This window comes from Oryzias melastigma, linkage group LG9, assembly GCF_002922805.2.
Source record: "Oryzias melastigma strain HK-1 linkage group LG9, ASM292280v2, whole genome shotgun sequence".
In the NCBI taxonomy this organism is placed as follows: domain Eukaryota; kingdom Metazoa; phylum Chordata; class Actinopteri; order Beloniformes; family Adrianichthyidae; genus Oryzias; species Oryzias melastigma.
In genome coordinates, this window is record NC_050520.1 from 31,337,648 (window position 1) to 31,395,387 (window position 57,740).

Sequence of the window (57,740 nt, forward strand, 5' to 3'; positions counted from 1 at the left end):
ATGAACATCTTTATTTACTTACAGGCATTAATTTTCCAAACTCTTTTAAGGAAATCAATTTTAAAGTAACTATTTGTGGTCTAAAACTCCCCTCTTACTGTTGTCCTCTTCTTGAATATGGTGCAATGTTTTAGCGCGATCGCCACCTAGTGGACAAACTGAAACATCCTCCAGGAGAAGCAGAACAATGTTTACATTGTTAATGATCTGAACATTTTAGTTAGAACTTCTCCTTTAGAGAATCCATGTAACACTGGATGATATTAACAATCTTATTATTTTTGATACACATATTGATATAAATATATTCAAATTAAATAATACATTTTTAATGTATTTTTAAACAAATGTGTATAAATTTGTAAATTTCAAATTGAATTGAATTGAAGAATCGAAAGAATCTGAAAAATTGGAACTAAATCGATTCAGGCTCTTGTGAATCGAATCAAATCGTTCCTGGAAATTATAACCGATACCAGCCCTACTAAGGATCCTTAAGATCAGTGATATAATTAAAGTTCAAACATCCACAGACAAGTCATTTATATTAATCAGTACCAAAAATCTGAATATACTCACACTAGCAATATCACAGATAATGCTATATATCTAGTTCATAATTATGTTAAAAAGTTAGGGTTTTAACATTTAAAAATGTAGTTTTAGACTGTTCAATAAACATTTATCCTGTTGGGTGCACGACCTAAGATGTGTTTTGGATTGTGGATTGAGTTTGACACCCCAGTTCCACGGTGATTCAATGACAAATGATTTATTATTAAGAACCCTAAATGGAAAAGTTACACAGGCTGCTGCTCTCAGGAGAGTGTCGTCACCTGCTGCACACCGTTTTGTCTGCTTTTAGGTTTTTGGAGAAAAGGTGTTGGTAAACATAAAGATGATAAAGATCTTTTCCAGTATAGTAATGACAGTATTGTCAGAGAGTGTGATGCATGAGACTATTGGAGTTTACTGTCATAAGTGCTCCTTCCTCATTAAGGCAAACACACCACAGTAATAGTGTGTTTATGTGAAGGGCTTTGAGTAAATAAGGTTGCTGGAGCTCCTAATGACGAGCCCAACCTGATATAAACTAAAGTTAATGTTTGACTTTTGTGGAATGTCTCGCTTTATCATTATAACAGGTTGTTTAGGATCTATAAATAAATGTGCATTTCATGGAAAAGCATCTACGTTAATAAAAACCTTTTCTTACTTTACTTCCACACTTTTTCACATCTGTGTTTTCATTCTTTTATGCTTCCTTCTGGCTGTAAAATTATTCTACCGACATTTTTCTCCTGCTTTTTTGTGTGCAAATCATAGGGAGGTAGGAGCGTGGAAGAGCCCAGATTTGCTTCCTGTGATGGCCTCGCTGGGGGGAAGAGGTGGAAATAAGAAAGACCAAAGTGGGAGTGCTGGGAGGGAGGCCGCTCGGAGATGTAATGCTTATGCAGCAGATACCCAGCTGTCGGTGTTCTGCCATTTCCTGATCTGCTTTGAAGCCACAACAGCACATGTGATCTCTGTACAATGACGGCCTGCTGAGCGTGGTACTGCGGGGTTTTCAAATAGGTGCTTCCTAGGATGTCACCAGTCACAACATCTTCATTCATCATTTCCGAGTTCTGCTCGGGAATGTTTTAAGCAAAAACGAGAAAAATGTTTATTCCTTTTAAAAGCAGAAAGAGAACGTATTAAATAGGAGCTCTTTTATAAATGATGTGATTATTTCAAGAAGAAAACAAAGACAGCAAGGCGTCAGTGAGCAGACATAAACTTGCAAGCATGAACCTTTACTTGTTTTGGAGAATAATACTCAAGATAAACTCTTTAACTTGACTCTATGGTCAGAAAATAGTCCCATCCGAAATGTATGATTTGTAACTTGTGTCTGCATGTTTGTGTGTAACTTTGGATCTGTAACTTATACAATACATTTTGTGGGTAACTTTATGTTCTTGCAATTGTATTTTCTAATGTGCAAAAATTACAAAAAAAAAGTACAAAATACAATTTAGATATGCTTAACTATAAATCATAACAGCTTGAAACTAACTACACACACAAATCTTTTAAAAAGTACGCACACATCAGCTGATACACACATACAAAACTGCAGTTATGCACAATTCTGATGTGAGACTCTTTTCACGTCACCAAGATTCGTGTGTAAGCGATGTGTTTAAATGCTGCTAGAATGCTGGGTCATCAGAGTTATCTTATAAGTCATTTTAAACTTGTATTGTGAATGTTATCTGGTGAAAACTTGACATTTTCCCACTTTCTTTAACAGATTTACCCGATAATTACCGTATTTTCCGGAGTATAAGTCGCAAGAGCAAAAAATGTCTAATCAAGAAGAAGAAAACCATATATAAGTCGCACTTTTGGGAGAAAAGTCCAACTTTTCAGAATAAATCCACCAAGCCTATACTAATCTTTTGATCTGTATTAGAAGAATACCAAAGTTTTAGAGGAAAGCAATCAGATTCTCTTCCATGTTTGTTTTGGACGACACTTCTTCTTCTGTCGCTGTCTGTAGCAAATATACTCAAATGCAGTGCCCTCTAGTGGTTGTTACAGGAAACAACTGGTAGAAGACAACTATGTTTACTGGGAAAATAACAAATATATGAGCCTATTGATGTCTAAAAAAACACACAAATAAGTCGCTCCTGAGTATAAGTCGCACCCCTGGCTAAACTATGAAAAAAACATATACTCTGGAAAATACAGTAATATAAAAAAGTCTAAATATTTGTTTTTAAAACACTCAACAATAAAGTTTTTCTATTCTCAGCTCTCTCGCGGCTGTACTTTCTCTGTAGCCCCTTTGCCCTGCAGTAGCGCGGGCTCCTCTGAAAACACCCAGAGAACAGACAGACTTATTCAGTATTACACCATCATGTGCTTGTCTAAATGTGTGTAGTTTTTTTTGTATTTTGTAGTTTTTGTACATGTCAAACCACTATTCCAAGTACACACAGAATGTATTGTATGAGTTCCAAATCAAGAATTATGTACAATCAAATCGGATGAGTCCATTTTCTCTCCATAGACTCCCTTCATGTCTGTGGGCTGCACTGCTGGCGTCTTTGATGTGTTTGATCCACTGACTGCATATGAGAACTGGACCATAGCATAGAAAATGGCTAACTAAAGTCAATTGAGTCGCCGTATTTTCACAACACAGACACCATCATGTTGGAGCCAGATGACATCAGTAAGTAGTGATTGGAACGAGTCAATATTTTAAATGTTTTTTAGTCTTGTGGACTTAGAAACAAGCAATAAGTGCTAAATGAAGATAATTTGCTGTTCTTTCTCCATAAAAGCAAGAATAAATAAAATGGTCACTTTTGGAGACTGTTTGAGTTAATAAGTAGCAAACATGATCAAGTTGACCACCATCAGTGAAACACCGCCAAAAAAAAACATTAGCACTAAACATAAAAAATGTAACATTAGTTTGTACACAAGTTTATGTTCTGTCTCAGACTTGTTATTATTGGAGCCAGTTACAAATTGTTCCCTTTGAAGAATGTGTCCAGTGGTCATTTGAGGAGCTGTAATAATTAAACACATCTGGCTTTGCTTCACATTTGCAGAACAGATCCAGATGTTTCAAAAATAAAAGACTTTCAGCTGACTGTAGTGCTGCCACAAACAATTATTTCGGGTCATGCGTAAACTGGATGTAAAGCACGCATCTTATCCATAATTGGCTTTAAACTAACTAAAATAAAGATATATAGCATTACCTGCGATAATGCTAGTGTGGATGCTGTAAGATGAATTTGGCCACTGAAGATTCTAGTGCTGATAGCTGAAGATGCAGAAATTGATAGCTAAAAATGCTGAAACTGATAGCTGAAATCACGGAAGAAAATAGCTGAAAAAGCTGAAGCTGATACCCAGCTAAAATATTGTCTAAATGCCAAATTAGTCTGAAGAACTGGAAGAAAAAAATAAAACTTAGGTTAGCCAAAACACCTAGCATGTATCTGGAATATTAGCTAAACTCCAAAATAGCTTAAAAAACAACAACAAAAAAAAGCCAAATTAGCCACAAAAGCTAGCATATAGCTGAAAAAACAGCTAAACTTCAAAGTAGTCTAAAAAACTGAAAAAAGCCTAAATTAGTCAAAAACAGCTACCATGTAGCTGAAATATTAGCTAAACTCCAAAATAGCCTTAAAAGCTAGCAGAATGTCAATTTTGAAAACTTTAAAACTGTAACTTTTTAACATAAATATGCATAATAAAAGGCAAGAATATTATTCCAAAATAAATTAACTCAAACCTTAAATAACTTTCAATATTTTACTCTCCATTTTGTCCAAATTATATAAGTTAAAAATAAGATAACATCAGACCATTAATAACAACAAAATAAAATGATTTGGATGGTCAGAAATAATTGCCCAGAGGGCCTTGATTTTGACACATGTGCCCTAGATCCAATAAGGTTAAACACTTTTAAAATGCATGTCCTTTTAATATGAAATACAGTACAGCTTCCATATCCATCAATGTGTTAAATATTAACGCTGCTACTGACTGTTTGATCCAGAATGCAGAGAATTTCTGATATTTATTGCATCATAAAGATACAGTCTGACAGCTGGACTATCAGCTTCAAGTATTGAGAAAACACATTTTTTGCTTGATGCTGCTTGACATCTAATTTTTCTCCCAGGGAAACAACCAATGATGCAGCGAGCCTGATTGCTTATTACAACGAGTCATCAAGTCATTGAGACAGAGCAAATGTCCTCCCTGGGCGGGTGGAGTCAGATATTTATACGACTGTTCAGTGAGTGAGAAAACAGTCATCAGTCAGTTTCTCTTCCATTTTAAGCCCAATGAGATTTTTTCTATGACTCGTACGGTTTTCACAAAATCAGTGACCTTTTAATGGATTACAAACTGCTAAAGTGAAGCGGCATAAAAAGCTACTTTATCACACAGGATTTGACAACATGGGGCCTGAAAGACAGCCAAGTGGAAACAGAGTTGCAGGTTGTTGTTCCCTTCAATGCTCTTATTCCATTCAAGCAATGCTGCAACATCAAATAAAACAAAGTTTTACATTTTTCCTTGTATGCAGCCACCAGTCCTCTTCCATATACTTCTCTTTAGAAATAATTTGAGCGGGGACGATCAAAGCCAGGGGATCACTCTGCTTGTTGTGCATCACTGGATGGTAATTTTTCTTGTGTGTTGTTTTCAAATTTCAAAGGTAAAAATCTTTTCTTTTGATTTTCCATCCCTTGAATATGTAGCATGTCATGAAACCTCACATGTAGATGCTGTTTAGATTATTTAAGATTAGACGTCCCTCTACAAACAAAAATATGGCAAATAAAATGAACTATTTACCGAGGTACTTTGGTGCAAAACCTTTTTTCTGCCTGTTCCAGCAACAGCTACTGAAGTTAAACCTCTGACCGTCTGCTCTGAAGCTTACAGCTTTTGACCCTAATCCAATTCAAATGTATCTGCACAATTCATTAACGGATTATCAATATTTATAAACGCCGCCGTATTAATTACATTTGCGGCGCTTTCATTAATTAGGTGGTCAACAGACATTCACTAATGACTTTATGAACATTTATGAAAAGCTTGTGTCAGGGGTCTCTTAGCATATAAATGACTCATTAAAATTCAAAATGCAGAGGATTTTACAACATTTGCTGGACACATATTGCATAACAAAGCCATGAGGGATAATAATGCCTGAAATGGTAGAGCTGGATCCTATGTATCCAAAAATAAAATAAGGGTCATTCCACCAAAAGACTGAAGTTTGCTGCTTTAAAACCTTATAAATGAAGCATTATTGTTAATTAATTTAGTGATTCTCTTGCTCCTTTCTGTATGTTTTTTGGCTCGTTCAGGACATTACTGCTTGTACTTTTGATATTCATAAACTTTATAGTTTTTGGAATATTGAACAAAATATGAATGAATGAGAAATTGCTCAAACGCGTCTAAAACTTGTGAACTTCTGCACACTTTCAGCTCGAGACACCATTCAAACTTTAAATTTGTCAGCAACTAATGGGCTTTTTTTAGGGTTATTTGAAGTGTAGCTTTTAATTTAGCAACATACTAATATTTTTTAGCTAATTTAGCAATTTTTCCAGTTTTTTAGGCTAATTTGGAGTTTAGCTTACATTTTAGCAATGTGTTGAAATATTTGCAAAATAATACATTTTTCCACATTTTAAACTAATTTGGAGTTTAGCAATTTATTTTTCCAGTTTTTTCCCTTTTTTAAGGATAATTTGAAGTTTAGCTAATATGTTAGCATTATGCTAGATGCTTTGCCTTTTCCTTTTTTGATTTTTTGGGGGTTTTTTGTGCTAATTTTGCATTTAGCTAGTATTTCAGCAAGCTTTAGGCTTCATCATTTTCAGTTATCAGCTTCGACATTTTTAGCTAGCAATCAATTTCAGCATCTTCAGCTATCAGCACTAGCATCTTTAGCGGCCACATTCAGCTAACAGCATTCACACTAGCATTATCACAGGTAATGCTATAAATCTAGATTATTAAGTTAAGGTATTTATTTTTCCAATAAAAAGAACCTCGGAAGGCACTAGATTATGTTTTGTTGTTACTCTTCATTTTAGTAACAGCAATATGTTTTTAGCCCAAAATTAAAGAAATTGTGGCAAATCTAGCAACAGCATCAACTATACTAGCTTGAGTACATGAAGCAAATTCTTGAGATTTAATTGAATATTTTACTTTTGATAACCACATATCTCTGAGATAATTAAGGTAACAGGAATGAGTATTTTAGATTGAATATAAAAAAATAAATGATATAACATCCTTTTGATCTAGCAGAAGAACCAAATGATGTCCTTTCTGGCGAAATATGTCACCATATATTCACAATACCTGTAACTCCCAACAATGTTTGCAACACAGAAAAAAATGTTAAAACAAAGATTACTGCGACTACGCTAACTCCAACCTTTGTCTGTGACATAGATAAACTGACAGCTACACATTAGCCACGTTAGCATACAATAACACCCAACTATTGTTGACAGAGTGCTGCGTTACTCTCAAAATCACTTTGACATCAGTAAGCACAATCATATCAGCTTTTAAGTGTGCCTTATGGGCTTGTTTGGAAAATAAAATAGCCAATAGGTTATGCAATTTTAATATTTTTTACAGAAAAGGCTGCATCTCTGAAAATTTTAATATACAGGATGCTGAGATTGGACGTTTAGAAAACCAATTTACGCCCTGAGCAACACCTGCTCAGTTCAGATTAACTAAAAACAGAACTGCAATGTTAAAATAAGACCAAATCCCTCCATTTCCTGTTTCCATTTTGTACCGCAAAGGCTCGCCAAGGTCTCGCCTCAATTTAGACTGCCATTGTTCAAGCAGCATGACACACCAGAGGCAAGCAAGGCCCAAATTGTCGGCCACTGCCAGTTTAGAACAAACAGCCCATCTGTTATACCTAAAATTCCCAAAGAGTTCCATGAAGAAAACATTTTTTTGTTTATGCATTTACCTGCTTAGAAAAGCATGGACGTTTTCCTGCAATGTTTTCATCTTGAGAAAAGACACCCAAACATTACTGCATTTCTAAGTAATATTTAACATATTTAAACTCTTATTTTTAATTGTTATCTGAATTATACAAATAAAGATTGTCTTGTTGCAATTTAAAGATTTATTACTCTACAAGACGTGTCAAAGTCGAGGTCCGGGGGCCGGATACGGGCCTCCGGGTTATTCAATCTGGCCCTCCAGATCATTTTATTTTATTGATATTAATGGCCCGATGTTATCTTGTGTTTATTTCTAACTTGTATAATTTTGACAAAATATATGTTTGTGGAGAGTAAAATATTGAAAGTTATTTAATGTTTAAGTGGATTTACTCTGGAATAATATTCCTGCCTTTTTATTATTCATATCTATGTTAAAAAGTTACAGTTTTAAAGATTTAAAAATTGTCATTCTGCTAACTTCTTGGACTATTTTGGCATTTACTAAGATTTTTTTGTCTGCTTTGATGTTTAGCTAAAATTTCAGCTACATGCTAGCTGTTTTGGCGAACCAAAAGTTTTTTTTCAGTTTTTTAGGCTAGTTTGGCATCTAGCTAATATTTTAGCTGACTATCAGTTTCAGCTATCAGCTTCTGCGTTTTCATCTATCAATTTCAGCATCTTCAACTATCAGCACTAGCATCTTCAGCGGCCAAATTCAGCTTACAGCATTTACACTAGAATTATCACAGGTAATGCTATATATCTAGTTCATAATTATGTTAAAAAATTACGGTTTTAAGGTTTTAAAAATGTTGTTGTTCAATAAATGTCTACCATGTTCGGTCTAAGGTGTGTTTTGGATTTCGGCCCCCTGTGTGGTTGAGTTTGACCCCCCTGCTCTACAATAAAAGAAAAGCATCACTTGGGCTTTGATAATAAAAGCCAAACTAAAAGTTTCTCAGTCACGTTTGAGGAGTGAACATGGAGTCTACATCACATCTTTATAGATCACACGCTGACCTCTATTGTGCTCAGGAAATCTGCTGTGTTTTAAATTCTTGGAAAGCTATATTTTACCAATGTTGAACTGTGAGAGATTTCACCTGCTGTTATTTCTGAGGGTTGCACGAGATTTACAGAATTGTTTGAACTTGACAGCGTTTTCCCTCATTAAGTAACTTTCAAACAGAGCACTTTATTTATTCCATTACTGTGTTGATTCACCAACATAGCTTTCATTGTACAATACTTCATATTATGTAAATTATGTATAATTTACATAAAACAACTCTGTTTCTGTCCAATCAGCCCAATCAAGGTTTCTTAGAATAACTGGGTGCTTAAAAATGTATGCTTGTGCCTCCCCTCCAGCTCATTCAGAATGATCAGTGTTTGGAACTTCAGTTTAAGTAAGCTGTGAAATGATTTGTTCAAGCGTTGCTTGAGTGAACAGGGGAAAAGTGATTATCAGCGTTTCAAACAAAAGACCAAGAGCAGCGATCAGAGGCAGCTGTGCACAAGACCAAACTAAATAGAGGAGAAAAACGGCCCTGCTAAATGAAATAATAATGAGCATCAGTCACAGTCTCCACACTACACTGAGCACATTAATGCATTCTTAATATTAAAAAGTATCCATCAATCTGAGACGCTGCTGAAATCCCAGCACCTGCTCTCTGGAGCTTTCACAATCTAAGAAATAAATCATCTGAACAAGCTGTTAAACATCACCAAGTTCAACATAAGTCAATTATACTAAAAACAAGTTATTTACAAAAGTTATTGACCACTACTAATTTATTATGTTTTCGTGTGTGTATTGGTATGTAAAAAATGTTGTTTAATTGTTGCAGTTTGTTTTGTTTATTAGATACAAGAGAAGTAAAAAATGCATCATTAAAACCAAATTTTGTATTCACCTTCTGCAGACTCACCTCACTGACAAAACTCCAATTAACTTCCAACTAGAAAAGTAGCATCACCTGCGATAATGCTGGTGTAAATGCTCGAGTACTCGATGAAGATGCTGAAGCTTTTAGCGGACAATGGTGACATCATTTCCTTTAAATTCATTGCTAAAGGGATTTGCTGAAAATGCAATAGCTATTTGGAAAATGTTAAATTTGCTAAAAGACTGGAAATTGTGTTAAAGAACTATGAAAGAGCGCTTTTTTCTGAAAAATTGTGGTAAAATTGCTTTAAAATCCCTATTACATGCCAATTTTGCAAAAATATTTAGTGTGTTGCTTAAATATGAGCTAAACACCAAATTAGCCCCAAAAACCTCAGTAGATGCCAAATTAGCCAAAAAAAAGCTAGTTTGTTGCTTAAATATTAACTAAACTCCAAAACAGCTTAAAATTCCTCAGTAAACTAAATTAGTTAAAAACATTAGCCTGTGGCTAAAATAGAAGCTAAACTCTAAATTAACCTAAAAACATCAGTAGATAACAAATTAGCCAAAAACGTTAGCATGTTGCTAAAAAAAAATAAAAATTGCTCAACTCCAAATTAGCATTAAAAACCTCCGTAGAGGCCAAACTAACAAAAAAAAAAAAAAATAGCTTGTTGCTTAAATACTAGCTAAACTCCAAAATAGCTTAAAATCCCTAAGAAAACGAAATTAGTCAAAAACGTTAGCCTGTTGCTAAAATAGAAGCTAAACTCTAAATTAGTCTAAAAACAGTAAATAGCAAATTAGCCAAAAAGTTTACATGTTAGGTAAACTCAATTGTTTTTTTAATTACTTTAAAAGATGAAAACATAGCCCATGAATATATTTAAAGGCTTATTGCTAATCTACTTAAAATTTTGAAATTTGAAGACTTTCTCATTCATTTCCTATGGGGAATATTTTGCTCAATATTTCAAAAACAAAAGTTTATGAATACCAAAAATACAAGCATTAAGTCCTGAAAAAGCTGAACGTTTTAATACCAAGATTGTTGAAATCGCTGAAAGTGTGATTGAGTTTTTATGTGCCAAAAAACACACAAATAGGAACAGGATAATCACTATTTGGTGAATGCTGACTAAGAATTCACACAACTAACATTATCTTGATGTGCAGCAGCATGTGTTTCTTTCAGATACTTTCAGGTATTCTCATGCATGTGTACGTTGTGTTAATGTTGGGTTCTTGTGATTACTGCACTCATCTGCACACATTAAACCCCATGACACCAATAGGAGCACACAATAGTTGCACTCTTTTTTCTGCCTGTTGAACTAGTGTTCTCCATCATAATGAGAAGAGTTTTTGTGTGTTTTTAATTAATAAATCTGTGATTAAAAAGCTGATTAGCCCACTAACTTCCATGCCCTGATCAGACTTTTTAGTGAGTACAAAACATTCTTGACTAAAGCCTTTTCCTGGCTTGTTCTCTTGCTGTTTTATTTATTCATTTATTTTTAATCTAGGTATTTATAATATACTTAAATGCAAATGAACTTTTGATTTTCTGATCTGTGGTTACTTTTGTTTGGCATGACATCTTACACAACAAACTTGAGTCCATATGTGACAACAAAGAGGTTTCTTGCTTTTTCATGTTCAATTAAAGAATTTATTTTTGTGCTTTGTTACAGCATGATCTTCAGAATTTACTCTATTTCTCTTGGTATCAAAATCCTAAAACAGAACATATGGAAAAGTACTGAACCATTTTCAAGGAGTCCGACTGCAAAGAAAAGTCTTCAATTATTTGCAATTTAATCCTTCAATTGATTTAGCTAAAAAGAAAACATTTTGAGGTTTTCACTATTTTTTTCACCATTTTTTACCCTAATTAACGTTCCAGCTTGTAGTTGAAGTTTTGAATTACCTCAACATTATAAATGAATCATCATTTGGACAGAATGGTAATTGAATATTTGAATGTTTACTGTCTGGTTTTCTGCTCAAGTGCTGCAGGAAATGATGAGGTCATCAGTTTGTGGTGCACTACTTTTTTTTCTCACTGACATTTTTTTTTCCTTCTGGCTAATTCTAACCACATTAAAGACTAACCAAACTGTGGTCCATCTGTCTGTCCGTCTATTCATCCATCCATCCAACTTTTCAGTCGGGTTTGCACATAAGGAATGCATTCCGTTAGACTTACTAATTTAAGTGGCTCTGGGCTAATCTCTTCTTCTTTTTTTAATTGTTTATTTTAGAGACCATTATTGTATATTATCTGCATAATTATAGTGACTTTGGCAGTGAGATTATCTTATTATCTTAAAACTCACTTTTTTACTTTGGCGTTTAATACACAGTGAAGAGGTTCATATGTCCCACTACTTTTTAATGTGTTCTCTTTTATGTAATGCTTGTGGTGTGTTTTGTTTTATCAACAAATATTTTTATGAGCATTTTAATCTATTTTTATCTTATTTTAATGCTTTTATTCTGTGATTGTACAGCTCTTTTGTCTTATGGACCATTTAAGTGCTTTATAAATACAGTTTGTTATTATATTATTATTAAAATGTGTATTTTTATGTATTTTTTCCAACATTAAGAACTATTTATTTATTCCTGCATTCATCCAGATGTTCATTTTGTAAAATCAAGTCAGGTTTGAAGTCTCACATGTTACTGTCAAGATCATATTATTATTATATTATTGGCTTAAATTTACATTTTTTTTTAAATTTTTTTTATTTTTGCTTTCACTCAAAATTTACAATTTACAGCACATATTTCACATTGGAAAATATAAAACATAAAAAAATCATGCCAATTATAAAGTATTATGTCACAAACTTAGAAGGATTTAAAAAATAGAAAAAAGACACCCCCCCCCCCCAAAGAAAATGAGAATACCTATTTCAGGTTTTCATCAAGCCTTAAATTAGTTCTTTCTTAAATTAACTGAACTCTAAGTTTGACTCATTGACCAAAATTACCATTTTCATCCATCGTTTGCTTCTATGACCATCTTCTAGACCCCTTCAGAGTCTCTGGGATGCTGGAGCCTATCCCAGCCATTGTTGGAACACCCTGGATGGTTTGCCAGTAGGGCTTCCATGATTAGTCGACTAATCAAAGACTAATCGACCAAATAAAATAGTCAACAACTGATTTAATAGCCAATTAGTCTAACGTTATTTTATATGGAGTCAGAGTTTAGAAAAGTTAAAAGTTATAACGGCATTATTCTAGCTTTTTGAACTATTTTGGCAATATTCAAGTTTTTTAGGTTAATTGGAGTTCAACTAATATTTCACCTACATGCTAGCTATTTTAGCTAATTTAAGAATTTTCCAATTAGTCTATTTTGGAGTTTGGCTAATATTTCAACTATGCTAGCTTTTGGCTAATTAAAGCTTTTTCATTTTTTTAAGCAATTTTGGAGTTTTGCTAATATTTCCGCTACATGCTAGCTATTTGGCTAAATTAGGCTTTTTTGTTCTGTAGGCTCATTTGGAGTTCAGCTAATATTTCACCTATTTTGGCTAATTTATGATTTTTTTCAGATTTTTTAGGCCCTTTTGAAGTTTCGCTAATATTTCTGCTACATGTTAGCTATTTTGGCTAATTTAGGCTTTTTCAGTTTTTGGGGGGCTAATTTGGCATTTAGCTAATATTTTATCTGGCTATCAGCTTCAGTTTTTCAGCATCTTCAGCCATCAGCAATAGCATCTTCAGCAGCCAAATTCCTTATTCATTATCACAGGTAAAATATCTAGTTTTTTGTTAGTTTAAAGCTAATAATAGTTAAGATGTGTGCTTTACATCCAGTTTACGCATGACCCGATTAGTCGACTCATCGGAAAAAATAATCGGTGATTAGTCGACTAAAATCCTTACCGGGAGGGATGGTCTACGGACGGGGATAACCAGTTTTATTTTGTCTTTTTAGTTTAGCCAATTAGCTATTGTTTTTGTTATATGACTGGCTTTCTGCCTCTGTAAAATTACTTGAATGAAGCCCAATGAGGCAATTGATTTGTGATATTGGGCTATACAAATAAAACTGAACTGAATTGAATTAAAATAATTATTTGTGGCAGCCCTACATGCCAGTCCATTGCAAAGAAATCCCCATGAAAAGTAGAGCTAAATAATGAAATACATGAAAGTCATGCTTTAATTAGTGGTAATATATGCAGTCTGTACTGCTAGTCCTTCAACGCAGTTTCCTTCAAAGCAAAAGACAACTCCAGGAAAAACATGTTGCATCCTTTGAACGACTTCATGAGCCTGGAGGCTGCAGGTGGGCTGTTTTTGAAGAAGCCAGCACACTGTTGATGGCACCCAGCTTCACTGATAATCTGTGAATTGTGCAGTGCAGGAACCCCGTGGCACTATCACAGCAGACAATAAAAATGAAGCTGAGTCTCAACACTACCTGGGATGAGACCCCCAAAGATCTCCTTTTGTATTTTTCAGAGGGTGTCACATCTAAAAATACATGAGAGCTCACCAGAAAAGTCAAGAATGAAATTAGAAAAGGGAAACATCAGTTGATTTCCATTAAAAAGACAAAATGGAAAGGATTCATTTTAGATTATTTTTCTCACCTCTGATTAAAATGTTTCTTCACCTCTTCCTCTGGATTAACAAGATGCATCGTTTAATTGCTTTCCTGGAGTCCTTTTATTAATATTCCATTCTCAGACAGGAAGGAATGAACATGTTTTCTCATACAGATTCACACATTTACCTGAAAAGCAAACTGGCAGCAGGAGAGTGAGGTGGTTTGGGGATGGCTTGACGCCACTCTAATCTTCTTTTTTTATTTCTGTTTCTTCAAAGCTCTAAAAAAAAATGTCACGGTCACAAATTTCTTGCTAAAACTGATTAAAAAGACCTGCCAGCTATTTCCATTCTGTGACCTGCCATGTAAAACAGACAAAAAGAGGCAAACATGATCCTATTTGGGGCTTTATCTGACTCTGGCTCAGCTGCATCCAAGAATAAATCTGAACCCTGAAAGACACACTTTATATAAATGCACAAAAGACCAACCTGTCACAAATATGTTTCGTATTCCAATAAACATTAATTTTCATTCAGTGTCACAATTTAGAGGAGATGCCAACTAATTAAAACATTGCGCACTTGCGTTCTGACAGAATTGACATATTTACATGAATAAATGCTGCCGAAAGGTCATAAAAATGGTCAATAATCTGCTTGTAAAGCTGCTTGTCTCAATTATGTAGGCTATCTATTGTAGATGTTTAAATCAATAAATTAAAGTTGTGTTGGGGGAAAACTCAGATTTAAAAGAGGATGCAGTAAAACTCCATCATCTTGAGGTTTTGCAATCATGAATTAAATAAGATTTTATCACCTCAAACTGTTTTATTGTGCGTTTTTAAAAGATAAGCAATATTTCTGCACTTTTATCCAAAGAATTTTATGTTTTATCACTAATTTGGATTAGAAAAAAACGAAGGTTTATGTGTTTCTCCGCACAGATCCTGTCATCTGTCAGCGTCATACCTGTCCAGAGCGATCGCAGACATGGAGTAGATGCTGGCGAAGACAGCGGCGATCGGAAAGAAGTTTTGGAATCGGCAGTAGACCAGTCCGAAGTACCACTCGTTGTGCACGGAGTAGACGAAGTTGATCACCGTGTTGAAGGTGGACATGGAGGCTTCGGCGAAAGCCAGGTTGAGCAGAAAGTAGTTGGTGACAGTCCTCATGCGCTTGTGCGCCATAATGATCCAGATCACCGTAACATTACCGACTGTTGACACGATGACAATGCAGCTGTAGGCGATGGCCCAGAGGACGATCCTCCACACCGGCTGCACAAACTGGTTCCCGTACTCTTTCTCGCTGTCAGTGTCGTTGGAGTTCGCGGTCCAATTTGGCACAGTGGTTGTATTAAAAAGAGGATCCATTCTATTCTTGTGACAGAAAGTGGCGACTACCCTCTAAACATTACGACTTGAAGTGAATGATTCCAATAAAACAGTGAATGAAAGCTCACTTCTTGCGCTCATTTGAGGGAGAATAAAAATATCGGACTCCTTTCCCCCCAATTTTAGTTATAACTGCAGCCGGCAACGTGTCCACCTGAATGCCTCTCTGTCTTGTAATTTACAAAGATGGTACCTGAACTTTAAGTTCAACAAAATCTCCAAAATTTGGCGCTCTAGGGCTGTGCGTAAAAAAATGGAACGCCTTTTACGCGCGGCGGGTGCGCGCAGCCGTATGGCGCCTCGCACAGCAGAACGCTCAGCTTCGTCCTTTCACCCTCAGAGTCTGAGCGGCGTCCTCGTGTTTCTCTGTTCGATCTGAGCAGCTGCACCGCCACTTATGAAGGGCGCTACTACGCGCCCGTCCAATGGGCAGGCTCGGCGGTTATGATTATGGATGAGCGCGGGTAAGTTATTCATTCCTTCCGAATAAAACCGCATGGGGAGTCCAGACGGATTATCGTGCTTAAATGCCCTCTATCTGATTTAATTTGCTTATTATTCATCTGTTGGCAATAATACATACCGAGGAGGGGGGTGGGGGGGGGCGTACAGTGTTACATCAATCTGGCAAGGAGGTTTATAATAATCAAGCAAGCATTTTAGGAAATTACACATTTTAAAGCAAAAGTTCAACAAGTCAGATTTCTTTATGTGTGATGCTGAATAAATCCCATTGATTGAATATGATGTGGTGTTCAGTGTGATTAGGCTAAAATTCCAACATTGGCTCTCACTGCCCCCTCTTGGTTTCATGTTTTGAACTGTTGAACATTCATGAACATAAACATATTTTATTTGTTAATTTCTATATATATATATAAAAAGGAGGCAAAACCTGTAATTTGTAGTTTTTCTAGGTCTATGTACCACATTATGTGAGAAACATTCACCTTTAGAATCCAAAACCTCTCTGTTGTGTTCTCTAAAATTTTCTTTTCGCTGTTGGGAGCTTTTAGTTTAAAAGAAAGGTGCATTATCCCAGTTTGAAGGCTAAAAACATGCACTCGTGGTTTTTCCTGCACTTCAAGCCGGTAAATCGTGGCACAACTTCCACATGTCGCTAAATGCAACAGGAACATTTAGACTGTCAAAGGAAAGAAAACTTTTCTCTTCCATTTTTGCTGCCAGGAATTTCACACTTTCACCTTTTGTCTATTATTCAATCTGCCCACGCAGAACAAAAAACAAAAATCCTTTCTGATCTATGACTGCATAAGCAGCTTCAATTCATTTCTAATCAACAGATTGTTGTTTGGACCTTAGCTGAGCCACCTCTTTCATCCAGGCAACATATGACAATATATTTATTGCCAAACACGGTCACGTGCACGGTTGTCCAGAGAACAAAAGGGTGAAGGCAGCAGGCTTTGGCAAAGACGGACTGAAAACTGCAAATATAAATACGAATCTTCAACAGTCTAAGAATTAATTAGCTAAAAATAGGGGAAAATCGATTTGACGATAAATCGCGATGTTTCATTTAGTGATGCTTGTATCAATTTAAAATGTTGACAGTTAACTATTTAAGCAAACGTAGTTGAGTGTCTTTTGTTTCCATTTAAACCCGTCCTGCTAGTTGGCATCACGGCACACTGAGCCTCTTCAAGCAGCTCTATACCACCAACAAAACAAGATCTCAGTCAGCCTCAGGGTTTTTGTTGTTAAGTTTTACTTGGTAATGAACCAAAACCTTGTGCCAAATTACTCCAAGTGTCATATGAAAGTACGAATTGCAGCTTGTACAGTCTTGGGATACAGACTTTTGCCATTACCCACCCCTACCTAAGAAAGCAGGCGTGATGAAAGTGCAACATGATGGAAGTGCAGAAACAGGAAAAATAAATAAATAAAAAATAATCAGACCATTAATAAAAAATGCTCAAATAACCTAAAAAATCCAAGAAAACTAAACTAAGAGTAGTTTATTCATAAGAGAATTGTGTCTTTTCTGATTCTTTTTTGTTTTAATATTGTATTTATTACTGTAAATCTATAAGAGACTTCATTATTTTTTACAAAATTTTAATTTTTGTTTGAACCTTTTAGAGTTATAATGTCAAATTATGCAAAAATGTATTTTTTGGCTACTACGAAAGTGCAACTAAGTTAATGTATTTCACATATAAACCACAGAACAAAATAATAATTTTATTCACAACATAAATACAGAAAATGTATCAAGATATTTGATTTAAGGTCATTTTTTATTGGGCTGTCAGATTGCATCCACATTTCTGCTGACTTCAGAAACACAAAATAATGTCTAAATTCTCTAGAAAAGGAAAACAAAATATGATGTGATTTCTACAAAAACAAATAAAGCTTGTGTTTGTGTTGGCCTTAAAACACATGGACCTTAATACAAATAGTGCTGTAAAACGATCCAGCTACAATCTCTGATTTTTATTTTAACAGAATTTTCAGCAGGTAGATGGATTTTTCTGGAAACTCCATCACCAGTGTGACCAGAGGCAGCCTGAGCCGGAGTTCTGGCATCCAAAAGAATTCTGAATGACGGTGTGATTGAAATTCATCTGAACTTGTGAGTTCAACAGAGGATGATAACTCAAACAGATGTCTTTCTTCTTAATGATTCTTCCAGTCTGTACACACTAAAACCATGGAGCAGGCGCCACTCTGGCACGTCCGTCACCTTAACAAAATATATAAACCGATCGGGTTCATGTTTATAAAACTACTGGACTGATCTGCAGTGAAAACTCATAATCTTACAAAAAGAAAAATATTGGGTTGCATGAAATGAAATATTTTGCGTTGGAATGAAAGTTTTATTTTAACGTAATGATTCCAAAATATGCTAACCAAGACTTTGAAATGTAAATGTCACAATGATGCAGTCAAAGACAACGTTTGGGGATTCCTCCATACATTAAAGATGAATGCTGTTGAAATACTTTATAGAATGTATTCTGACTAAAGAGACCAACATTAAAATTCAACTAATTTCAAATCTTTTTTTTCTGTCATGTTTTTGAAAGATTTAAGAAAAAAATGTATTTCAAATATGATTTGTGACCTGTAAAAGTTATAGTAGGTATTGCATAAAATCAAGTAAATTAAATGCTTTAATTAAAGAGTAACTTGTCTCTTGGATGGAAAGTGTCAAAATAAGTAAAAACCGATTTAAATGACTGTTTTTTGGGGGGGGGGTATTTGTATTTTATGACATCATTGAGTTGTCATTTGCTTGCTTGGCCTTTGAGTCTATTTTGTTCAGGAATTGATTTATTCTTTTATCAATAGAAATTCTTTCAAATATTCATGTAGACAAGCTGCCCTTTGACCTCTGCTACACTTCCTAATCTAAGTGTACAAAACTAAGATTTTAAAGAAATATATGAACTACTGAACTTCTTTTGTATTTAATAGACACATGAATCAAATAATAATATAGAAAGGCTGCAGTAAATTGATGTATCTGACACATCAATTTACACAAGTGATTTTTTACCCAGGATGCACTCCTGTCACAACCCTGTATGTTAACGTAGTCGACCGGCGACTTTGATGATATTGAGTGCGAGTGCCGTCCGAATTTGAAGACACTATTTTTCCATAACTCTCCGTTGGGGGAGAGAGGGAGTATTGGAGGAGAATTCAGATCTCAGTTTATTAAATTTAACTAATCTACATTAAATAAATGCTAATTAAGTGATCCTTACTTTAGAAAAAAAAATCTATTTTCTTTTTTTTTATTTTTGTTCTTTTCCCCTCTTTGTCCTCAACAGTCTTACACTGCTGGGTTTTGTTATTTCAGTTTGGGGTTAGTAGTCTTATTTTGCAGGCTTTGTTTATTTGTTTTCTTTAGATAGTTTTGGTTAAGAGGAGCTGCTGACTCTGATGGTCGACATGTCTGGGTCAGCAGTCTCCATGTTTGGCCAAAGAGTCACATGTGGATCTGGAGCTGCAGGTTGCAGACCCCTGGACTAAAAGAATTCAAGTCTGTAAGTTATTTCCTAGCCCTTGTGCTATCTTATGGGGTCCAGATGACCCTAGCCTTACATTGACGTGTTATTCATCCCATGAAAAATGTGGATTTCATTTCTGCCTTGGACACCAGTGAAAATTACAACACATAAAAAATTGAAGTTAAAGTTCAGTCCACTGTCTTGTGGGGTCCAGATGACCCATACCTAGGATAGCACAAGGGCTAGGCAGACTATTGATTTGTATCTATTTAACGATTTTAATCAGCAGCTATAAGTAAGTGAAGTTTTTCCTTCTCTGTTAAATCTGATAATGAGTCTGTGTTCCAAACCAAGAAGGAAGACGATTGAGTCATCAGAGCTAGCTCGCCGTGGCCTTCAGCGCCTGTCGATGGGGGATAAACAGACACTGAGCATCCTCTTGTGGCTGCTGTCACTTTCCTAACACCAGCAGTGGAGAATACTGCTTTCATTTGCTCGTGTGTATTTACAATGCTGTGCAATTCAAACTGCCTTGCTGCATGATTCTGAGGAGGGCAAAAGGCAGCAGGTAGTCACATCAAAGCCAGACGAATCATTTAGAAGATCATTAAATTTGCCTGCAACTCCTCATTATGACTTCTCGTTTTCCTTGTGTTGACCACCAATCTGTCTTTTTATCATATATATATTTATTTAACATAAATAAAACCCTGTTGCTCTCACAAATTATTTAAACACCACGTTTTATATCACTCATAAGAACTAATATGTGTTTTTTCCCCAGAAGTGCAAGATTTCCTCGTGTCTCCAGTCCTGCTGCCTTCCTGCTATCATCTCCGTTATCAAAGGCTTGATTCCACTCTGTTCTCTGACCACGATTATGGCAGTGTGATTCATGCAGTCCACTTTTATCAGCCAACACTGAAACATTTCAGCTCCCACAGGACAAAGCAGCGCTGAAAGGGATCTTGTGAACCGCTGAGAAAGGCAGACAACTGATGGCACTGATGAGGAGCGCCAGATGGTCCAAGTCTTCACAGATGAACCGAAAATGTGGGGTTCTAGCAAGACTCACAACTACCAGTGTTTACCAGCTCACAAAACATATGGTACAATATTCCACAGGTTTTTTTTGTCTTTTCTAGTATTATTTAAAAAAAATGATTTGAGGGTTTTTACTATACAAATAGAAGTGGCTGTATGTGAGAATTTGGCAGGATGTTCTACTCATATAAAGACTTTTATACTTCTTTCACTGTTCAAATATCTTTCTTTTTTGTATAGTGGTTTCTAGGAATTTTCTTCTGCAGAGTTATATGACAGAATATAATTTGTGTGCAATAATAAGTTCTCATTCTGCTATCCTGCAATAAAAAAAGCAGCAAAAGTTTTAAAAATGTGGACTATTACCCACTTCATTAACCACTGCAAGTTCATTATTTTTAAGTAATATTCACAGCGACAAACAAACATAATTATTAAAAATATAAAAAGTTTGCCAAAGTCATGGATAACTATTTTACAGTCAATTAGTAAACAGAATTTACCTTACTTTATCTAACATTTTTGTTAACTACATTGATATTTACTTAAAAAATTATTATTACTAACAGAATAAAGTACTCTTTGGTCAAGGGTGCATCATTAAATAAGAGTTGACTTTGATCTTTTTTAAGAAATGAATGGCTATTACACATTAAAGTTGAAAAATAAAAAAACCTAAGGTACAGCGAGGAAAATTAAAGTGCTTAATTACTCTAAAATGTTAGCTCCTTTGTGTTATTGCCAAGTGGAGCCAATTTGCACTGCTGGAAATTACAGTTCTTTGTGATTTCAGAAAACCCAGCGGAGGTCAGACGGTTGAAAAAGCTTTTGAAGTTGCTAGTTTAACAAAGAGGACGATTTCTGTTACAAGCATTCACTGATAAACAACTTGTCTCGTCTTAAGATGAAGCATTTTTCCCTTCATTACTTTTAAACTAGACACCTTTTATGAAACACCAAACACTCCCAGTCAAAGATGTACAGCGCAATTGAAATTTCATACATTTTAACAAATTGATTGATCAAAAATGAGGAAAACTAATATTCTGACTATTGTAATTATAGCAAAGAGAAACAACACACGGTCAGTGGGCACTGTCATTTTATACAACTTTTTTTCTGTCTATAGTCATAAACTAAACTCCCATAAAAATTCAAAAAGTCTGCCTCACAACATTGTTCAAGATATCACATAAAAAAATAAGGTGTGCATTCATATGAATGAGCAATGGCTAGATTCAGATGGCCTTCACGTCAATCATAAATCAATTTTCCTAACTCTATTGTACCCAACTGAATATCCAGGGGGATGTTTGAGGATTTTAAATGTTCCTTCTCATCCTCCAATTTTCCACAGGTTACTGAAGTACCTTCAGTGAGGATTTAAAAACAAATTATTTGGCAAAAACATGAATATTTTAAACAGCTCCTGGCACAAGATAAGTCAGGAATATGCTCTATGTTTATTCTTTCTTTTACGACAAATAATGTTTACAAAAAAACCTAAGAAAAGAGCAAAAAAAATCTGAATATAAACGTCTAATTAATCTAATTATGTTCTCCCTCCTTTTGCATTTCTAGAATATTTTCCTTATTTATTGGCTGGTGGATGAAGTCAGAAATTGTCCTTTCACTGTAGGTTTGATGGATGTTTGGACATTTTTCACATTTTTAGTGAAATCAAAAACTAAAATATTGATAAAGAAATATTTTTCTTATGTTGTTGAAAGAAATGAAAACTTAGTTGTTTACTCTTATGATCAATGATTCACCCCTCAGTTGTTAGATAAAGGAGATAGTAAAAATAACAGATTGGAGTAGCAAAAAATGATGTACCAAGGAGAGGGCTCTTCAAAAATGTTTCCCAATCACTGGGTAATCACTCATGGGTGAAAACAGCTGCACGGCGAGCTTCACAGGTATGCACACTTGTTTACAAGACATCAGCAATGTCATCAGTATGCAAAAAATACTATCAATTGGTAGCATTGAGGGATGCAGCAAATGTCATTATTAGGTTATTAGACTTGGAGAGGTTTAAGTATTTTATGGTCCTATACCCTTTAATGTATTCATGTTTTAAATTATGCAAATATTCCACAAAAATTACAAATTAAAAAAAAGGAAATTCCGGACATCCTTTTATGCATTTGTTTAAAATGATTTCTTCAATGTTGCTCAGACTAACCTTTCCAGGGCCTACCCTGGAGCCAGGACCTGGGCCCACAGGGTATTTAGTGTTCAGGCCTCCTCTGATGGGACCTGATAGAGTTCAGCCTGTCCTGTAGGCAGACTACCAGCATAAAAAGGCTGGTGTGGAGATTTAATTGGCAATCAAGGACTGGTGCAATGAAATCCACAGAGATGGACGCTAACCCGTTGACTGTACAAGAGAACTGGACTAAACCAGTGTTCTGTTACTCATAGAAAACGCCTTGCCTCTGGCTCCAGGAACATGAAACCAATAGTTGGCCTTTTTCCATCAGTCACCGCCATGTGGAGTCAGGAGAGATTAATAAACAGTGATTGGTGTAAGTCAAGGTTTCTATGGCAACTACTTTGACCCATTAGGAGTGAGCTTGTTCGAAGTCCACACCCCTTCCATTGAAAGAGGGCTCAAGAGAGGGCACCACATGCTTTTACTGAGGCATCTGGTTGGACAATTTATAACTTGAATATATGATGCGAGGACATGTTAACCCTTGAGCTGTCCTAGGCATGTCTATATTAAAAGTGGGGTAATCTGGACCCCACAAGACAGAACTGAACTTTTTTTTTCAAGGATCTTCAATCTTCACTGGTGTCCGTGGCAGACATAAAATCCTGTCCACCTTCGTCACGAGAGGGATCACACATCAATATAAGGGTGGGGTCATCTGGACCATAAGATAGCACAAAGGTTAAAAAAAAAGTACCAGAGCAATAATGGGAATTCTTTTTGGCGCCTGCAGGTACTTCCTATCTGGAATGCGAGGGGGTGGACTCGATCAGTCCAGTTCTCTTATGCTCTTGAGTTTTGAACATTGATTGTATATAGAGAAACTGACTGAGTGACTCTTCATCTAGTTGACATTTACTGGCATGAGGTTAATGACTGGCTTTGAAGTACTGTCACTTGACCTTCTGGGATTTGTCTTGGAGGTGAAGAGAAAGAAATCTAGCATGTAACTGCTGGGTTTAAGATGCTGGCGGAGAAAGCTCCACAACCAAGTGGCTGGAATAGCATACAGGAACATTTGTGCAGAGTATTGCATGGGTATAAATGGCACTCACGATGTTTGGAGCAGGAATAATGCTGAATTGCATCTCAAGAGCACAATACCACTGTATTGACAAATAAGTGTTTGAACACTCTGTGATTTTGCAAGTTCTCCCTCTAAGAAATCACAGAGGAGCCTGCAATTTTCATCGTATATGCCCACTGTGAGAGACATCATCTTAAAAAAATCTGGAAATTCCATGATATGATCTTTAAAAAAAAAATATATATATATATATATATATATATATATATATTTGTATGCTACTGCTTCAAATAAGTATTAGAACACCTGTCTATCAACTAGGAGTCTGGCTCTCAAAGACTTGTTAGTCAGTCTTTAAATGGTCCACCTCCATTTCACTTGTTATGCTATGTTGCCTAATGCCCATGACACCTGTCCACTCCATACAGTCAATATGACTAAACCTACTTACATGGCCAAAACCAAAGAGTTGTCCAATAACACCAGAGACTAAGTTGTAGACCTCAACAAGGCTGGAAAGGACTACGGGGTAATTGTCAATCAGATTGATGAAAAAGATCCACTGTTGGAGCAATTATTAGAAAATGGAAGAAGCTAAACATGACTGTCAGTCTCCATCGGATTGGGACTCCATGCGAGATCTCCCCTTATGGGGTCTCAAAGATTCTAAGAAAGGTGAGGACTCAGCCCAGAATTACATGAGGGGAGCTGGTCAATGACCTGAAAAGAGCTGTGACCATGGTTTCATGGTCCATGGTTACTGTTGCTAATACACTAAGAATTCGTGGTTTGAAATCCTGCATGGCTTAATCCAGCACATGTCAAGGCCCGTCTTAAGTTTGCCAATAACCATTTGGATGACTCAGAGGAGTCATCTGTTCTGTGGAGCACGATGGTGGTTGCATCATCCTATGGGATGGTTTTTTGCACACAGGACATCGGAGCTTAAGAAGATCTGAATGGAGGACTGGACCAAAACACCGGGTACAGTGTGTGAAATCTTGGGGAAGACCATTGACTGTTTATAGAACTGGACTGAATGACTTCCATAGACTGAAAAAAAATTCCATAGACTTCTATGATGAAAAAAGAGCTATTACACAGTCATAATATTGGTCAGAACAACTATTCTTGCTCTCCTCCAATCCTTTAAACATATTCTTGCTAATCCTAATATTATTTTAATGATATTGCTGTAGTGCAAGTTGTTTAAGTTATGAACTGGCCTATCAGACGCCTCAATAAAAGCATGTGGTTTTGTGTCAAACGTTCAAAGCATTTGATTGACAGATTCTCCTGAGCCCGCTTTCAGTGGAAGGGGTGTGGTCTTATAACATGCTTAATCCTGATTGGTGAGAGAGGTTACCATAAAAATGTTAATACAGACCGATTCAGACGAATCATTGCTTACTGACGACTCCTCAATCCCACATGGCGGCAGCTGTATGAAAATGGCGACTGAATTGACTTCAATTTGTTGGAACCAGAAGTGTCCTCTTCTACGGGTGATATCACACTCACTCGGACCAGATCTCTTATACAGACTGTGTCCAAATTCCCACCTTAATCCCTAACTACTAAAAAAAAACCTATATAGTGCAGGACTATCCAGTGCCTGGATTTTAAAAGCAATTCGGACACCGTGCTCACTATTTTTCTTTTTCTTTTTTTTTTAAATGACAAGTATGACATCACTGATTTCACAAAGTGGAAATCTGATCAATATTAGCATTTTACGACGTCTTTTTATGACTCCACAAAACAGCCTTGTTTTGTCAATCTCTATTCGTGTCAATGGTTTAAACTTGTTGTTCGCACAGACTTCTGGGAAATGTCTAGCACACTTGGTTTTGGAATTTGGACAACACTAAAAAATGACAACCACACTATGTAGTGAGTAGTAAAGGAATTCACACATAACGTCATTCGTGAAGACCTACAGGAAACTTGACCTCTTTTATTGACAACCAACGTTTTCACAAAGTATTAAAGTGATCTTTTGCTATTTTATTCACCCAATTCTGCTCCATTATACGAATGTAGAAAAAATCCTTGCCCTAGGCCAGGGGTCGGCAACCTTTAAGAGTAAAAGAGCCATCTGACTCGTTTTCTACTGAAACCTAGAAGGAGCCACATAGTCTTACTTTAGCCTTTAAGAAATGTGGATTTGCATTCATGACTTTCTTTTTTTAAAATAATAAATGTGAATTATATATATGTTTTGGAACGAACAAAAGCAAAAATTTAAAAAGAAGCTAGCATCTCTCAAAATAGGATTTTTTTTTTTTTACTTATTTTCAAAATAAAAGACAATCTGTGCCAAACAGGATCATCTCAGTGCACCTCTGGACAGCTATCAACCTTTGTTTTGCATCATAAGATAATCTGTGCACATACTCACACTCACTATAAAATCTGTGCGTTCTGGAGTTGGTCAAACAAGACGTCTTCAGGTCAGCAGAGATGTAAAAAACTACATAGTTCATCATCTATGTGCACCTTAGCCATCAATTTATAAATGTAACTAATCTAAATTAAATAAATGCTAATTAAGTAATCCTTACTTGAAAAAATACTATTTTATTTTTTCTTTTATGTATATATTTTTTTCTTTTTCTCCTCTTTGTTCTCAGCAGTCTTATATTTCTGGGTTTTGTTATTTTAGTTTGGGGTCAGACTTGGTAGTCTTAGTTTTCAGGCTTTGTTTATTTGTATTCTTTAGGTAGTTTTGGTTAAGCAGCCATTATCAGGAGCTGCTGACTCCTACGGTCGACATGGCTGGGTCAGCAATCTCCATGACTTATTTTATGTTTGGACAAGAACCCCCCGTGGAGAGATAAAAGAGACACAGTTTGCTGACCCCTGCCCTAGGCCTACTGTAAAATACATGATAAATGACTGTCGGATGAATGAATAATGAAGATGTGTGTACTGTCTCTTTAAGAGTGGCGTCAAAACAAAGCGTGGAGTGGCCGACCGCACGGAAGTGGTTTCGTTTCGGGGTTTACCCACAATACCTTACTAAATTAGAAATGAAAGCTGCTGTTCCTTTACAATGTACTCATAGTCCTCAAGCGTTTTTGTTTCAATAATATTCTATATTTTAGTTACAAAATTCTCATATCACCCGGAGAGCGCGAGGGCTAGTCGTGCTAGCTTGTCAGTTAGCATCATCAGCAGAGACAGCAGCCATGCCGCCCTACTCTGAGCTTAGGAAAACCAACCACTTCTACTTTTTCATCAAATTCACCCTAAATATCTACTCTATGATCTTCTCGGTAAGTGTGTGGCTCGGTGCGGGATATTTACACACATTACAAGTCAGTTTTTAGCCTCAGTGTTGTCGGCTAATGGTTTCGAGTCATCGAGCCGTCTTACCGAACCTCACCGACAACATCAGTGTTTCAACTTTAATGGTCTGCTTTTGTCTTTTTCGTTGCTTGCAAACTATATATTATTCACTATTATGAATCTAAGGAATCTACTCTATTATTCGGCTTATACATATAGCAATAATTACCAACATTTTTGTTTAAATTTACAGATGAAGGAAGCATTTCTTTACAACTTGACAGAACTCCCACACCTGTTTTTACCTTAAGACCAGATTGTTGTTATTGAAAAGACGGAATAAACTACAATTACAGTATAAGAGTAAGATACAGTAAAATATATGCTTGATTATTTATTTGTTATTTAGAATGGTACTAGCGTCAAGTCATTGTTATTTAAGTGGAATCTGGCTGGGAATTCCCTGAACGTTAGCTAGCCGGTGAATGTCCGTGTCTGCTTCGATTAGAGCTTCTAATGATCATCTTATTGTTTTATTATTTTAAAAATGATAATATATTAGTAACTTCTCTCTGTTGGCGATAAAGGAGTGCTCTGCCTGCTCGGTTTTCAGAGGTTCAGACATGATGGCTGTAGACACGGAGCGCATACAAAGCGATCAAAGCCGCACGGTGGTGCAGGGCGTTGGAGACGCTGTACAGGCGACGGATGCTCTTAAAGGGATCGTGGTGTTGGTCGGCCGATTAAAAAGATAAAGGGCCCATATTTGTAGTTATTACAATGTATTTATTAATAACGTAAATGAAAACAATTGGTAAAAATCCAAATGCAATTTGTCGTTGAGGTTTATTGTTCAGATTACTCTCACTCTGTTTTAATGATATTGAAGGCCCAGCTCTGCTTTATTCTGATGTATCCACTACATCCATGTACGTCTTTGTTTTTCTCACCTGTTAATGAATTTAGACCGGAAACCGAATAACTTTACGCTGTTTAACCGATTTGACATAAATAATAAAAGGTAACCTTACAAATTTCAACAGAAAAATGTACAATATCTATTTTATGAAAGTTCTGCTGAGCTGTATTTTCATTTCCTGTCTTAGATCGTTCTTAAATTTAAATACAAATTTGAATAATCCTTCAATATATGAGGTTTTATTCAAAATATCGACTTTTCATTTGGCCAGATATTATTCTAACAGGTTTTTATTTTAGCTTATGTTATTTGCACGTATTTTAAGTGCGAAAAAGCCGATAGAAATTCATGTTGGCCACATTTAAGACCTTCTTCAAAGACGCACATCGCTGCATTACCCTCACACATTTTAAGCACCTCCCAGGATAAATGTACTTGTTGCTCTACGGGATATTTTAGGGGATATTTGTAAAAACAGGAATGGTTTGGTGCAGTGAAAATGTTAAGAGTAGCTATCGAGCCACGTATTTTCCGCTTTCAAATTTTTCAAAAGAATAGCGGCCATGTAAAAAAAAAAAAAAAATCTCTGGGCGAACGTATTTTATACCATTGCATGGAAATAGTCACTTTCCTGTTTTTGTCAACAGTTTTCAATTAATTTGATCATTTTTTACCTTTATTTTCCCGCAGATTAGACACAGTTATTAGCAATAGCAAAGGGGGGCAACTTTACAACCATGTCTGAGCTAATAGCAGCTCGCTGACCACAGTAGAAAACATTACAACAGTAATACGTTTTACTTTAATGTCAGACACGCTGAAATTGACTGACTTTTGCTCTTTTTATTGCTAGCATTAGCACTAGCACAGATTAAAAGAATAAAATCATAATTACATTCATAATCAAACAAGCAGCATTCAATTAGGTACTTCTAAACCTTCGTCTAACTTTGTCCGGATTGTCAAAAAGAAATTATCCACGACTCATTTAATATCATCCATAGGAATTTGCTGAAGCAGCTGCTGAGCTGCTGCCACGTTCTGACTTCAGGTAGGAAGTGCTGCTGACATTTGATCTCTGATTTGTGAACGCTCTAAGATGGAAAAACAAATACAACCAGGTAGGACATGTATAAAATAAATATTGTACACATTTCAGTTACAATTGGTTAGGTTACCTTTTATTATTTGCATAAAATTGCTTTAAACAGCATTCAGCAGTCAGCTTTGCCGTTCTAAACAATAGGCACCAGAAGTGACGTAGGGTCATGAGTTCAAGGACTGAATACGGGACCCAATCCCTTCCTGTTTCACACTCAGCAGTAACGGGTTAGATTTGGGGGTTAAACCACCAAATGGTTCCAGAGTGTGGCTGTGTCTGCTGCTCACTGGACTTAAATGTCAAACACTCATCGGTGGACGACAGCTAAAGGGACTTTAACTTAACTTGGCATGGATCTGTTTGTGTATCAGAATGTCACAGATACAAGCTTTTTTTCTAATTGCATTTTTTTTTCTGTTTCTGATTCTCAACTAGTGCTGGGCGATATGGCAATACATATTGTGTTGGCGATATTAACGTGTCTGTCCTGCCATTTCTGTCTTTTTTATTTGTTTATTTTTATAGCTGAACTTTTGTGCAGCAATGTGTTTTCCTACTAAGAAACTTGAAACTGTTGTGTATCTAATTTTTGTTCACGTTAGTAACTAGCCAGTTACATGGTACTTAAAAAAATAAAGTCAAAGATAAGTAAGTAATGACCTTTTTGTCATTTTTTTTTCCAGAGAATAACTGAAAATATACCATATTGTGGTATGTTGGGATAAATATTGTTATCGTGATATAAAATTACAGTTTTATGTGAAAGATGTCACAAGAACATGTTAAAAACACTGTTTTCATCAGAGGGGGTCTTTAAAGATGAGTCATCCTGTGCTGGTATCAATTCTTCATGCAAGCCCCCAATTTTTTTATTTTTTTATTTATTTAATGCATACACGGTAATTAAAACAAGACTAACAATAAAACATAAAGCAGGCTCTTGAGAATTCATCCACAATTTAAATTGTGATTCTATTAAACCTCGATTCTCCCTCTAGAATGATCCGTTTCTCCTTGGCCTCTCCTCTCACTGCTGGGATTTAGGACGTGGTGGCTCTGTAGACAAAGGCTTCTTTGGCCTTGAGCAATCCATGCAGACTTAATTAAAGCTATCATTGCTGTGGGAATCCTAAATTTGGTTAATGCCATGACAGAAATAAAGCTGCCATACTCTGTCAAAATGTTTGCTTATAAATCAAATCTGTAGGTTTAGGGCTGAATGTTTGCCAAAACACACAGTGGTATAAGATTTATTTATTCCATTTATGAGAATAACTTTGCTCCAAAAGTCACTCCTGCAGAGTATCACTTTTCTTATGGGGTTTCAGAAAACATCCAGTTTTTTTCCCATCATTCTTATCTGTATCATCGATAAAGTGAAGGTTAATGCTGACTCTGCGTATATGGTAATCAAGCCAGACATCTTAGACAATGCTTTAAAGAGATTTCTGGGCAGCAAAAGGGAGTTCAAGTAGATATGTCTAGGTATTAGTACAGATTGCCTTTGTTGAAATTTAAAAATCAATAGTAAGCAAATTAAAGGTTCATATCTGCTGCGCATTTATTTGGATAGTATAAAAACTACATTTAAAATATACTAAATTTAAACTGTAATCAAATTATATATTGTTTGTGTCACAATAGAGATAATAGTGCAGCCTACATGCAAAATTACAAAATTCAGTTTAAAAATCTTTTCCGGACATATTCCTCAAAAGCCCTATGAAACGATTTTAGACACACCTGAGAAATGAAAATTATCACCATTAACCGTGTATAACCATTCCTGGTACACACATTTCTGAGACCCTATCCCATTAGCATGATCCAAGATTCTTTAAAAACCCATTGGCTATAACGTGGGCCGTTTTCTGAACCATTATTATTCCACTGGAGCAGGGGTGTCAAACTCAATCCCACAAGGGGCCAAAATCTAAAACACACCTCAGGTCGCGGGCTGAACAGGTTAAACATTTATGGAACACACTAGAACAGAATTTTTAAAACTTTAAAACTGTAACTTTTTAATATAATTATGAACTAGATATATAACATTACCTACGATAATCCTAGTGTGAATGCTGTAAGCTGAATTTGACCGCTGAAGATGCTAGTGCTGATAGCTGAAGATCCTGAAATTGATAACTAAAAACTCTGAAGCTGATAGCTGAAAACAATGAAGCTAATAGCCAGCTAAAATGTTAGCTAAAAGCAAAATTATCCTAAAAAACTGAAAAGAAAAAAAAAAAACTTAGGTTAGCCAAAACAGCTAGCATGTTGCTAAAAAATAGCTTAACTTCAAAATAGCCTAAAAAAACAACAAAAACAAAAAAAAAGCTGGATAGAATTACGCGTAGGGCCGGATACGGCCCTCGGGCCTTGACTTTGACACATATGCAATGGGGGCAATAGAACTGCTTTTTCTGCTCATTTCAAATGGCTACTCCCATGAAATCTCAAAAACACTTTTGGCGGTGAAGGTTTTGCTAATTGCTAATTTTCAAAAGCTTATGATGAGAATACCTCATCTATTGTACATTTCTTCAAAAATAACTGCTTTTCTGTTGAAGGAATCAATCAATCAATCAAATCCTTTATTACTCCCACAATGGGGAAATTCTCTCAGTGGTGGGCAGCATTTGTTGATAATTAATTCTTTATAAGTTAGACCGTTTTAATAATGTGTGTATCAAATTTGAGACGGTGAGTAAGTAAAGTACATTTTTTCTGAACGCTTCATATTTTTGCCTCTTCCTCTAACATTTTTGAGAGCTAAAACTTACCAAATCCATCAACACATCGTAATTGAAACTGTACCTAAATAGAAATTATATTGCAATTTTTTTTGTGGATTTCTTTAAAGGGTTTTAAAAACATCTTAATTCACAAAAACCTTAATATTCTTTCAATGTTTTGATGTAGTAGGCTCTACAGAGGTAAACTGTTTTATTCATAGTTACATGTACAATCCTAAAAGAAAAGAGTTTCCTAAGTAAAGCCTAATAGGCCTTTACTTAGTTAAATTGCAAAGAGATGAACAGAGGCTTTACAGAATCACCTCCTCACGAGCGTTTGCTCCGTCTCTTTCCAGTTGATGGGTCTCTGCGTGCTCTGTGTGGGAGTTTACGCAGAAGTGGAAAGGCAGAAGAATCGAACCCTGGAGGGTCTCTTTCTGGCTCCTGCCGTAGTGCTCATCCTGCTGGGTCTGGTGATGTTCACGGTGTCTGTGGTTGGCATGGTCGGATCCCTGAGAGACAACAAAACTCTGCTGCACATGGTGAGGATGATGCCGCGTTAATGTCTTCAACATTTGCTGCACATGCTAAGACTTCTCAGGATGTGTGTAAAGAGTTCTCGTTACTGGTAAAGCTTTGTAATGAAGGGTCCATTTAAATCACGTTATTATTGATCCATATTTAATATTCAGAGTGGTCTCAATTTCATCTCCAACTTAAGTCCAGTCTCACCTTCATGTCAGGCGTCCCTCAAGGCTCTGTTCTAAGACCTCTTATTTTTAACATCTGTCTTGGTCAGATCTCTTGCAAATTCAATATTCACAGCCAGTGTTTTGTCAGTGACACTGCAGCAAACCCAACTACTCTCCTGCTTCTTTCTCGAACTGCCTTTAGGAGATTTAATTCTGGTTTACCTGTACCTTTCTTAACTGAATTGCAGTAAAATTAAATATCTTCATGTTGGAACTAAATCTGCTCTTACTATCATCTCCTCCAAAACTTCCTAAAGTCGTCACATCAGAAGTATGTGTCATTCTCAATAGTTCTTTCATTGCAGAACCACATTACCAGCATCACCCGTTCAACTTCAGTGTGTGTAATACAAATCACCTTCATCCTCTTCGCTCTGCTTTCTTACATGTTCACAGCCTTATTTATTTCTTGCACTGACTACTGTAACTCCATTCTTTTTGGCTTTCCTCAAAGACTACTCCATAAACATTAACTTGTTCAGAGTTTTGCTTCCTGCAGTAACTTAAAAAACTCTTTGTACTTATTACATCACCCACATTCTAAAAATCCTTCATTGACTCACTGTCTTAGAATTCAGTTCCATCCATGTATCTTCTTCATCCCGTTCTCTCAGATCCCATCCAGCTCCACGGGGATTCAGAAAAGATCAACTTCCAAACTCTGGAACTCTCTTCTTCATGACATCCACAACACTCTTCTTCTCTTTTTAAAATAAAACTCAAAACATATTTTTAAAAAATTGTCAACTTTTTTTATTGGTGTCTATATTCTTGCCTATTTTAATGCTAATTATGATCTATGAGATTATGAAAGATGCTTTAAACAAACAAAAAAAACAAAAAACATCTATCACATTATTGAGTTCAGCCAAATATATATAAATTAGACGGAAACTTTAAAAACTGAGGGGTATGTAGTCCCTAACCCCTAACAAAATTATATAGTCCGTGACTATCCAGTGCTCTGGATTTGAATGCAATTCAGACCTTTTTTTAACATCAAACATGGCACTTAATAGATCAGGAACAAAATAAATATGAACATTTTACAAGGAATACTTATGAATCCACTGTGTTCTGTTGACGTAAACATGGATGATTAAAAAAAAAAAATATGCATTTACTTTTTTAAATGTCTAATTGTTGCAATGCATTGTGGTCAATTTTTGCTAATCTAGTGAACATCTGTGCACACTAGTTCTCATAGAGACCTCTGGGAAGTTTATAGGGCTGTGGATTTTGTAAAAAAAAAAATGCCCAACACCCTATATAGTGCATTAAATAGTGAGTAGTGAAGGAATTTGGACACAAGCTAAGTTTTGATTAAAAAAAAATGCCTTGCATGCAATATTATTTTAAGCCAGAAGTTGATGTTGTTCTACTTTTAACATTTCTTAGTTTTTATTAAATCATACTATTTTTTTTTATTATTCACGTGTTTGGATTTTTAACTTGTAATGAAAAAGTGAAATCTCTACAAATATGAACCTAAGAATAAAATGGAACAAGCCATTTATTTATCCTGTCCAAAGTTTTTCTTTTTAAATTATGAATTTGTTTAGTGGTTAAAATTGAATAGATTGTATTCATTAAAAAATGCAGAATTTTGGTGCTAGATTCTTAAAATGACCCTCCAATCTAAGCCGTAATCTTTATTTGTTTTATGACGGTTGTGTTTCTCTCTCCACAGTTCCTGTGTGTCCTGTGTGTCCTGCTGCTCCTCCAAGCAGTTGCTCTCGTCATGGCTCTGATCTTTGAAAAAAAGGTTCACCAGATTCCATCTCTGCATTTTGTCCACAAATATCAAAATAGCAATCAGTAACTTCCTGCTTTTTTGTCCTGTTTTGTGTAGACATCTGCTTTGTTTCAGAAAAGCTTACAAGAAGGAATAAAACACTATTATGATGATCTGGACTTCAAAAACATTTTGGACTATGTTCAGCAAAAGGTAATAATATGATTTTACTTAGAAAAACAAAGGATTCATTCACAGCTGGACCATTTAAAGTAGTGACTTTAGATATGGCAATACTTTATTTTTTAAATGAATTTATGAATTAAAGCATGTTAGCTAGTTGCATTTTATCTTTTTAATGTTAAACCATTTCAATAGTTGCATTTGGATCCCTTATCACAGGGGTGTCAAACAATCGCACAAGGGGCCAAAATCCAAAACACACCTTTGGTCGCGGGCCAAACAGGATAAATATTTATTGAACACTCTAAAACTACATTTTTAAAACTTTAAAACTGTAACTTTTTAACATAATTATGAACTAGATCAAGTGTGTGCAACCTGCGGCTCTTTTATCTCTCCATGGTGGCTCTCTGGCTGAAGAAAAATAAAATAATATAATTTTCAAAAAATTTAGAGTTTAGCTTCTATTTTAGCAGCATGCTAACATTTTTGCTAGTTTCTACTGGGTTTTCAGGCTAATTTAGAGTTTAGCTTCTATTTTAGCAACAGGCTAACGTTTGTGACTAATTTAGTTTACTGGGGAATGTCATGCTAATTTGGAGTTTAGCTAATATTTTAGCAAAATGCTGATGTTTTCAGCTAATTTGTTATATTCCGAAGTTTTTTGGGTTAATTTAGAATTTAGCTTCTATTTTAGCAACATGCTTAAATTTTTGACTAATTTAGTTTACTGGGGAATTTTAGGCTATTTTGGGGTTCAGCAAGTAATTAGGCAATAAAATAGCTTTTTTGGCTAATTTGTTCTCCTATGAGTTTGTTATGATAATTTGGAGTTTAGCTTCTATTTTAGCAACATGCTAACATTTTTGGCTGATTTAATCTACTGACGAATTTTAGGCTATTTTTGAGTTCAGCTAGTAATTAAGCAACGAGCTAGCATTTTCGCTAACTTAGCCTCAACTAAAAGTAAAAGGTGAAAAGGTACAAAAAAAATCAAATTTTGACAGATACTAGTTTCTTTTTATATATTTATTACCTTTGTTCATGCCAAAAATACTAAGCATAACTCACATTTATTAAAAAACAAAAAGAGGGTCATGAATGCAAATCCAAATTTCCTAGAGGCTAAAGTCAGTTCATGGGGTCCTTCTAGATTTTGATCAGTAGAAAACAAACCCCAAATGCTCTGTGATAATACTAGTGTGAATGCTGTAAGCTGAATTTGGTTGCGGAAGATGCTAGTGCTGATAGCTGAAGATGCTGAAATTGATAATTGAAAAAATTGAAGCTGTTAGCCTCCTTAAATATTAGCTAAAGGCCAAACAAGCCTAAAATCTTTTTGTCAAAATTATACAAGTTATAAATAAGCGCAAGATAACATTGGGCCATTAATAACAATAAAATAAAATGATCTGGAGGGCCGGATCCGGCCCCCGGGCCTTGACTTTGACACACGTGACTTATCAGCTTTTTAATAGAGCCTAAGATCCACGTTATGATCAGTAACTGGTTTTAAAACTAAATCGAAGTCAACAGTTTATGCAGCGTCTTTGCAACAATTTACCTGCTGGATCAAACTTTGGCTCCTTGAACGTTGAAGCTTCATCTCCTGCTCTGGTAACAGTGATCATGAAACGCCGATTTAGCCTGGAGCTGCTACTTTTATAGATATTTAAACCAATGAAAAACAATGGACAAAAACAGAATAGTTTTGAACCAATGTGGTCAAAACACATTCACACTTTCTATTAATTAAGATAAGCATGTATTTTTAAATTATTTGCATCTAAACTCATCACCTGACAACAACTAAACGATTAGAAGGAAGATTAATCCTGGTGTTATGCATCACTACTAAATGCAATGAACTCCGTTAAATTTGAATTTGTTTGCTGCAAAATGAAAGAACAAACAGGACCGAGCATCAAGAAGAAATAACATTGGAGGGAAATGTATGCGAAAAGACAAAGCTATTTTAGCCTTTTTATCCTGTGTGCAGTGAGAGCAGCAGGCAGATGTTACTGTGAGTTTCAGTTGTAACTTCAGTCATCATCAGACCTGCACGTCCGTGGTACTGCTGCTTAGAATTTTAAAAAAATTCTAAAAGTTTTTTTTAATTGCCTTTGCAAATGTGTTGCCTTAATTCACTGAATGCTCAGCTTGAATAGTTTCTGGGAATTGCAATCAATAACTGTTATCACAGTTATTTGATATGGTGAAGTCACGGGATGCTTTTATTGCCCCACAAGAAAAGCATTTAAAAATGACACACCAGCTAAACTTTCATGACTCTTTCTTTTACTGTCTTTAGCTGTAACTATCATTTATTTTAGTTATTGACTAATCCACCAGTCTTTTTTTCCCTATTATTTAAGATGATTATAAATATTTTAAGTGTTATTTGCATCAAGTGTCCTCTATGCACTAAAGTTACTGGCTAAACAGACAGAGAGGATTAGATTCCAGCTGGAAAATCAAGAACCTCGGCTGCTTTGAAAGTGTTGGAAGACATGACCTCTGCTGTAGATTGGAAAATGTCTCACGCGCAATTTATATAGAGCTAGAATACAGTTTTCTGAAAAAGAACTCCATCATGCACCTATTTAAGGCCCACACTATTTTTAGTTTTCATAAACAGTTTTCAATGTCAGGTTTGGGCTCATCTATTCACCTTTAAGCCGATGACACGATCCTTTATGCATTCGGCCCTTCCCCACAGGCAGTTCTGACACAGTCCAGAGACCTGTCGTCTTTAAAACTTGTTCTTTACACCAACAAAACCAAAGGAATGTGGTTTGAAAGAAAGCATCATTACTCACACTTCCAAACATCACCCTCTCAAAAGGTGTTATTATGGAGCAAATATAGCATACCTGAGTATCAGGCTGGATTGTTATGCTTTATTCTCACAAGACATTAATAAATTACAACAGAATAATCAAGTAAATCATCTAGAAAAAAAATCTATCTAACTATGGAGACTGGAGAGCTATCTTTCTATTATTTAGCAGCAAGGCTGAAGTGCATTTATGTGTGAAACCAGCTCATGTTACAGCTAAATGTGCTCACGTATTCTTTTAAGGGGGTACTTCTATGTTTGTATAAGCAGTTTTCAGCTTGTTGTTGTGAAAACTGCACTCCTTTGCACTCCTGCCAAGTCATTATTATTCATGAGAACTTCTTCCTAATGCCTTTCCTAATTAAACAACAACCACTATCATCATTTAACTTGATAAAGACATTGCATTTCTTTTTCCTGAACATCTTAATAACTAAATAACTGGGCGTTGCCTCTTTGTTTACCTCTGATAAACTCATATTACTTCAGTCTTCACAGTATATCAGAACATTTCACACTTTTTTTCCACAAATCGGCTGAAATCATCTTTTTATTTGTAATTTTTATGGTCATAACAAAGCTTTTCTTTGCATTAGCATTGCAGCTTATCCGCCTTACTGTACAATTGAAGGAAAAAATAACAAAATCCTTTAATCATTTAATATTTTGCATTTATCTTCTCCTGTGAAGGTCGTTGACATTCACGAGGAGATCTTTCTCCTTCAATAACCCCCCCCCCCTTAAATTATTGATACCATTGATGCCCCCCACATTTCTGTTTTCTCTGAACATACCAGTCTAGAGCGTGGTGTGGCAGTTTGCGCGGCTTATGTCAGCCAATCTCAGCGGTGCAGATGTCTTTTATTGCCTGAAAAGATCTCAACATGTGTGAAATGGTGTTCTTCAAAAGGGAAGCATGTGAGAAAGCCTGCTGTCACCATGTGAGCCTATACCTTCTACTGCAGAGCCGTTTGAACTGGATCTGGCTGGGTGTGTGGGGTTTGCCGGCAGGTGGGCGCCGCTGTGACATTTTTTTACTCATCTGACACACTGGTGTGCGCAGCAAAAACTGCCCATTTTTTGTGTTGTTAAAAGCTGATTTTTATCTCATGTTCGGTCTTTAAACAAACTTCTTTTTTATTTTTTTTTAGTTTTCATGTTGTGGAGGAGATGAGTACAAGGATTGGGGCGTCAATCAGTACCATTTCTGCAATGGTTCTGGTCCGCTGGCGTGTGGGGTTCCGTATACCTGCTGTGTTCGAGGCAAGGTGAGCCCTGCTGTTGAAAATTCATCCACAGCAACCCGTTTAGTTGTTTCTCAAGTGTAGTTCTGTCTCGACTGAAGGAGTAAGTATCCATGATTTCCTACACCGAGGACGCATTTGTGCACTTTCTGATTTTTAACTAAACAAAGCAGTAAGTCTTGCATTGACTTTCTGTCAAAAATCACACAAATGCCCTCACTTCTGAATTTTCTACAGCTGCAGTTTTTATTGGACGTGTTTTCAATTATTTATTTGAAAATTGATTTGTTGCTACCCTATTCTGTTGTGTGATTGGTCAGTTTTGTTAACTAGATACAAGTTTTGCCATCTTAATCATTTTTGCTAGAAGTTGTTAAATTATACATTTGTGCATCTATTCAGTCCACATACAGGCCTAAACATCCTTTGGGAAGCATATGTACATGCAATGATGGTGTTTTCCACAGATACAGCTCCTGCTTTCATGCTTAACATCAGTATTATTTGGTTTAAGTTTGCACAATATTCATAAAATATAAAGGAAAGACATCTAGTGCCCATAGTTTTGATACATAAACTGTCCTGGATTATAAGCCGTATTAAGCAAAAGAAATCAGTCAGATTTTGTAAGATGACTACACTACCCAGAATGACCAGAGGGGCCAAGAGGGAGCCGATTGGCCAAAGGGGTTAATGGGAAGTTTTACTAGGGAAATGTGTGGCTAATTGTGTGAACTTCTTTCATCTGCAACTTTATTAACCCTTTATCACCAGAGTTGTAGCTTCAGTGTTGACGTTCTCTGAATTATCTCAATTAACATAATTCCAATGGATTCTGAAGCGGGGAAAAGTAGCTTTATGTTGATATGCAACACTTTAAAGAAAGGCTGGGTTGATGAAATCGATTAATCAGTTTAGATTTGAGCTTAATAGCTCAATATTCGATCCATGAAAGTAGACATCGATCTAACACATAAAGCTAAAGTCCGCTAATTTGATGAAATTTTTCATAGGACGGCTAATGCTAACTCTGGTTCACAAGAGGACGTGACTATTCCTGAAGCTACGTTAGTAAGGTAAAAATATCTGATCAGAAGTTATGAACAGGAAAATGATCATTTATGTAAAGGAAATGGTAAGATCGAGCTGGGGTAGGATTATATAAGTCCGTTTCCTCCCATTCCCTTTAAAGCAATCTATAATTTGATGCCTAGTTATCTTATTCCTGATGTATCTTTGTACAGATGTATACCTGTGTTGATTGTATTTCACATGCATTCTTGTTTGATTGCATGAAATAAACCATTTCAACCCAATTCAGTGCTAGCGCTCGTTCGACATAAGCATACATTGCTGACTAAATTAACATCTTTATAAACTCACAGGCTTGAATTTTCTAAACTCTATAAAGGTAACATTTTTAAAGTAACCATTTTAGGTCTGAAGCCTGTTTTTTGCTCATTGTTTGCTTATTCTTCTTGAAAAAAGTGTAATGCGATAGTGAGATCGCCACCTAGTGGCCAAACCGAAACACCCTACAGGAGAGGCAGAACAATGTTTACAATGTTAATGTGTAAACCATGTAAACTCAAAATTGAATTGAAGTGAGTGGATTTAAAGAATAGAAAAAAAATCAGAATCAAATCATTCTAGGCTCTGGTGAATCGAATCCATTCTGGAATTTTTTATCGATACCCAGCACTACTACACAGTTGAAAAGTAAACTTTACAGTAGTGAAGTATTAAGCAATCAGTGTAAATCAGCTGGTTATGACGCGCTGAAAAGCAGCTTTGCGTCGTTATGCAAAACTTTACTCATGTGAAATGTTGCATTTTGCAGGACAAATACGTTTTTTTTTCCATGCCAGATTCTGGTGGAATTAAGCTAATTTCCTAAACAGTTGAATCATTACAATAACCCAAGATTGTTTATTGTTACACGTAGAATACAGAACTGTATTTCACCTTTTTACTTGTTATTGCTAAAGCACTATATGTATCACTCCACCAGACTCCTGACTACAGGAGCCATATTGCTTAGAAAGGCCCATCAAACCATGCAGCTTCATAGTTTAATAAAGTCGTACCAAAATATTTTAGAAATTGAAGAATTTTAAGTGCACCTTTTGGTCTAAAAATGACAATTTGCAAAAGAAAAAAGTTAGAAATGTTATGAGATGTTATGAGGAATGGTTGGTTCATCTTTGGACATTTTTCTTGAATGAGCAGTAACAGAAGTATGTTTTTTCACTGAAACAGTAAATAAGTGGTTCACTTTACGTCCCCTTCAGAATTCCTCAGAGTTCTCTGAACTGACTCTCTGTCTGTCTGCTGCAGGTCAGACACCAACAACTCACAAGTCTTTCTCATTTTTCAAAACATCACTTTTGGACGCACTTTAGAAAAAGGTGTTCCAGTTTGAAAGGAATAAGTCTGGTTTCTTTTTAGAACTTGAAAAGACCCAAGTATCCTTTCTTTTCCTGCTGAATTTTTCAGGTCTTTTATTTTGTGTCAAATAGCCCATGGTCATCTAAAAAGAATAAAAATCCCAACTTGACTCTTTGTGTGACAACATCTTTTCTTTTCGACATAAAAGAAAGATGGATCAGAAGAAGTCAGCAACACTTTAATGTCGCTGACTGAAAATTCATAAATTTAAAAGCCATGCAGCTTCTTTTTGAGATGATGAGCACTCTTTGGTCTTTGGTCCTTTTAGATGTTTTTTCTTTTTAAATTAGCAAAATCTAGTCTTAGTATAATGATGGTCTACTTTGCTGCCATAACAGCCTCTGAGAAGACTTCCTCAGGGTTTGGGAATGTGTTGTTTTTTTTCCGAGTGGACCATGTTCTCCACCTCTATTGTCTCTGCTGCTTTCCAGAGCTGCGGTCGCAAGGTCTCTGGTGCCTGTCGCGGCAGCAACCCCCGAACCCGGTGGTGGACACTGGAAGTAAGGGATGCCGTCAAGCTGAAGAAGGAGTCCTATCAGGCCTGGCTGGCTTGTGGGACTCCAGAGGCAGCTGACAGGTACCGGCAGTTTAAGCGAGCTATTGGAGGCAAAAACTCTGTCCTGGGAGGAGTTTGGTGAGGCCATGGAGAAGGACTATCGGTTGGCTTCAAAGAGATTCTGGCAAACCATCTGGCGCCTCAGGAGGGGAAAGCAGTTTTCTGCAGGCACCGTTTTCGGTGCAGGTGGGGATCTGCTGACCTCAACTGGGGACATTGTCGGGTGGTGGAAGGAATACTTTGAGGATCTCCTCAACCCTGCTGACACGCCTTCCGTTGAGGAAGCAGAGGCTGAGTAAACTGGGGTGAAACTGTCCATCACCCAAGCTGAGGTCACTGAGGTAGTCAAAGAGCTCCTCGTGGCAAGGCTCTGAGGTTCGCCCTGAGTAGCTCAAGTCTCTGGATGCTGTGTGAGTGTCTTGGCTGACACGTCTCTGCAGCATTGCGTGGCAGACAGGAACCGTACCACTGGACTGACAGACTTCGGTGGTGGTTCCGATTATCAAGAAGGAGGACCGGAGGGTGTGCTCCAACTACCGGGGAATCACACTCCTCAGCCTTCCTGGGAAAGTCTATGCCAGGGTACTGGAGAGTAGATAGTCGAACCTCAGATTCAAGAACAACAGTGTGGTTTCCGTCCTGGTCGCGGAACAGTGGACCAGCTCTACACCCTCTTCAGGGTGCTGGAGGGTTCGTGGGAGTTCGCTCAACTAGTCCATATGTGTTTTGTGGATTTGGAGAAGCTGTTCGACCGCGTTCCCCATGGTGTCCTGTGGAGGGTGCTCTGGGAGTATGGGATCCGGGGAGCCTTACTGAGGGCTGTCCGGTCTCTGTATGACCGGAGCAGGAGCTTGGTTCGCATGGCCGGCAGTAAGTCAGACCTGTTCCCGGTGCATGTTGGACTCCGGCAGGGCTGCCCTTTATCACAGGTTCTGTTCATAGTCTTTATGGACAGAATTTCTAGGCGCAGCCAGGGGCCGGAGGGGGTCTGGTTTGGGGACCACAGGATTTCATCTCTGCTCTTTGCAGATGATGTTGTTCTGTTGGCTCCATCGAGCCAGGACCTCCAGCATGCATAGGAGTCGTTTGCAGCCGAGTGTGAAGCGGCTGGGATGAGGGTCAGCACCGCTAAGTCTGAGGCCATGGTCCTCGACCGGAGAAAGGTAGTTTGCCCTCTCTCGGTGGGTGGAGTGCTCCTGCCTCAGGTGGAGGAGTTTAAATATCTTGGGGTCTTGTTCACAAGTGAGGGAAGATTGGAGTGTGAGATCGACAGGTGGATTGGAGCGGCGTCCGCAATTTTGCGGTCGCTGTACCGGTCCGTTGTGGTGAATAGAGAGCTGAGCCACAAAGCAAAGCTCTCGATTTACCGGTCGATCTTCGTCCTAGTACTCACCTATGATCATGAGCTTTGGGTCGTTCCCGAAAGAACGAGATCCCGACTACAAGCGGCTGAAATTAGTTTTCTCCGGAGGGTGGCTGGGCGCTCCCTTAGAGATAGGGTGAGGAGCTCATTCACCCGGGAGAGCTCGGAGTAGAGCCGCTTGAGGTGGGTTGGGCATCTGGTCCAAATGCCTCCTGGACGCCTCCCTGGAGAGGTGTTCCGGGCATGTCCCACTGGGCGGAGGCCCCGGGGAAGACCCAGGACACGCTGGAGAGACTATGTTTCTCGACTGACCTGGGAACGCCTTGGGGTCCCCCCAGAGGAGCTGGAGGAAGTGGCCGGGGAGAGGGAAGTCTGGGCATCTTTGCTTAGACTGCTGCCCCCGCGACCCAGTCCCGAATACAGTGGAAGAAGATGGATGGATGGAAATGATTTCTTTTTACATTTGTTTTCTTTCATAAGAAAAATGCCACACATACCGTATTTTCCGGACTATAAGTCGCGGTTTTTTTCATAGATTGAATGTCCCTGCGACTTATACTCCAGTGCGACTTATATACGAATTTTTAATGAGATGAGATATGGACCGTAAGTCTAGAGTGCCCTCTTATGGTGATCTATGCAATTACTTTATTTACTTTAGTTATTCAGACGTGACACAGAGGACGAAGAATTTAAGGGATTTAGTGATATGGAGTGAGATTGTGTGCAATTAATTACAGTAAAGATACAAAGTTGATGAGTTCTTGAGGCTATAGTTAAATAAAACTGTTATGTTATATAAATGCTACACCTTTTCGTATTTTTTCATGATGCTAATATGTGAATATGTGTTGACACATATTCAGCCTGTTTTCTATTCACTTATGAATGTTATAACTTACCTTCCAGGATGATGTAATATCGTTTTTTTCAACCAGTTTGTAAAATAAATTACTTGAAAAAAATGCGACTTATACTCCAGTGCGACTTATGTATGGTTTTTTCTTCTTCATTATGCATTTTTTGGCCCCTGCGACTTATACTCCGGTGCGACTTATAGTCCGAAAAATACGGTACATGTTAAAAACTCAAAAAACAATTTTTCATTGGAGAGGGACTTTAAGTAATATGTTGTCTGAAGACAATTCATTCTAACTCATAAATATTACCTGTTAGGCTTCCAATCACACTCAGAGTTTTTGCAAAATATTGTACAGAAAAAAGCATCTGGTCCTTGACCTGTTATTTATGTTGCTATGGCTACATAACCAAGAATACTTTTGTGCTACAAAGTGGTGAAAGAGCATTGCATTGATTTGTTTCATACAATTTAAACAGAATGAAAAGGTGTTTATTTTTTAAGTCAGAGTTTGACTATGACGAGATGCTTTGCTGCACTTCCATTTCACAAATGAGAAGCTTATAGGTTTGCTCAGTTTTTTTATTTCATTTTATTTATTTAGTAGCTTATTTGACAGGGACAATGTGCAAAAACATTAAAGATGATTCACACTAAATTAAAGCCAAAGCTAGGTTCCATCTGTTGTCCCCAAACAAGTAAAAATCAGTACAATACAAAGATCAAAAGATACAATCCTTTTCCAACTGCTTTTGTTATTTAAGTCAGTTCTAGTATTCAGGATTTTATGTATTATGTATTTTCAGAAAGTTGCACTTGACTGCCTTAGTCCCAACTGCCCTTATGGGTGGATAGGGGCTGTCTGCCAGCACAAAATGGGCAAACCTATACAGGGACATAGATAGTCCACAAGAAATTTCAAGGTGAACCCTTAAAGCAAAAAAGTTCAGTTATCTTCTATGGGTATGCTGCGGGCAATAGGTCATAGTAAACAGATTATTCATTTTTTCACCCCCATCCCAAACCTTGCGCACTTGTAACCAGTGGTTCTTTGAGTTAGTGATGTCTTTCTGTCAGCTGGAACCAGTCTGGTCATTCTCCTCTGAGGCATTTCTGCCCTCAGAACTGCTGCTAACTGGATATTTTCTCTTTTTCTGACCATTCTCTGTAAACCCTAAAGATAGTTGTGGGTGAAAATCCCAGTAGATCAGCAGTTTCTGAAATACTCAGACCAGTCTGTCTAGTACCAACAACCATGCCCCATTTTAAAGAGTAGCCAAACCCTAAATCAACTTTGTTTTGTCTGTTGACCTCTATAAATGGAGCTATAAAAGTGCTGTCTGTTGGTCATTGCCAATTTTTTGACAAATTAAAATACAAAAGTTCCAATCTTGAAAGGTTGAAATTAAGTATTACAGTTGAATTTTGTCTCACGTCCTGATCTGCAGCTCCAGTAATGATAACAGTCCTGTCCCCAAACCCCACCCCCCTGACTGAATTTTCACATTTTGGCTGTGGGTGGAGTCAGCCTCCAACTTCCCTGTTTGGTTACCCTTTAAGGTCATATCCATCACCTTTCTTCCTCGTCCTGATGTCTTGACCATGTCTATGTGTCTAAATGCACCGAGTTGGACCGATGTGCCTAAGAAATAGTCCCGTGAGTGTACATTAGATTATCTTCCAAACTCGGTTATTACCATGAATATCCATAAATAATACAAACAAGTCAAATCTTCATCTCAGTTTTGTCTTCCTCCAGTCCTGCTCCACTCCGATTCCGACCTGCTGGGACATTTCCATCTTGAACTTTAGCAAACCCACAAAGGGGACTTGTTATCTCCACAGAAGCTCTAAACAACTTTATGAAAGAAGAACATTTTATGATAAACCGTAGATATGCTGCCATATAAAGGAAAATAGACTGCAGGTTATTTTAAACCATTTTTGGCCTCTTGTGGTTCATATTTTGTACCTGTGCTTGAGGGGTTGCCGCCAGAATCATTCTGTGTACTGCAAACACACAAACACTTGTATATAAATATATAAGTCTGAAGATTTCATACATTTGTGCTCTTATCAGTTTGCTCTCACGGTGGCTGCAATCATTTCACCAAGTTTACGCTCGAGCTGGCAGGCGACAGGTCCATCCCCTCAGGACCAGCACTGCTGTCACCACTCTGAGATTCTGTTTCGACTCTCGGTTCAAATCGTGTTTCCAACCCTCGACATGTGTCCTTCTCTTGCAGGTGGGAGAGGTCATTAACACCCTTTGTGGCTACAACACTTTGAACCAACAGGTGAGAGCAGCAGTGCATTTGCTTCTGCCCTTACCCCGATGCTCGGTTGGAGGTGCTGCCGTCTCACCAGCTCATTACATTTCTGCAGCGCTTCTTCAGATTTCATTCATAATTTTACCTCCCAGCATTTGTCAGTATTTCAACTGAATTTGTATGTCTAAATTAAGCTAAAAAAAAAAAAGTTTGATTAATCCAACAAAATCCACCTGATCCAAAAAAGTTAGATTTTCACACACTGCAGAAACTAAATCTCAAGAAAGTACAGACTTTGTTTCAAGAATAATTTGATTGTTTTCTGTCCAGGGTTCCCGCTGGGTTCTAAAAAGTCTTAAAAGCATTGAATTCATGAATTTGAAAATAATACCTAAAAAAGCCATAAAAAAAGTCTTAAATGTTGATACCTTGAAAATTGTGCTGTGTTTTTGCTGTATTGTTCTTTTGTTTTTCAAAATAGCAAGTACTGTCGTTTTATTTATTTGAGAAATTATTGTTCTGAATTTAAAGTATTTAATTTTTCTTTTTCAGTAGGACTGGTAAATAGACTGATAGATTGGTCTTAATTTTGGATATGCAAGATCTATCCTTCTGTCTTGCAAGAAAAATAACCTGTGAAGAAAGTTTTTCAAAAGCAAAATAATCTAAGTTTAAGAAAACATATTTTAGTCACTGAAACTTTTTTTTTTTAAAGAAGAATTTTTGGTATGGCAGATCTCCTTACCTCATTGGCAGAATTTTTTTGATTATTTAAATAAAATGTTTCAAATTTTAAGAAATTTTTCACATTTTTTTAAGAGGCCTGTTTTTTAACGTATGAAATAATTATATTAAAATTGTGCAAATTGGATTTGCGAATATAAATTTGCTGAATGGAAACAAAAATGTCAAAAAACGTGCATTCATTACAAAAAAAGTTGTTGTTTTAGAGGAGTTTCGAAATTGATATTTTTCGCAAAACACCTTTTTCAAATTAGATGAGTCGTGTGACTAACAACCAGAGACTATGCTCAGAGGTCCCACAGCTAATCCAAAGTTGAGCGTGTGATGTGGAATTGTTGGAAAGGCACTGTGAAATCTCCAACCACAATTTCCCCAAATCTCTTCATCCGTAGCCGCTCCCATGTGACTCGGCGCCCCGTGACCTGAATAAGACGCCGACGTCTCCTTTGATAGATGATGATGAGCACTAATAGCACCATGGCTGAAATTTAAGTGGATCTGCTGTAAATCAAAGTATTATGTATGTTTTTGAATGACTTGTTGCGCGAGTTATTGCATGATTATGATTTAATGGAGACATTGTAATAGCAAAATTGTGTTGTTTTTTTTTCTCAACATTTCTAGAATTTCCATGAAGTTTTGCGCATAAATGCAATGGAAACACAGCTGCTGTGAAAGGGCTCAAATTTTTTATTTATTGTATTCTGTCCCAACTGTTTTGAAAACATTTAAACTCCTTACAAAAGTGCCAAAAAGATTTCCAACTGGTACCAACAAATGTAGCTTTAGATTAGATAGGTTCTACTCCTACCTCACAGACCAAAGATTTTATGTAAGTATGGATACATGCTCCTTAAAAATTTAAATCAATTGTGGGGTCCCCCAAGGATCAATAGTTGGCCTACTACTTTTGTAATATATACATGCTGCCACTTGAGGACCTCAACCATCAAGAGGCATGGCGTTTGATTTCATAGCTATGCTGATGACACAGCTTTATATCCCAGTGTTTCCTGATGGGGAAGAGTCAATAAATGCTCTTTTAAAATGTATTTTAGACATAAAGTCGTGGATGGCAGGGAATTTCTCACACCTAAAAAAAATTTCCAAGTTTATAAAAACAAAAAAAATTTGGTTTAAATAAAAGACACATGCAATGACCACCTAACCCCCCCACTCCTCTGACACACACAAATTGTGATCTACACTTGTTGGAAAAGTGCCCTATGAATAAAGTTTGATTAGTGACTGGTGCAGACTAGCTAAAGGGTTTATCAGCTAAAATTCTGGATTTACGTATGAATTTAAGAGTAAAACTTTCTTTATTTCCTCATTTTCTTCTGCGTAACAGCGTGAAACCCTGCATGAGGTGATCCACGTGCGAGGCTGCATCCACGCCGTCAACCTCTGGATGAGTGACAACATTGGAATAACCGTTGCACTCTGCTGTGCCATTGGGCTGCCACAGGTAATGGAAAACTCAAGGCACTGCCTGTCTGAAGGTTAACTGTTAGAAACCACCTGTTTTTAGAGAAAATGTGTGTTTTTTTTCCCTCTCTCCAGCTGCAGCTGTTTATCTGAACAGCAGCCTGTCTGCTGTCACTGCTTCTTCTTCCAACAGTTTGGCTTTTTCTGTCTGTGTCATGCGAGAAGTTTTTTTTCTCCTTCCAACAGCTCCCTTCTGTTATTCTGCTTTTACCTTTTTTTAAATGATGTGAAATCTGAATTTGTTTTATGTCTTCAGTGTCTGATGTTGCAGTCTTTGAGTAAACGTAGATATAGTTGTGACTTAAAAAAACAAACATTGTTTTTCCACATTAAAACCTACTGCTTCTGTAAACCCAGACTAAACCGTCCTTTCAGATAACAGTGTTGGGCCCGTTTTTCTGATACATTTCAAATTTAATTAACAATAATGCATTTCTTCCCATTTGTTATCTTTTCTGTGCATTAATCTAGTTGTATTTTATAACTAAGCCTTATTTTGACTTTTTATTGATATTTTAATGGAATAAAAGCTTCAAGAGTAGATGTTTTTTTTCTTAATCATTTCAGTTTAGTTGTATGTGCTGACTTGGTTAGATTTGATCTAAAGTCAGGTCGTTTCAGCCTCGTGGTCAGATGGAGGGTGGGGGTTCAAACATAAATTAAATAGTATCAAATGTAATAGACTTCTGAAAATGCGGCCTGACTAGAATCCGTAAATTTGGATCCTTGATTTTGACAGCTCTCTCCTGTTCTCTGGGCTTCCTGCTGTCAGCTCTCATGTCGACTTCAGTCAAACTACAGCTGATAAATACTAAGTCCTTGTGCTCTTTGATAAAGGTTTACGTTTGAGATGATATGCTGTCTTTTTAATGTGGTTGAGCTCTTTTGCTGCTGCTTCTTTTTAAGACAAAATCACAACATGGATTGAAAAGTTGTGATTTTATGAGCCAAATGTCTCACCTGAATGAAAGTAGAGACTGTTTGATTTGAATCATGATCAGAGTTCCCTCCCTTTTATTTAAGTCTGAGCATTTTGACTTTCTTTAAAATGCATCTACAAGTAGGGCTAGGCGATACATCGATATTATCAATTAATTTTAATTTAATTTAATTTTTGAAAGTCAAGTTTTTATTTTCCCCACACTTTGCTCTGTTCGCTTCCGTAGTCTGGTGTAAAGTCAGCTCTTGCAAAACGCAGATATGAAAGCTGCAGCTAGCAGAGGAGATTCTTCAGAGAGAGAAAAAGCTTGTTTGCCAAAAAAAAAAAATCGCACGTGCTGTGAGAAGTCCCCACCCCCTTTTCCTATTGTAGCGGTTAGCTTTGGCTGATGCAGCCGCGGGACTAACGGATCCAGACAGAACTGGAGGATAAAGCTGCTGGTCTACAGCAGCAACAGAACGTTTGATAAAAATGTTGGTTTGAAGACAGCCCTGTTGTTAAACACTGATGCTAGCATGCTACGATACTAGCAGCTAATGCTAACAAACTGTCGGTGTGTTGTCTATAACTGTAAACACGATCGGTTCAAAGTCAGACAATGTTTTCACGGAGCGGACTTTAAGACGTAGAGGATAAATACAACAACATTAATTCATAGGACATTTATAAAACTGTATTTCATAAATATAATAACAGGCATGAATCCACTTTGTATTCACTTTATTAGTAGTCTCTTTGTAGCATTACAGAGCCGTTGTTGAGCTGAAAAAGCCCGCCGTCATGAGAGAGCTGCATCTTTACTGTCAGTGATATAATGGCAAATATTCAAAACATTAAAATGTTTCAAGCATCTTTAAGAATGTCTCCGTGTTTGGGTTCATGAGATCATTAAGTCTTTTTTGTTTTTTAGTGAGGTTCACCAACTACTACAGCAGCGTCTGAATGACGGCGCTATCAGCGGTACTTCAGCGGTACACATTTGGTCCTCTTAGAGTGAACCAGAGTTTGTTTCACCTGATAATCCGGAACAAAGTTTCAGTCTGAATACACTCATCTTTCAAGGTGGTCTTGGTTAATTTCCAATCGGAATGAGCTCCAGTTCGCTCTGAGATTCCTCAGTCTGAATACGATAAACTCTGGGAGCACAATAACTGGACCAAATCAGCCACCGTAGCCGGTCATTAGCGGACAAACGTGGAGCAGTGATGCAAACGCAACTCAGTAGACTGTGGTTGGATGAATGCAGGCTCATAGAAGCAACTTTTAACATGATACACATTGCTTCTCACACTGTTATCCCCACAATCTATATGTAACAAACACTTATTAACGTACCTCGTAGCCGTAGCGTCCTCAGTAACCGCCTTGCAGCATGACTCCACCGTACCAAAGTAGCAGTAAGAAGTGTCGAACCTGGAGTTCATACAGACCCTCATAATCCATTAAAAGTGTGAGTATGTGAACAATCTTGACAAGCATTTGCAAACTGCAGCACCTCCATCTTTCTCTTTTTGTTTTGACACACCCCCGTAACTTTTGGCCAATGACTGAAGAGATCTTTAGTCACAGGATTTTGTTTACAAGCTTTTGGTCTAGAACTGAAATCTCCAGTAGACTCCAGTCTGAATACAGACCAAACACAAGGTTTAGGAGTCGACCTGAAACACATTAGGCAGGCTCGAGCTGGACTTTCTGTCTGAGGAAGGAAACAAATAAAAACAGGAATATTATTGTCTTGATGCAAATAAATGTGTTATCATAAATTGAGAACGATCAGACTTTCCTCCATGTTTGTTTGGGATGGCGGATTCTTCTGCGTAGCAAATACTGATACACTCACCTACAGTGCCCCCTAGCAGTTGTTAGTGGGAAACCACCGCTAGACGACAACCACCGCTAGTGAGAAATAATGAATATAAGCGTCTGTTTATGTTTTTAAAAAAAATCTCATCTAAGACTTTTTTTTTCTGCAACTTATACTCCAGAGACACAGTTGTGCTTTTGGATTCTGAGCTGCAGTGATGTATTGTATCTCCTCTGTCTGTGCAGCTGCTGGGCATCATCTTGAGCTGCGTCTTCTGGAACCTGCTGGTGGACATGAGCGAGTCTGCAGACATGGTGGACTTCAAGCTGAAGAAGTCCGAGTTCAACTACAGCGAGCTGGACCTGGCCGGTGCCGGCTGGTGCATGTGCCTGCCGAGAGATGGCGGCTACTTGCCCGTCCCGGCCTCCGAGCCTGAACTCGACCCCATTGACATTCACCTGCAGAAGCTGAAGAAGCAGCAGCCCCGCACTCACTCTCAGCTGCGAGAACTGCAGCAGTCCAGGTCGGCCAGCGGGCTGGACGAGGTCGACGTCGGCCGCAAGCTGAAAAGGGAACACTGAGCGCTTCTTTTACACCTTGTCTTGCCTTTTAAGTTTTTGCCTTTTTTTTTTTTGTCATTGTACTTTGAAGTTGTGTGTCACTGCGCCGTGGTCGACCAACCTTTATTAGATGAAGAAGGATTTTATCAGAAGAATAGTTCCAAACTCCTCGGGCACTTTGAATTTGTTTACAGCTGAACCAGAAAGAGCGCCTCACTGGCATTTCTTCATTGAACACTTATTTTGTCTTGTTTGTGACTTATTTATTTTGGAAGCCTTGATTGAGCCGTGTCTCTTGTGCTAAACCTTACCTCAGGCTGTTTTTGACAATGGCCCAGAAATCAGAGAGCGGTGCATTTTGTTGTAAAAATTAATGGTAAATAAAGATGTTTTTCATTGTTTAGGATCTAGACTTAGCCAAGTGTGTCTTGCGTGTGACATCTGATGAAGATGTTTACAGTTTCTGTAATTTTATTTGATTTTAGTTTCTTTTTTTGGCAATCTCTGTACTTTGTAAGACTGGTTATTGTGAATAACTTGGGATGCATGTTTTGTACTTATGAAGTCGTTTTGAACAAAAAAGGAAATCTTTCTGGGCTGTCTTCGGGAAGCTTTTTCATTTCGATTCGGTACTTTTCCTACTATTCAGGAACAACTGAATGCATCGAAAGAAAGTGTAATCCTGGTGAAAGACAGCTGATGGTTGACTGATGATTTTCTTTGTTTTAAATTATTCCTGGTCCCTGCTTTGTGTCGGCACAGCTGATGTTGTCAATAAAAATGAATTTGTTTACTTCTTTTATTTATGAACCTTTTTTTTTTTTAGCAAATCTAATAATTCTTGGTCGGTCTGAGAAAATTAGTTAATTTTTCATCATCTTGTTGCAACTATTGTGAAAAATGCCATCTTTCACTGGAGCATCTTAGTTGGCAAAGATTCAAAAAACGTCTGGCTGCGTGGTTTTATCTCCACTTCAAATGAAAAGTCTACGTAAACATGGAGCTTTGGGGCTTTTTTTTCAGGTCCAACTTTGACCAGTCAAGACATGGTAATGACGTATGGATGGCTTCCTTTAACTCACAAAAGGGTTTAAACAGTCTAAAAACAATTCACTTGGTTTCGCACATGATTTAATTCAATGGCGTGACATATGGTTTGGCTTTAAACTGAATATCGTGCCATCCCTTGTGAAAGGTGAAATCAAACTATCAAATTAGGAGAATTGATCATTATGGTACAAATAGTGAATGCTCAGTAAGCATTCACACAATCTGGTTTTTGAAACTTGTGAACTTCTGCATATTTTCAGCTTGAGACACCATTCAAATTTTAAATGTTCAAAAACTACTGGGTTTTTTTAATGGCAATTTGGGATTTAGCTTTTATTTTAGCAACATCCTGGCTATTTTTGGCTAATTTAGACACTTTTCCAGATATTTTTTGACTAAATTTAGCTATTTTACCATTATGCTAGCTGTTTAAGCAAAATTAGACATTTTTTACATTTTTTTAAAGGATAATATGGAGTTTAGTTAACATTTCAGCAACATGCTAGCTGTTTTTGGCTAATTTAGACATTTTTTCTTTTTTTCTGGATAGTTTGGAGTTTAGAGCAACATGCTACCTATTCTTGGTTAATTTAAACATTTTTCCAGGTCATTTAGGCTAATTTGGAATTTAGCTAATATTTTAGCTACATGCTAGCTGTTCAGGCAAAATTAGACACTTTTCCATTTTTTTTTAATAATTTTGAGTATAGCTAATATTTCAGCAACATGTTAGCTATTTTTGGCTAATTTAGACATTTTTCCTGTTTTTTTTTTTTTTTTTTTTGGACTAATTTGGAGTTTAGCAAACATTTTAGCAACATTCTAGCTGATTTGGCAAAATTATGGATTTTTCCGGGGTTTTTTATTAATGATAATTTGGACTTTAGCTAATACTTTAGCAACATGCTGGCTGATTTTGGTTAACTTAGACATTTTTCCAGGTTTTGTAAGGCTAATATGAAGTTTAGCTCATATTTTATCAACATGTTAGCTATTTTGACAAAATTAGACATTTTTCCAGGTTTTTTGGCAAATTTGGCTTTTAGCTAATATCTTAGGAAGCTTTCAGTTTTAGCATTGTCAGGTATCAGCTCCAGCATCTTCAGCAGCCACATTCAGTCAACATTCACACTAGCATGTCACAGGTAATATATATATATCTATTTACATTTGTCTTGTTACAATTCAAAGTGTACCAAGTAGAGAACTAAAAGATAAGTTGGGTTTTTGAGTTTCATAAATGCTTCTATTACTAGTCATAATTTAAGGAAACTCGTTTATATTCTTCAAAGTTTAATCATTTTAACTTCCTTTACTTGTTCCAAGAATGTACATCTTTGTATATTTGGAAGAAGAACTACTTTACATACTTTCACTGAATCATACACTTAACAACACTCATCTCTGGTGATTTAGACAGACGGTGAGAAGATAAGTACTTTGGTACGACAGCTTGAGTGCCCAAGGTAAACAAGTGGACAAAGATAATTTCCCTTCCTCTGTAATTTCAGAGAGGCTCTCTCCCTGCTGGAGGTCACTTCATTCATTTATCACCTCCTTGATTTTAAATGCAAGGGAAAGAATAGACAATTGCATAAATGAAATGATTTTTTTTCTGGGTGAAAAAGGCTGGAAGTGCGCAAATCCAAATGACCCATGATTATAGTAACACTGGAATTGGTGTTGCTGTTACAATCATGAGGAAAAAACAGAGTTTATCCATACATCTCTGTCAGGGATGCGGCTCTCTGTCATTATTACTCATTGCACCTGTGGTGAGATCAGATAATAATGGCCACTTCTTGGAAAATGACAGGTATTAGGTTTCAGAGTCATTGGCGTGTTCAGCAGCACATGTTGTCAACAGTTACATCATGCTGGTAAAAACCAGTAACCTCCAAATATACAGTATTTGATAGTCATATATATAGTGATTATGGTGCCTCGCTTAAGTTATTTGTAATGTGTTTAGACTTCTATGAATCCATAAATTAAAAACAAATGGCGAACTCCAGTTGGTGGGATTGTGTATCTCTGTGTAGGACTCCATTCCCCAAATGTTTGGCTTCATTTATAGAAGATGCTGGACCCAACAGACTGCAGTCAATTTCACACTAAATGCTTCATGTGCTGCGGAGCAAAAAAGATAAGCTTTTCCTCAAGGGTGTCGGGTTCAAAGACAATTTTCTTTTTTTTTTTTTTTAGCTGGATGATCATAAAAAGGTTTCATCATATCCATTCCCAAGTGTTATTCTTCCAATTAACCTCTCAAGTGTGCACAAATTGAAGAAAATGTGGCTATAAGATATGGAAAATGACAAACAATGGGAGTCTAAGGAGTTATTTCAAATGAATATTTTTTTTATTTATTTGTTTCCTTTGTATCAAACTATACACGCTCCTGTTGCCTCACAATGCAAACAACATTGCAGTTATTTTCGTTATGAAAAGCACTGACCTCTCTGAAAAATATATGTTTATGTGAGGAGCTCCACCTGCTTTACTGTTTCAACTTTTAATCTTCCTGATGATTTTCCTTTTTTTTTTTCCCTTTCTTTTTTTTAACCTTTGTGGGATTTCAAGTAGATGTATTCATTTTCCTGGAGCCATTTTTTTTAAAGTCCCACTCCTAATACATTTCTATCGACTGTCAAAGTGTTTCCAGCGTTCTTTTAATTATGATTAATCATTTTTATCAAAAATCTGAAAAACCTGTTGTTTTTTAGCACATAGTTTCTGCAGAGCAGCACGCGTTCATCCAACATTTGCCTCTGAGTTGTGGGTGAGACTGAAGTAACCCTCCACTAATATCCCATCATCCCTTTGTTTATACTCTCTCTCACCAGCTTACAGCCCTTCACACCCCTAATGTAACATTACTGGTGGAGCAAAAAGGTGAATGTCAAAGCTATCAGTTTGGAATCAGAAATCAGTTCAGAAGAGGAAAATGAAGTCATATATGGATCTATTTGTCTGCTAGTGAATGTCTTAGAATGGAGGGAAGTGGAGACTGTGTATGGTAGTTAATGCCTCACAAACCCAAGTTTTTCATCTCTCCCTGATTCATCACAATTTGAATTAAGAAATACTCAGAAATGCAATTTTAGTTTTTATTTATTTTATAAATGTCCTTCATCATTAGAAAATGCTAAAGGAACATAAAAAAAACACCAAAAATAAAATGTTCATGTGGTGGATCGTTAAACACAACATTCCAGCTCTAATTTGTGGCGTTTCTTTGGCAAACACAGAGTGCCTATAAAAGCCAAAGGCTGGAAGAAGGTTGAGGTACAAAAATGTGATATTTTAAATATCACATCAAATATCTGAGCATGTTCTGCCCATTTTCTGAGCAACAAAGCTTTACTGTTGTTAGTAGATGATTTTCAAATTACAAACAGATCTGTGAAGTGAGTCACTATATCATTAAAGTATTAGTCATCAGCTTATGTTATATGGGCCTTATTCTAAAGTTAGAAACTTTTTTCATTTACTAAGAAATAGTTGTAACTTTTAAATAAAGTCCCTGACACATATATAATTTATTAACTGATACTAACCATGATCACAATCTATCACTAATTAAGAAGCTACAGACAAGGAGAGAAAAGGAAAGACGAGAGTCTAGGACTAAGAGAAACTTTGAATGTTTGGACTTTAGGAGGGAAACCTAGATATGGTCGACATGTTTTGCTCCTGCAGATAAGATGGAGGAGAAGATCCAAGGTGTCTCTAGAGGTGAGAGGGTTTTTAGATTTTAACGGATATGTGGTAGAAGGAAATAGAGATGATGGGAAAGTTTGGTGTTCAGGACAGGAATGGAGAAAAGCAGGTCATGGAAGACATTACCAAATGAATGGAAATGGCAGTGGTGAAGACATTTTTCCAGACATGATGTGTAGGAGGGCATGTAGGAGTTCATTGGACTTTTTGCAGTCATAACTGAAAGACATCAGTCTCTGTAAAGTTGTGACTGGGTGGCGTCAGTGTAGCCACACAGGATGGTGATGTGGGAATGACTGGTAGTGAGGAAGATGAAAAAACAGACGAGTCTTAGTGGTGGACTGAAGGATTTCACGAGTGTTCTACGAGAAAAATGTGGGACTCTGAGAGGACAGAAACATGGGAGATGCAGCATGAAGTGACAAGGCCAAACATAGTCAGACTGAGGACTTGTGTGACAGGTTGGACTCAAAGGACGGAGAGGTAGACCTGTACAGAAACAGAGATGGAAGGATGTGCAGCAGGTTAGGATGATCAAGTACACAGATAGAAATGTTGACGGGTTCCAAGAGTGTGATGGGAAGATGGAAGGAGAACTCGGAAGAGCTGGCAAAAGAGGAAACTGTCAGAGAGTAGAAGAAGTGGCTGTTGTGGAGCAGGAAGTAGCAAGAAGTAGATCCTGACAACATACCTGTGGAGGTATGGAAGTGTTTAGGAGAGGTGCCAGTAGAGTTCCTAAATTGACTATTTGACAAGATCATGAAAAGTAAGAGGATGAAATGAAAAGAGGAGAAGACTGATAGTGTCAATTTTTGAGAAGAAGGGAGACGTGTAGAGTTGTGGAAACTGAAGAGAAATAAAGCAGATGAGTCACTGAATGAAGTTATACTAGAGGAAGCTAGACTGAGGTCACAGAGAACATTTGGGAGCTACAGTATGAAGGAAAAGAAAAGAACCAAATCTACTTTTGACTAGAGTTTGACTAAGTAAGGGGCGGCTGTTTAGGTTCCGCTAATGATCCAAGTTCTGTAGCTCAGTGAATGCAGCAGGCAGAGAGGCTCATTGGGTTCTGTCACTCAACCTATTATCAGGGGTTTGGACTGATACGGTTAACTTATAGTTTTGGTTGAATGAGGGAAATGGGGATGTCTGGTGCAGGAGAGAGGGATATAAAGTTGGAGGGCATTTCTTTTCTGTTGTTGGGCAAGCTGCACGGCCATGGTTACAATAGGGGTGTCAAAGTCAATCACGCAAGGGGCCAAAATCCAAAACCCACTTTAGGTCGCGGACTGAACAGGATAAACATTTTTTAAAAACACAAAAAAGGACATTTTAAAACTTTAAAACTGTAACTTTTTAACAAACTATGAACTAGATATATAGCATTACCTGTGATAATGCTAGTATGAATGCTGTAAGCTGAATTTGGCTGCTGAAGATGCTAGTGCTAATAGCTGAA

The 57,740-nt window shown here is 36.9% G+C and overlaps 2 protein-coding genes and 1 long non-coding RNA gene across 3 annotated transcripts in view; 2 read left to right on the forward strand and 1 right to left on the reverse strand.

Annotated features, from left to right (window-relative positions):
* Positions 1-15,745, reverse strand: part of tacr1a (tachykinin receptor 1a) — a 69,229-nt gene extending 53,484 nt beyond the window's left edge. The window contains exon 1 of the mRNA XM_024275164.2: positions 14,974-15,745. Within this exon, the coding sequence (XP_024130932.1) occupies positions 14,974-15,377 (404 nt within the window). The 5' untranslated portion in view covers positions 15,378-15,745. The remainder of the gene's footprint in view (positions 1-14,973) is intronic.
* A 4-nt stretch (positions 15,746-15,749) lies between these two features.
* On the forward strand, positions 15,750-21,217 carry LOC118599170. The gene is made up of 3 exons (XR_004948469.1): positions 15,750-15,862; positions 17,874-18,000; positions 20,172-21,217. It is a non-coding gene; the product is annotated as an uncharacterized LOC118599170 (long non-coding RNA).
* A 5,390-nt stretch (positions 21,218-26,607) lies between these two features.
* On the forward strand, positions 26,608-52,310 carry zgc:110329 (uncharacterized protein LOC550500 homolog). The gene is made up of 8 exons (XM_024276163.2): positions 26,608-26,954; positions 32,080-32,265; positions 34,166-34,240; positions 34,328-34,423; positions 38,384-38,500; positions 45,949-45,999; positions 48,068-48,184; positions 51,194-52,310. The coding sequence occupies exons 1-8, from the start codon at positions 26,868-26,870 to the stop codon at positions 51,527-51,529; spliced, it is 1,065 nt and encodes a 354-aa protein (XP_024131931.1). The 5' UTR covers positions 26,608-26,867; the 3' UTR covers positions 51,530-52,310.
* Positions 52,311-57,740: the final 5,430 nt, after the last annotated feature.

Excerpts from the sequence above, each read along its gene's own strand:
- zgc:110329 (XM_024276163.2), top strand. The coding sequence starts at position 26,868 with ATGCCGCCCTACTCTGAGCTTAGGAAAACCAACCACTTCTACTTTTTC. Across the intron at positions 32,266-34,165 it reads ACAAAACTCTGCTGCACATG|TTCCTGTGTGTCCTGTGTGT; the intron begins GTGAGGATGATG and ends CTCTCTCCACAG. Across the intron at positions 34,241-34,327 it reads CTCTGATCTTTGAAAAAAAG|ACATCTGCTTTGTTTCAGAA; the intron begins GTTCACCAGATT and ends TGTTTTGTGTAG.